The sequence below is a fragment of the Rosa chinensis genome, chromosome 2 (genome assembly GCF_002994745.2).
Source record: "Rosa chinensis cultivar Old Blush chromosome 2, RchiOBHm-V2, whole genome shotgun sequence".
Classification (NCBI taxonomy): Eukaryota; Viridiplantae; Streptophyta; class Magnoliopsida; order Rosales; family Rosaceae; genus Rosa; species Rosa chinensis.
The window spans coordinates 31367620-31428567 of record NC_037089.1 but is presented as its reverse complement, the minus strand read 5'-3'; the positions used below and the strand labels follow the sequence as shown (position 1 = coordinate 31428567).

The 60948-nt window shown below is 40.2% G+C and overlaps 2 protein-coding genes, 1 long non-coding RNA gene and 2 pseudogenes across 4 annotated transcripts; 3 read left to right on the top strand and 2 right to left on the bottom strand.

Moving 5' to 3' along the window:
* Nucleotides 1-4668: 4668 nt before the first annotated feature.
* LOC112190568 (protein BOLA2) lies at nt 4669-7731 on the top strand. Its single transcript, XM_024330007.2, has 3 exons — nt 4669-4814; nt 7156-7178; nt 7271-7731. The coding sequence occupies exons 1-3, from the start codon at nt 4752-4754 to the stop codon at nt 7464-7466; spliced, it is 282 nt and encodes a 93-aa protein (XP_024185775.1). The 5' UTR covers nt 4669-4751; the 3' UTR covers nt 7467-7731.
* LOC121051890 lies at nt 4824-5650 on the top strand. The gene is made up of 2 exons (XR_005807391.1): nt 4824-5416; nt 5457-5650. It is a non-coding gene; the product is annotated as an uncharacterized LOC121051890 (long non-coding RNA).
* Nucleotides 7732-8493: 762 nt separating the features above from the next.
* On the bottom strand, nt 8494-15524 carry LOC121051227 (annotated as a pseudogene).
* Nucleotides 15525-26926: 11402 nt separating this feature from the next.
* Nucleotides 26927-29271, top strand: LOC112190832 (fibrillin-5, chloroplastic). Of its 2 annotated transcripts, XM_024330333.2 has the most exons (7): nt 26950-27448; nt 27560-27675; nt 27768-27890; nt 28056-28154; nt 28262-28306; nt 28643-28716; nt 28796-29271. In XM_024330333.2, the coding sequence occupies exons 1-7, from the start codon at nt 27193-27195 to the stop codon at nt 28878-28880; spliced, it is 798 nt and encodes a 265-aa protein (XP_024186101.1). In that variant the 5' UTR covers nt 26950-27192; the 3' UTR covers nt 28881-29271. The 2 variants fall into 2 exon arrangements, with proteins under 2 accessions (XP_024186103.1, XP_024186101.1); XM_024330335.2 differs by lacking the exon at nt 28643-28716 and having other exon boundaries at nt 26927-27448; nt 28761-29271.
* A 271-nt stretch (nt 29272-29542) lies between these two features.
* LOC121051225 lies at nt 29543-30590 on the bottom strand (annotated as a pseudogene).
* Between the last annotated feature and the right edge of the window lie 30358 nt (nt 30591-60948).

Here is a 60948-nt window from a genome sequence, read left to right as displayed (position 1 = left end):
AAGGAACGAATCTGGACTTGTTTTGAGCTTTTTCTTGTTGCACAATCCCTTGAAACTCTCCCTTGATTTTCTCAACGTAATCTCCTTGATTCTCTCCTTAATTTTCACATTATCTCCATCATTTCCCATGGCAAAAATCAGATTTAATCTCCCAAAATATCTCCAACGTCATCTTCAAGCCATGTGGTCTCCTAATGCTTTCAGGTTTCCTAGCCTCATCAGGATTCCTGTGTTGACTGGGATTCCTAGTTGGACCAGGAAAACTTCATTTCTTCATTTCAGCTCATTTCCTTGTCATTTATTCCAATGTACCTAGAAAATAGAAACTAAATTAAAAATGATTAAGTAAAGAAAATAATTAAGAAAAATATGAGGAAATAATAATTAAAACGTCGCATAAAAATGCTCCTATCAAAGATCTGGAAACTACCAAGAACAAGAAAGAATGAGAAATAATTTTTTTTTTAGCAAAGCTCCTTTGGCCCGATCTCAAGAAATCTAGCTCCGGTAAGCGGTTCTCCACTGGGAAGACCTCTTCAAGGCTGATTTCCAGGAATTCAAGGACGAGTTTGATATGGACGACGACGACCTCTCCGTCGTTCCTAACATGCCACACCACCTCCACCTACAACTTCCTCGGCCTCTGGCCCAACTCTGATTACGTAGACGACGTCATCATCGGAGTTCTCGACATCGTAAAATAAAGTTCTTATAGTTTCTTTCTCCATCCACTTCGTCTCTAGTCTTCTTCCTCCTCAATCTTTATCTAATTCTTACATTTTCTTTTTCTTTTCCGTTTGGGTTCAAGAATCATGGAAGCAAGAAATTAAAATCTTAATTACTTGATTCAAATGAAATATGGCCTCTGAAGAACCTTCCATGGCTGCTATATATCATCATTTCCCAAACACCAGCCCCAATTCAATATCAAAGAAACAAGCTTTTAAAGTCCTCATTCAATCTCCTGATGAATGAGAGAGAAGAAAGAATTATGGGTAATTGATGATGAATGAGAGAGAAGAAGAATTGATGATGAATGAGAGGGAAGAAGATTTTTTTTTTAATTCTTCCTTTATTTCTCTCTCTTAATTATAAATTCATTTTTGGAGAATTAATTGTAAAATTCATTTAAATTAATTATTTTATTCATATTAAATCATGGTTCAGATAAAAAAGCAAGTTGAGGGCACATCAATCATTTAGCTCTCATTTTCGGCCTCGTGTCACACGTGGTTAACTTGACTGTGTCGTGATAGAAAGTTGACATCGGTACTACATAGACAAGAAAATATAAGTTCAGGTGTCACATTGATAAGTTTTAAAGTCTAGATATCACTTTGATAGTCCTCAAAGTGTCCAAACATTGTCTCTACAGTTTTCCCTTTATTGGATGGTAATAAAAGTCTCTGGCGACCTATTTGGGAACCTTCGGTAATTTTCAGACCAGTGATCAAAGTCTGGCATCCGGTTTTATTGCTCCCCAATAATAACCAATAAAATTTTGTTGATCCCCAACAAAAATTTATTGGGGGTACTAAAAGTCTCCGGTGACCTCTCCAGTGACCTATAAGATTTTTGAAGACCTCTTTTAAGATCCCCGGCTACCAGTTACCTATGATCAGAGTCCGGCGTTCGGTTTTACTAGCCCCCCCCCCCCAAAAAAAAATACCCAATAAATTATTTATTGCCTCTCAATAAAAAATTATTGGGTTTTATTGGGGGCTAATAAAAGTCTTCGGGGACCTCTAACCTCCGGACCGGTGACCAGAGTCTGGGTTCTAGTTTTGTTGCTCCCCAATAATGCCCAATAAACTTTTTACTGCCCCCAATAAAAATTTATTGGGTTTTATTGAGGGGTAATAAAAGTCTCTGGCGACCTCTTTCGGAACCGGTGGCCAGTGATTCGATTCAGAAGGCTAACAACGGGAGTCCGACGAAGTCTCCAATGACTTTTTAATTATTCGGAGGGAAAAATGATATTTTTACCTTTAAATTGGGTAAGTGAGCACACAAATCTTTTAGTGGAGTAAATGAGCATTTGTTAGACCTAAATTGGGTAAATGGTCAAGAGCCCTAATTCTATTATTCATTTGGGTTTCAGAAAAGTAATTAACTCTTTGTACTTAATGAAATAGGAAAAAAAAAAAGAGTCCTAAAAGAGTAATGGTTAATCGAACAATTTAAAGGGAAAGACTTGAGCCATTCCAAGAGACCTAAGTCAAGGTACATTTTTTTTTTGAGAAGAAATAAATCCATTAATAACTGATAAGGTTACAACGCATTAGAATGACCAGTTGTGGTCACGACACCACTGCACACATTCATATAAAAAACTATAGTTATGGGTCCACCACAATAAGTGACATCCCTGAGCCAAATGAGCCCAAGTCCTAACCAAATTTCACGTCTTAAACCATGGGATATAATGAAGGAGAACAAGTCCCGAGTGTCACGATACAACTTTGCTACTAACATTAAGACGAACGAATTTACCCTCTCAAGCACCATGTCCAAATACCGCCATACCACATGCGAGGTCAATTCACCATATGTTGACAACCAGAAGGCACCGATCTTAGAACACATAGTTCCCGGGAATAACGCAAAGAAAATGGCACAACTACAAAACCATGACTCCCAAACCCTAGCTCGGTTGAGTAAAGACTTATTGAAACTAACTAAAAAACTAAGCTAAATAAGAAAACCCTAATGAAAACCAAAAAGATACTGCTAAGACCCACAACCATGTCCCAAAGAGCCGCCACAGTACCACTGTTAATACACGTCCTTAGATCGATGCATGTATCAGAGATAACTCCCACATAAGGACTGATCTGCACTAGGCAAACCAAGCCGCCACGAAGGCTCCACCACCATCCCAACCCAATCTTAAGCCTCCACCGCTGCCAAAATTCTCGCCTTGACTCTAGAGCTGCCTAGAGCCTCCAACCACAACAACACTGCCCACCACAGTCATCCCACCAACCAAAACCCGTCTGCACGTACAACCACATGCCACCCCCCAAAACCATCACAAACTAGAACCAACATAGGAGACCCCCAATTCCACTTACCCCGCTGACCTGAAACACTCAGATCAAGGCCTGAAGGCGTACCCCAGGCCAACGATCGCCGCAACGAGATTGCCATTGTCTTCTTAACCAACTCAGAGCAACCAACAGTGATACCGCTGCCACCCCTCAAGGCCACAAGCAATAGGTTACAGCTGCATCGACTCCTCCCCACCAGAACAATCAACCACCCGTCTGACAGCAACCGCCATGCACCGGCGAAGCTAGAGGCTTGCACCGCCGCTAGGGCACCGCCAGACGAGAGCCACCAACAATGAACTAGATAACCCAAACTTTTGAGAAAAAAACCTAACGCTTCAAGAGAAAAGGAGCTAAGTACGTTGTTCAATGAGTCATGCTACATTAACCCTAGAAGGTTTAGTATTGTTGCACCAAGTGTTTCGAGGTTCTACAAGGTCATTTGAGCTTGAAACGACCTCCCAGACTTTATAAATTGTTTATGTTTAAGCATGAACCACTCTTATCTGTAGACCAACAAAATGAAGGGTTTAATTTCAAGGAGCTTAAGAACAATAGCACAACAATCCTAGATGTAAAGAAAATGAAAGAGTTGCTGGACAGATCAACGGTTTCTCCTCTTGACCAACCGAATAACCGTTCGTATGGATACATATATATGACTACAGTTGAGAGTCTCAACACTCCACTCACCTAGGAAACGTATGGACATCGAATATGATGCTCCATGGAGGTTGCTAATTGAAGTACTCCTTCAGTCCTTCTGATTTCTATATAAACATATTATGGATAACATAATGCATGTTATTTGATTTGACCGCGGTCGTTGGATTAGAATCCGAAATTTAGTAATGAAACAAGGCTGCGTTGTTCCACCCACGTATCACCACCACGGTTTCGCGACGTGGAGTAAGGTACTCCACAACCAAACAGATTGCACAACAGTAAAACCAAGATCGATGCCCATACTAAGGCTACCAACACTTAAATGACAACTCCACAAATACTAGCTCAACTAGTAGGGAGAGTCTTGTTCAAGTAGTCAATTATTCCATTTTTAATTGATACTATACCACTAGTGGAGAATAATAGAGTAAAACTCATTCAAAGTGACTGATTCAGCGTTAAATTAAGATTCCTGTACAATGTTGCAAACTTAAGTAAGAAATCAATTGGTTATCTAGACATGACTTTTTTTTTTCTTTGTTGAGAAGTATTTAGACAGGTCTCGTACTAGAAATTTAAAACAAATTAATAATAACTAATGAAAACACTATCATAACACAGGAGACGGAGATTTTAGAGCTTATTCTCGACATTTCTTATTGCAATATATATGATATTGTTTTTCTCTATTTTTGCAACTGTTGCGCTAGAATAATATTTTGATGAGATCACAATTGATAATACATTTCCTCAAATCATCTGTGAAATTGGGATTTATGATCAAATAAGAGATATAAAAAACGAAAAGAAAAAAAGAAAGGAATTATCCGCCAGGTGCGCGCATCGGGGGTTACGGATGCGAGGGTGATCTTGTAAATTCAGTCCGAAAAAGAAGGGTGGTCGGCTAATTACCCTAATTAAGTGGGCCTGTAATACAGTCCATCCAAGAAGATTTGAGTCCAGCTGTTGTTGAGCTCTGCTTTTAAACCAGAGGAGAGAGAGAGAGAGAACAGCACACACTCGAATTCTGGGGAGATGGGAGTGACCAAGGAACAAGTCGAAGCTTCATTGACCTCTAAATTGAACCCTTCACATCTCGTAAGCTCTATTCACTTTGTTTTTCATATGCATATTCATCAACCTAGTGGTTTTTCATTAGGTTAGGTATTAGGGTTTAACATCTCTGTTCTGTGTGTGCAAATTCAAACACATGTTTTAAGGTGGTTGTAGTTTTTACTTGTTTGGTTTAATTTTACAACAGGATACTGAGATTGAGTCTAATCTCCTAATCTCGAAAGAACACTTTAACATTCAGGTTGATTAAAAGGATTGCAGTTTAGTTATTACTAAGATTGTTCATGAAACCTGGAAATAAGACAGTAGTTTGTAACTTCTTAAGCGAAAACATGTGCTAGTGGAGGATGGCTGTACTGATTGGTATGGACTCTGTAACTGAAATAAGTTTCAGGAAATTTTTTTTTCCTAGGAAAAATAAGTTCTTGGAAAACCTTAGCTAATCTTATTTCGTATTTGATATTAGTTATTGGAATAAATTGATAAAGGCAACTGTTAGCTTGCGGGAATGGATACACTAGAAAGTAAAGTGGATTAAGGATAAACTTTGGAATGTGAAGTGGGGAAGTGGCTTCCCCTTGGAGGTAATCTAAGGGGCAACTGCTTTTGATCCGGTGGTGGAGAAGGTAATGTGATTGGAAAGTTGGAAAGTTTTTCTTTCAGGAGGATTATGTTGACTCAAATCAGTTTGCTGGTGATGCAAAATGGTCAGGTGCTTAAATCATTAATAAGGAACTTTACTGTGAGAGGGAGTTCACGAGGGGAAGGAATATCTGATTAGGAAGAGATCATTGCCAGAACTTTGAAAAGTTAATGGTGAGGGTGGCTAATATATTGAAAGTTACCTCCACAAGTAATTGCCTATGGCAAAAGATATTTCAAGATGGAATCAGCAAGAGTGTTTTGTTGTAAATCCTTTGCTAGGAAGTGGGTTGACAACTTATCTCTATTTGAACCCACTCCTGTGATATGGAAGGGTAAATATGGTATCTGTATTTGCTTGGGTAGTTGTTCACAGTAGGCCAGTAGGGCCAACACTTGAGATATCTTTCAAAGGATAATCTCTACTCCTTATTGGTGTAATATGTCTAGGTTTGTACTTGACAGTGGAAGCCTTTTGTTCTTCATCACCATTTTGCATTAGATTTAAGGTAGAGATTGTGTATGTAAGTTTGATTGAGGTGGGTTGTCTCTCCATCTTGTATTGCATCAATGTTGTAGCACACCTTTTTCTGGGGAAGGGAAAACGGATGAAGTATCGTGGAGATGTGGTGTGTTGGGTATGTTGTGACTAGTTTGTGTGGATAGGAATAGAAACCGGTGATCAGAAGGCACCTTGTACTCTGCCATTGTACTAATATCATATTGCTGATTTGCCATTAGAATTTTGTTTCTTACAAAAGGAAAAGAGCATTTGGGATTAGTTCATATTAATGAGTCTGGCTATGTAGCTAACTTTCTTCTTCACGCCACTATTCACCTTGCTACTCAGAAATTTGCATTAACTCCTTGTTGTTTTGGCTTGATACCCAACCAACTAGGATACTGTAGGGACACAGCTACAAAGTTTCTCACATTAAAAAACAATAGGAAAACCTTACATCTCTTTCAAGAAACCCCATGTATCATTAAACGCGCCATGAAATCGTAAGGAGGTTAGTTTCCTTGTGACTGTAAGATTTTTGACCTATTAGATAGGGACAAAGGAATGAGCATCCCTCACTTGCACAAATCATCAGTTTTGAGCAACAACATATACTTGGGAAGATATTTTATTACAAAAGTTGCTTAATCAAAATAGCTTTTCCTCTGTGGACTGGGATAACCTAACAGGAAATAAAGGAGCAAAAATGCTAATGGAAATAAATTCTTATTTGAAAAGCTAAACTAATTTATTCTTTGGCCAAGTGATTTTAATCTTTCAATCTTTGTTTAGTTGTTATCAACATCTTTATTAGACTACCGGTAGTTTTTCTAACACTTCAATGAATGATAATATCATCCTCTTGATTTTGGACATATTTTTCAGTTGTCTTTTTTGTAAAGTCTTTTGTCAAGGAAACAGGTAGTTTCTCTTTGTGGTCTGTATGAGAATCATGGCTCTTAGATTTAGAGTTCACTATTGGATTCTCTCTTTCTACTGCATGGCCAGTGGATTTGTGTTGCAAATGACTGCTCTAGTGTAGCCTTAGGATACAATTCATATAGTCAGCTTGATGCAGATACATTCTTATTTAAAAGACTTTGGTGAAAGACTTCCATTTGCATTGTTATCAGACTTCATTTTCCATCCTTTTCATATTCCAGGCAAATGCTTGTGCCTATGCCATTATTTCTAATTTATTTTTGAACTTTCATATTTCAGGAAGTAGTCGATACATCTGGAGGGTATGTTACTTGCACTTTAGATTGAATTTATGAATTTTCTCAGTTCTATTCCCCTTATCTTTTGTTCATTCAATAAAATTTGTTGCTGTCAGATGTGGTGCTAGCTTTGTTATTGAAATAGTATCAGAACAGTTTGAAGGAAAGAGGTTGCTAGAGAGGCATCGGGTGGTAAATTCTGCTTTGGAAGAGGAGATGAAGGAGATTCATGCTCTCTCAATAAAGAAGGCCCTCACACCAGAGCAGTGGAAACAACAGCAGGAGGCTGAAAAATCTAAACCTGCTGCTTAAACATCAGTATAAGATGTCTTAAACTATATTCTATAATGCTGGAAACTGTTTGGAACAGATTTTGAGCATGAGATGTTTCTTTACTTCAGTCTCCTTATCCTAAGTTAGTAAGTTACAGTGGAATATGTGCTAGAATATGGTGCTTATGTTCCCTGTTTATATATGAGAAATTTCTTTATTTTCGTTAGTTGAAGAAATTGCGAAAGACATTAGTTCTGTGTTGTGATCACTGTTTTTGTGAATGGTTAAAACTTGTTCTGCATCTCTCTCTGACCTTTGATAGTTTCGTTTGTTAAATTCTATTTTTGCTTGGAATTTTCAGTCCTTAGGTTACATAAGTTGACAAATTATAATTTTAAACATAGTTAAAGTGTAATGAACAGGTGCCAGTCCCTACGTTCAGATGTATTGAATTTAAAGGTTTGCAAAAGGTGGCTCATAGTTAATGAATTAAGATGAAACCGTATGCAGAGATTGCCTACGTTTTGTGCCTCTCGATCTTACCTTGTTAAGGTTAAGAGAAACTTCAACTAACATCAAGATAAACAGAAGCATGCAGTTCATTTTCATAATTCTTGGACTCGGTAGTTTTCTTACACAGTTCTATTTAAATGTTTAATATACAAGTTCATGTACAAATCAGGATATATATATATATTTATACACACACACACACACATACACGGAGCCGTTCCAAAGAGGACGTCCGCACTTTCGCTAAAGTGCGGACGGCGACGTTGCAGCTTGGCTCGGGAAGCGACGGAGCAGCGGGGGTTGCCGGAAGGACGCCAGGGGTCGGGCGGAGAGGTCTGCAGTCGGTGGAGTTGCCAGTGACGTCGTTGCAGCGCTGCCTAGAAAACCTGCAGTTGCAGGTCGGGTTGCTGCCCAGAACTTGCAACCCTGACCTCCTCCGACTTCGAACGCTGCCCAGAACCGTCCAAGATGCCTCCGGCCTCCCTCCTGCAACCCGCGCGCCACGCGCCGCCTGGAACGCCTCCGCTGCGTGGTTAAATTGGCCGGTAAGAGACTATGCAGTGGGGTAAGAGGCTGCCATAGGAATGCCGCAAAGGCCTTCCGCTGCATCGACATCCCTTTGCATCCTTATGTACCCTTGTTCACCCCATTGTGTACCCCATGAGTTCTTCACCAACCAGTACTTTGTCCCATCACCACTTACACCGCAGGCAACTGCTGTAACACCCATGGTCTAAACTTGTTCCACAGGTACCAGTAAAGACGCCACTTGAATAGAATTGGAAATCAGATCCACTAGCATCAATGGCAACTGAAATAGGTTGACTTGCAACAGCCTTAAGAAGGGCAATTTCACTGTTTGCAGGAACGTCCTTCATGGCCAGTTATTAAGGCGGCATGACTTGCTTCCTTCTGGGAATTGCATGTTCCATCAACACCGGTGGAGGGATAATAAGCCCGTGATTTTGATTGATAAACCCAAAGGCATCATCCATCAAAACACCTTCACAACCTTGTTCTTCACCACTGGTGTCACAATCAACTAGCTCTTGCTCAGACAACGAGGTTAGTTTTGTTAGAACCAATCAGTATATATGAATAGTAACCGTGTATATATATATATATATATATAATCTAAATCACAAATTGAATATATAATAATAATAATCAATTGAAATCAAATAACTTTAATTCGAAATTGAATCACTAACTTGATCAGATAGAGGCCTGCAATGCAGTGACCTAAGACAGAAATTCGCCCCTACTTGTGCTATAGTTTCAGACGTCTATCTAGAGGATACAACTATCTGGTACAAGTTCTTGCACAAGAACTTGACCCTGACGAATTCTACTTTATGTTTCTCAGAATAACTTTTTGGGGAAAGGAAGAAGAAGATCGATCGATCGATAATGACGACCGAAGGTCGTCCTTATATAAAAGCCAAGATGAACAGTTGCGTCGGTAGTTGTTTGATTCCATCTATTGCAACTGTTAGATTTTATCCGAAAATTGAACAGTTAAGCAAAAAATAAAATCAGATTTAGTCAAACCGAGCCCAAGGCCCATCTTTGACTTATATATATTTGCATAATCCAATGGGAAACCCACTAGAAAAGCCCACAAAGCCCACTTCTATACATGTCATCCATTTACTTCTTTACATGGGAAGCTCCCTATAAAGGCCATTAGCTTTTAACACTTCTTCCATATGGGACTAAAGTCCCACAAGTTCCAACAATACCCCACATTTTCAATTCAAACCCTAACAATACCCCACATTTGAATAGAAAATAAGAGATCGAATTAGGAACGCATCGTTATTTCGGAGAACTTTGATAGGATATGCATCGGAAAAGGTGTCTTTTGGACTTGAACCTTTCATAGTGAATACTTATCGGATTTACTTTGTGAAGTAGTGGACTCAAGTCTTGAACTATTCACGTTTTGTAGTAAACCGAGACAACAAGTATCACACATATCATATCTAGACATAGTCCAAATTCTTACGGTTGTGTTCATTTTGGTCCTGAACAACTCCTTACTTCGTGAGAGTTTTAGAGAACTTAGCCATGTTGGTTCTCATAGATGCGACCCCACATCAATCTCATATAGGTAATGCCAAATAAGAATAGTCCGTACTATCCCACTTAAAAGCTATTAGCATTATTAAGAATATATATTAATATTCATCCCTCAATCGTCAACGGAAAACACACTTTGTTTTATCTTAGGAATGAGCATATATGTGTGTGTTAAATATCTTGAGTCTTCCCCAACTAGTTTGCCTATTGAACCTAGACCATGGGATCTCCAATGTTGCCAGGTTAGGTTTCCGCCAAGTATTGACTCATTGTATTGGCTTTAAGCCCATTCCCCTCGATGTAAATATGACTTGCTCTCTATTAAGGCCTTTAGTCAAAGGATCCACTATATTCTCCTTTGATTTTACATAGTCAATGGAAATAATTCCATTCTTGAGTAAGTCTCTAATTGTTTTGTGACGTCGCCTTATATGCCTCGATTTGCCATTGTAGATTTGGTTCTTTGCTCTTGTAAGAGCAGCCATGCTATCACAATGTATGCAAATGGCCGTAACAGGCTTTGGCCACAATGGAATACCTTCTAGGAAATTTTTGAGCCATTCCGCTTCTTCGGCGGCTTTGTCTAAGGCTACAAATTCTGCTTCCATAGTTGAGCGTGTATTCACAGTTTGTTTTGATGATTTCCAAGATACGGCTGCACCTCCAAGTGTAAATACGTATCCACTTGTGGACTTACTTTCTGAATTATTGGAAATCCAATTTGCATCACAATACCCTTCTATTACGGGAGGATATTTGGTATAATGTAACCCATAGTCTATTGTATGCTTTAGATATCGTAAGACTCTTACTAAGGCAATCCAATGTTCTTTTCCCGGATTGCTTGAGTATCTACTAAGTCGACTTACACTATATGCCAAATCCGGTCTTGTACAATTCATTATGTACATTAAACTTCCAAGAACTTGTGTATACTCCAATTGAGACACACTATCACCTTGATTTTTCTTAAGATGACTAGAGGGATCAAATGGAGTAACCACCGGTCTATCATCATAGTGTCAAAATTTTCTAAGGACTGTTTCTACATAATGAGATTGAGTAAGTATGTAACCATCCGAATTCCGTTGAATTCGAATACCAAGAATCACGTCCGCAATTCCCATATCTTTCATATCAAATGAGGAATGCAACATTTTCTTTGTTTGATTTATTACATCCTTACTCGTTCCCATAATGAGCATGTCGTCCACATATAAACATACAATGACACATGCGTTTCTACATACTTTGACATAGACACATTTGTCACATTCATTTATTTTGAACCCATTTGATAATAGTGTATTATCAAATTTCTCATGCCATTGCTTGGGATCTTGTTTAAGTCCGTATAGAGACTTAACTAATTTACAAACTTTATTTTCTTGACCTTTAACAATAAACCCTTCAGGTTGTTCCATGTAGATTTCTTCATCTAGTTCGCCATTTAGAAATGCGGTTTTCACATCCATTTGGTGTATGTCCATATTGTGTATAGCCGCTATAGCAATTAGAGTTCGTATGGACGTAATTCTTGTCACCGGCGAATAAGTGTCGAAAAAATCTACACCTTCTTTTTGACGATACCCTTTAGCTACTATACGAGCTTTATATTTTTCTATGGTACCATCAGGTCTCATCTTTCTTTTAAAAATCCATTTATGGCCTATTGGTTTATGTCCAGGAGGCAAATCAACCAATGTCCAAGTATTATTTTGTATAATGGATTCCACTTCATTTTGAATAGCCTCTTTCCAATAAGGTGCTTCCGAGGATTCCATGGCAGCCTTATATGTTTGAGGTTCTCCTTCAAGATTAAAGGTCATAAATTCGGGTCCAAACTCTTTAGCAATCTTTCCACGTTTACTTCTCCTTGGTTCTAGAATTTTTTCTTGAACAGTAGAAGTATCATTTTCCCCAATTTCAGTACTTTTGTTTAACTCACTTTGAGGCAGCGTATTATCTTCATACGTTCTTTTCCTTGGATTTGTTCTATCCTTGTAAGGAAAATTGTCTTCAAAAAATTCTGCTTCAGCAGATTCTATGATTGTGTTTATGCTTATATCAGCAATATCGGATTTGTAAACCAAAAATCGATAGGCAGCACTATTATTGGCATGGCCAATATATATGCAATCTATTGTTTTTGGTCCAAGTTTAGTTCTCTTTGGAAAGGGAACTTGAACTTTAGCAAGACAACCCCACACTTTCATAGTTTTATAAGTAGGCAATCTTCCTTTCCATAGTTCATAAGGAGATTGGTCACTTAGTTTATGAGGAATCCTATTTAATATCATATTTGCAGTAAGCAAAGCCTCTCCCCACAGATTATGTGGTGCTCCCGAACTAATTAACATTGAATTTATCATATTCTTCAAGGTTCTATTCTTTCGTTCGGCTACTCCATTTTGTTGTGGAGTATATGGAGCTGTAGTTTGATGCACAATGCCATGAGAGGAACAAAATTTTGCAAAGTCTTTGGATTCATACTCTCCACCTCTATCAGATCTTAGAATTTTTATTCTTTTCCCAAGTTGATTTTCAACTTCAGCTTTATATGTTTTGAACATATTTAAAGCCTCATCTTTGCTATGTATCAAATATACATAACAATATTTACTGCAATCATCTATGAATGATATATAATAATTCTTTCCCCCACGAGTTGGAGTTGATTTAAAATCACACAAATCACTATGGATTAAACCAAGAACTTCATTGGATTTCTCTACAGATTTGTGAGAGTGACCTGCATATTTTGATTCAATGCAGATTCATTGAACACTTTGGCAGCATGCCTAAATTTAACATTCTTTGTAAAGAACGAAAATTAACATGGCCTAATCTAGAATGCCATAAGGAAGAGGACTCAACCATGTACATAGAAGCAGCGCTAGTGCCTGCATTATTATTATTAATAGCTGCAGCCATAGTAGGTACAACATTAAGTATAAAGAGCCCTTCACTAAGGTAACCCTTTCCTACATACACCCCACCCTTGGTGAGTACAAATTTGTCAGATTCGAACACTAGTTTGAATCCCTTGTTACTTAGAACAGGACCAGACACTAGGTTCTTACATATTTCAGGTACATGAAGTACATTAGTAAGTACAAGTTCTTTTCCAGAAGTGAATTTCAGAATCACCTTCCCTTTTCCTTCAACTTTGGCAGTTGTGGCATTCCCCATGAACAAAGGTTCTTCTTACTTGATTGGCTGGTATGAAGTGAATATCTCCCTTGCAGAGCATACGTGCATTGAAGCACCAGTATCAATCCACCAATCAGTTGTATTAGTTACCAGATTTGCTGCAGAAACCACTCCAATGAATTGATTTTCATTTCCAGCAAGGTTTGCTTGGTTGTTGGAATTTCCAGAACCACCACCTCCTTGATCTTTCTTGAAGTGACATTCTTTTGCTCTATGCCCTGGTTTGCCACAAACCCAACATCCACCAGTTTGTGGTTTTTTGAAAACTTTGGTCTTTTGTGGGGCGAGTGACTTCTTGGCAGCAGCAAGACTTGGTTTGGCAGCAACATTCTTGCCTTTGTTTTTCTGAAACTTGGCCTTTGATGGACTTCCTCCAATCATGTTTGCGTTTGGCTCCATAGAAGTAGCATCAGCCCTTTCATTCTTCTGGTGATCCTCTTCAACACGAAGTTTCAGAACCAATTGCTCAAAATTCATGTCCTCAGTTAGATGTTTCAGATATACTTTGAAATCTTTCCATGAAGGAGGTAACTTTTCAATAACAGAACCAACAAGAAAATTCGAGTTCAGTCCCATACCTTCTTCATCTAACTCATGAACAATGACTTGAAGTTCCTCCACTTGCTTGACAACAGACTTGGCATCGACCATCTTGTAATTCAGAAACTTGCCAATGACAAACTTCTTTGAACAAGCAACTTCAGTCTTGTATTTGTTGTCCAACGACTCCCATAATTCCTTTGCTATTTTGAATGATGAGTAAATATCATACAAGGAATCGTCTAAGGCATTGAGGATATAATTCCTGCACAGAAACTCATTGCTCGCCCAGGCAACAATGGCCTTCTGATTTTCGGCCTTTTGAGCATCAGTTGGAACATTCTCTCCATCTCCTTCGGGAAGATCCTTTGGAGCCTCGGTTGTGAGAACATCTGCCACATGAAGAGTTGTCAAATAGAACAACATCTTCTGTTGCCAACGTTTGAAATCCGAACCCTTGAATTTCTCAGGTTTTTCCACATGATTCTTCGTAGTAGATACCGATTGATCCATTGAAATTTCTGTCTTAGATTGTTAGAACCAATCAGTATATACGAACAGTAACCGTGTATATATATATATATAATCTAAATCACAAATTGAATATATAATAATAATAATCAATTGAAATCAAATAACTTTAATTCGAAATTGAATCACTAACTTGATCAGATAGAGGCCTGCAATGCAGTGACCTAAGACAGAAATTCGCCCCTACTTGTGCTGTAGTTTCAGACGTCTATCTAGAGGATACAACTATCTGGTACAAGTTCTTGCACAAGAACTTGACCCTGACGAATTCTACTTTATGTTTCTCAGAATAACTTTTTGGGGAAAGGAAGAAGAAGATCGATCGATCGATAATGACGACCGAAGGTCGTCCTTATATAAAAGCCAAGATGAACAGTTGCGTCGGTAGTTGTTTGATTCCATCTATTGCAACTGTTAGATTTTATCCGAAAATTGAACAGTTAAGCAAAAAATAAAATCAGATTTAGTCAAACCGAGCCCAAGGCCCATTTTTGATTTATATATATTTGCATAATCCAATGGGAAACCCACTAGAAAAGCCCACTTCTATACATGTCATCCATTTACTTCTTTACATGGGAAGCTCCCTATAAAGGCCATTAGCTTTTAACACTTCTTCCATATGGGACTAAAGTCCCACAAGTTCCAACAAGTTTACCAGTTGTAAAAATGCCCAACATCCTATATATACATATTTGGATTCCAGTCACATTAATAAGAAAGCAATACAACGAAAAACAATCATTAGTACAATATGAAATCATATAACATGTATGAATTAGATATACATGCTTACCGCATTGGCCTTGATCCTTGATGGGAGTTACAGCTCCTTTGCTTCTCCAGTCCATTGTAGCTGGCACTGTGACATTTCCATACCTGAAGGAAGTGGTCTTTGTGTGGAACATTCATGCCCCTTGAATCCATTGCTCAAGGCTGTGAATTCTTCGTTTGTTAGATCTGCAAACTGATTGACACTTTTTTGCTTGCATCGTTATTGGAAGATTCTATAAACGCCACATTTTCTTTGAATATCTTGAAACGACTCTCCTTCTCATCAATGCTGCTATAAGCACGTCCATGATGAACCATCCATTGCTCATATCTCCCATACATTGACACATCTTGGAGAGTACGAGAAGTGGCTTCAGAAGACCAAACCCCCAACATGAGGATCAGGGCCAAACTTATACATTTGATCTGGTTGATGAACTCCATAGTAGGCTTGGCTTTCAAGGTCAATGGATTAGGAGGAGGTGCAATGAAATGGAAGACGACTCCGCAGTTTATCTAGAGAAGAGAGATTGGAAGGAGATAATATAATATCTCCGTGAGCAAATAATCTGCTATAAGTATATTGACTGTTGATGTATCTTGCTATTACGGTAAGTTATAGCTAAAGTTAATTTACAACTCTGGCTATGTCCATATACATCATTTGTTTTGGTTCCCATTAAGTAGCATGAGGGACAATATGTCAATTTTTGTTCGGTATTTTAACATATTCCTCCTGCCTTTTATACTCAATTAAGAAGAAAGCAATTCAGAAATGGAATGGAATGCTACACAGAACCTGCACAGCCATTACACGTATTTGTTCAATATTATATTGCATGACTGTTTCTCTTTTCAAATTGTTTTTGGTTTTTTATTTTGGGAAGATTTGAACTTCTTTCTTTCTTCTTCTTCTTCTTGTATTTTTTTTTTGGCTTAGAATTTCATTCAATATAATGTAAAATCGTAAAGAGAAGTACTGCAATTGTAAGTTGATTAGTTCTCTTTTTGAGTTTTTGGCATCAAATAGTACTAATGGTTAGTAAGTTATGACCACTCTTCTAGGTTCACTGCACAATATAATTCCATGATTCAACGTGTTCGCATTTACGATTTTAGGTCTGTCTTCAAGGACCATTAATCAAACTAAATCCGAAATGCTTTAACCATTTGGTTATATCTACAACCATTTCTATAAAGAGTGGGAAAATTCTATAATACATATAGTATGTTATACACACATTTACAAATGTTGTCACAGTGGTAAAATGAGTCTTATTTTGTGTAATTTTAGTTATATTAATATTTCATGGTAATTACACCATAAATGACCTATTTATAAGTTTTTGATCAATTTCGTTATCATTGTTATAATTTTGGTTTAATTATATGTAAATAGTGTAAATGAATATGGTAATTTGATTTATTCAAATAGATATAAAATAAGCATATGATAAACAACAGAGTACCATAGCTTGTCCCGAAAAAGTGTTCCTAGCTTCATCTTTTGTTCATTCATAAAAAATTAGTTTGGTCGTCAGATATGATGCTAGCTTTGTTATTGAAGGAAAGATATTACGTACTAGAGAGGCATCAGGTAGTAAATTCTGATTTGGAGGAGGAGATGAAGAAGATTCATTCTCTCTCATTAAAGAAGGCTCTAAGACTATAGCGCGCAGTTAACAACAGCAAGAGGTGGAACCTGTTGCTAAAAATATCAAAATAAGAAGTTAAACTATAGGTGATAAGTATAATATGTACTTTGCCATGGTGCTACTCTTCTTTTCCCTAACCAAGTTAGAAGAGAGAGAAAAGAAGAGTTTGATTCATTGTTGAAGAGAAATGACGCCTAAGTTAGAGAAAGTAGCTATACTAGAAGCACCATGGCAAAGTGAGTTTGAATTAGCAGCCACAATACACCAAAATTCGACTACAACTTCTCGGTTAACACTGATGCAACAACGTTGGAAGCCCCTAATATAAATAAGTAATGTTAAATTTAACTTTGCTGGAACTAACTTCATGAAGGATTTTGTTGGTGTCGGTGGAGTGATACATAATGAGCAAGGTCAGGTCGCTCAGGTGTTGGGCGGACTAGAGATCCCATATGCAGGAGAAGTGAAGCTCGAACACTAAAGACACAAGGTACAAGGCTTATAAAGCTTTGAGATTTTTTGCGAGTTGAAGTGGAAGGAGATGCTCTAGGAATTATAAAAACCTTGCAAACTAATGCTGCAGATCCAAGTGCAGAAGACTGAGAAGAGATCATTATGGATGAGATGAAATCTATAAGTGCATATTTTGAGCATTGTAGTTGGACTATTATTCTTCATTTTTGTGGTAGTGTTCATGGTGCAGCAACGCCCGGTTTGACCCTAAATGCTCTATTGCAATGGACTAGTGGAGCATCTCCTTGGCTGGATAACGTAGTTCTTCAAGATAGTTTAGTCACTTGGGTCTTTAGTTTTGCTCATTTAGTACACTGCTGGATTATAGCAACTATTTTCAGTAGTTGAAATCCAATAAGCTAAGGCCATCTCCAATAATGGGGTTCAAAGGGCTAATTCCTATAATTTGGCCATTTTTTGATCTTCAACAACGAAATAGAAGAGGACCAAAGGGCCACAAAATGGCCATAGGGTTGTTAAGAGGGCCAAATTTAGCCCTTTGGTTAGTCCAATCTCAACCTGTGGTCCCCACATAACGGATGAACAATCAAAACGTGGAGCATTTGGGCTGATAGAAAAAGACCAAATAATGGGTAAGTGGCAGCTTGGCATTGGTTGAATTGAGAATCAATTTCTTCCCAAGCGGTCAAGTGCATATCAATGGATATCAATTATACATTGCTCAACATAATTACAATCAACGGTTAGGATTACATGACCGTTAGAAACGGCTATTTGTTTTTTTTTTCCTAATAAAACGGTAAACTTTTCAAAATATCATTTTTCTCTATAAATACAACCATAATTTCTCTATAAAATTTTCAAAATATTTTTTTTTATAAGGTTTATAATGATTAGTTTTGTCACGTCGACACTGATAGTGTTGTAGATAATATAGAAATTATGAAAAATTAGAAATATATTGCAGAGAGGCAAAATATGATAGTCTTTGTTACAACCCTAGAGCTGAGAGCCTGAGACTAGTTATCTATTTATACAAGGGAAGCAACACTAGATTAGTGCAACGTGTAGATGAGTTGTAGGCCATAACGCAACCTAACATGCATTAGTCTAATTAGTTAATTAACAAACGTAATTAACTAACTGTACCAAAAAGCATAAACTAAGCCAGATGGCAAAAAGTAAACTATAATGTTCTCATGTAATCCTAATACCCCATCTCAGCTTGAAGGTGAGAGACAAGCTTCAAGCTGTCACAGAGATAGCGATGTTGGGGTGATCACAGAGGCCTTTGGTGAACAAGTCTGCAAGTTGCTCCTTTGATGTTACAAACTGAAGCTTAATGGTTCTTGCTTTAACTTGATCCCTTGTGAAATGAACATCTACCTCTATGTGTTTCAGTTTTGAGTGATAAACTGGATTGGTGGCAAGAGCAAGAGCTGAAATGTTATCACATTGAAGTGTGGGAGCTTCTTTCAGTTTAATGTGTAAGTCTTGCAGGAGAAGAGTGAGCCATTTGATTTCAGAAGTAGTGTCAGTCATGGATCAATATTCAGCTTCAGTGGATGATCTTGACACAGAGGGCTGCTTTTTGGTACACCAAGACACAGGAGTCCCATCAATGAGAATGACAAAGCCTATTGTGGACTTTGTGTCATTGGGATCATCTGCCCAATCAGCATCACAAAAGGCATCCATATGAATAGAGTGTGAAATGGAATTGTACAGTGTGTCACTCCTGAGACAAATACCATGATCAATGGTGTCCTTGACATACTTAGAATTCGTTTTGCAGCAATAAGATGATCATGAGTTGGTGAATGCATAAATTGGTATACTGAGTTGACTCCATATGCAATATCAGGCATGCTTCTGAAATGAGAACTTTCATGTGAATCCAGCTCCTTTCCCATGTCTGTGATAAGTTTCAAACCAGATTAACAAGGTGTAATATGAGAGTGACAACTATCAAGGCCAGCTTTGTGAATTAAATCAGTTGCATATTTATGTTGTGATACAAAAATGCCACCATTCTTCAAGTAATGTATTTCAAGTCCTAAGAAGAAATGCAACTGACCTAGGTCCTTCATGTCAAACTCCATCTACAATGCAACTTTGATTTATGCAATTAGGTCTTCACTATTACCAGTGATGATAATATCATCAACATACAATAATAGATATGCCATTGAGCTGCCAGTGACTTTAACAAATAAACTTGGATCAACATGTGATGAGTGGAAGCCAAGAGTGGGCAAAAATGTAGTAAATCTCTCATTCTAGGCTCTTGGAGTTTGCTTGAGATCATAGAGAGACTTATGTAGTTTGCAAACATAGGATGAAGGAGCATTCTCAAAACCACCAGGTTGGGACATATAAACCTCTTCAGTGAGCAGGCCATGCAAGAAAGCATTTTTCACATCCAACTGATGCAATTTCCATCCTGAGAAGGCTGCAAAAGCTAAAATTAGCCTAACTGTGGTGTGTCTTACCACTGCTGAAAAGGTTTCATCATAATCAATGCCATATTCTTGACTGAAACCCCTAGCATAAGCCTGGCCTTGTGCCTAGCCATAGTACCATCAACATTTCTTTTGATTTTGAATAGCCACTTACAAGTGACCAGATTTTTGTTAAGAGGCAGAGGGACAAGAGACCATGTTTTTTGCTTCACTAAGGCATCATACTCTTCTTGCATAGCCTGTTTCCAAACTGGTATCATGAGAGCAACCTTGTAGGAGGAAGGTTCAAAATTTGCAAGATCACAAGTTGAGGTCGACTTAATAGACAAAAGGCGTTTCTTTTTTATTATGCCTCTTTTACTTCTAGTGAGCATGGAGTGAGCATTATCAGGAGCAGGAGATAAGCCAACAACTAGATGCAATATATTTTCATCAAAGATTTGAATAGAGGTTCTAGATGGAGCATAGTGCAGAATTATTGAAATGGAACCAGAATCTGGTTAAGTTTGAACTAATAGAGTGCCATTAGACTCCTCAAAGTGAATCTAAGTATTAACATATGAATCAAAGGCATGGCCGGAACCTGGAATGGTGTTACTAGGTGATATTGATATTGTAGGTTCATTATCAACAAATTGTTTGAACTGATTCTCTTCAGAATGACTAATTGCAATTTCAGTATCATCATTGCTCTCAGAAGGAAAAACATTAGTGGAGACATTAGGTAAAACATCAGTGTGATTAGCTAAGTTATTTTCAACATTAGAAGTAACTGTGTTTTCCTGATGTTTAACACTAATATATATTTGGGGTAAGAGACTGACCTGAAGTAGTTGCAGGAGTAGAAGTGTGTGATCGACAAGGATGTTGGCATAAGGGACTGAGTGGAAAGCTGAGTGAAGCAAGGCATAACAGATTGTGATCCTAATTGACTTGTGTTGAGCTACTAAGTGATAGGCTTAACCTTAGTAGATGCATATGGGAAGCTGGCTTCCTCAAAGAACACATGCCTAGAAATGATGTATTTTCTTGTTGCAGGACAATAGCAAATGTATCCTTTGTAACCTGTAGCAAAACCTAAAAAGACACATCTCACTGTTTTATGTTGAAGCTTATTGCTTTTGTTCAACAGGAGAGGATAAGATGTGCAGCCAAACACCCTAGGTAAGTTCACTGCTGGTACAGAATGATAGAGTCTTTCATAAGGTGATTGCATATCCAATATGGGGGTTGGCATCTTGTTGATCAGAAAAGTGGCAATTGCATAAGCATATTGATACCAAAATTAGAGGGAAGAGAAGCATACTATAAGAGTGTGACAGTAGATTTTCTAATGTGTCTGTTTTTCCTCTTAGAAACTCCATTTTGCTCTGGAGTATAAGGACATGAAATTGATGAGTGATACCATTTCTTTGCATAAACTCCTTGAATTTCAAACTCATATACTCACCTCCATCATCACTTCTAAGGCATTTAACTTTAACAGAGAATTGAGTTGAAACAAGAGCACACAAGGATTTAAAGTAGCTGAGAACTTCATTTTTATTTCTCATAGGAAATATCTAGGTAAACTTGGTACAGTCATCAACAAACATAACAAAGTACCTAAATCCATTTGTGGAAATATAAGGAGTAGGTCCCCACACATACAAAGTGAACTAGCTCAAAAGGAACTTGACTTCTGTTCTATGATTTAGGAAAAGACAATTTCTTAAACTTTCCCAAAAGACAAGGTTCACAAATGGCTTGTTCTGTGTCACCTACATTATGGATATTACAACTTATTCAGCATTGCTCTAACTACTTCATTTGAGAGGTGCCCAAACCTTTGATGCCAAAGTGAGTGCTTGACAAGTTTTCTAACAAAATCAGTAGCCTGTGTTGAAGAAGATGCCAAAGCTGCTGTAGATTTCTTTGCAGAATGATTGATGAGAGGCAAATCAAAAGGAATGGGATACAACCCTTACTTACTTAGTCCCTTGTAGAGAATTATACCCAACACCTTGTCTTGTATAACACACATAAATTCATCAAACCATACTAAACAATTATTTTGTTTACACAGTTGATAAATAGATAGAAGATGCATGGGTAGCTAGTTGAGTTATGAGTAACACATTGTTTAGTTTGAGCAAACCTAGAATTGTGTTACCAGTGTGAGTGATAGGTAGCTAGGATCAATTACTAATTTGCACTGTATTTGTAGCATTGTAAGGAGTGAGGTTGTTGAGAAGTTGAGGTGCACTTGTCATGTGTTGGTGGCTCCAGTATCAGCAAGCCAAAACTATGGTGCATTGTTGGTAGCAGCAAGCATAGCAGTAGCCTCATTGTTGTTATTTTATTATTGGTTAGGGAATCCAATGATGTAGTAACACCTTTCAATAGTATGATTCTTCTTGCCACAGTAGATGCATCCTCCATTGTTTCCAAAGTTCATGTTGTAGGTCCTTGCACCATGTCCAACTCTATTGCATATTTGACAAGTGAGAGAATTGTTGCCACCATTGTTGAAACCAACATCGTTAGTTCCTTTATTGAAACCACTAGTAAATGCATTAGTAGGATTAATGTTTTGCATTCCACCAAAATTCCTATTTCCCCCATTAAAGCCCCTTCCTGCACCTGATAGGAGCATTTTAATGCGACGTTGTAAATGTTATTTCCTCATATTTACTTAGTTATTTCCTTAAATAAATCCTTCTTCTTTAGGAAAGTTTCTATTTTTTAGAAAGTTTCTATTTTTAGTAATTTTAATAAAAGTTTCTATTTTTAGGTCCCATGGAGCAAATGAATCTAAAATGAGCTGAAAAAAAGAAATGAAGTTTTCCTGGTCCAGCCAGGAAATCCTAATTCAACCAGGAAATCTTGTTCAGAAGAGGAAACTTTGTCAAGCTAGACTCCTGATCGAGCCAACCAGGAAGCATGATTGAAAAAAATGAAGAAAAATGGCGTTGGGAGAAGATTCCTGGAGGCACTAGGAGACCTTATGGTTTGAAGATGACATAAGGAGGCCCAAGAATCTTCTAGATTAATGTGGATTTCGGCAAAATGGTGAAAGCCTAATCAATTTGGGTTGTTGGACGTAAAAAGAGGGATTTTTGGAGAATAAAATCCCTTATTGCCGTTAAAATAAAGAGAGGATCAAAGAAGATGACGTTGGAGATATTTTGGGAGAATAAGTCTAATTTTTTCCATGGGAAATGATGGAGATAATGTGAAAATCAAGGAGATTACATTGAGAAAATCTTGGGAGAGTTTTAAAGGATGGTGGAAAGAGAAAAGGCTCAAAACAAGTCCAGATTCATTCCTCAATTCAAGATATTTTGGCCGAAATTTATGAATAAAATCAGAAATAATCCTTGAAAATTCGGCAACAAATATTAGGGATTTATTTTGGAGGTTTTTGGTTGGTTGGATGACACAACACAGCTAACGTGGCGCTACGTGATTGGTCGAAGCTGCGTGGCATTATCGGATAATTATTTGAGAAATTAAATAAAAGATTCATGAAGGTTGGAGTATGCTTGGCCTTCCCCTATATAAACCCCCTATGCTAGACGTTTTCAACACACATTCTCATTCAGAAAATCCTCCATAACGTCTTAAGCTCTCTCTCTCTCTCTCTATTCTCTAGTCTTCAAAAATTTTGCGACTCAACCAAGGAGGAGAAGAAGTCATGCAATACATCAAGATCCTAGCCACCATCCACCCTTGTGTCATCCCTAGAAGATTGCTTGCTTTCAAGGATCTTCAAGTTCTTCATCTCAAGGCTTTGTCATCTATCTTTCACGGTGTAGTTCATACTTTCTTTTGTTTTACTTTGTTTGATTTGTAGAGTTATGAATTCTAGTTAACATGACGTTAAGGACAAAGTTTAAAGCCCGTTTATATGTTTGAAATAAAGTTGCAATTTCTTTATGTTGATTTCTATGTTGCTTATGTGAGATTGCTTAATTGATTTTGAATTACAGAAAACTTTTATATGTTTATGTTCTTTGGTGGCCAACTTAGGATATATGCATGTAATTGGTGCTAGATTTAGGTAAACAATTCACCTAATAGTTTTGTGAACCTAAATCATAAGTAGTAAAGGCTTTGGACAAAAGTTGAAATCAATTAAGGAGAATTGCAAATAGATGAACTTTTTCATACTAGGTTGTGCACTTTGGTTGACATCCTTTCTTTGTTCTTCATGCATTGAATGTATTCTTGAGTAGCTAGCTTTCTAGACTATGATTGCATGTTCAATAGGTTTAATTTAGGTGCTTTCACTTAGATTAAATATTGAAGGAAAGTAAAAAATGGGAAATCGTTTGTTTTTTAACGTTTCACATGGTCAACTTCTTTCTCATGACATAGAAAATCAACTATAGGAATTGTAAATGGATTTCTTGCATATGGATGTGGTTTTGATCTTTGTTCCTTGCGTTCCACCCTTGTATATACGTTTTTACATTTTTATTTATATTTATTTATTTTAATTTTTTATTTAATAATCCTAAAACCCCCTAATTTGTGTTTATCTGTATATATTTCTATTCTTTGTTTTATTTTTGTAAATCATATTTTATACTTGTATTAATTCTTTATTTGTTTTTACAATTACAGGTGTACCCTCAATCCCCGGCTATAATGATCCCTACTTATTTTATACTAACAACTACATTTTTGCAGGGTTAAATTGCGCGCTTGTCTTCAGCTTATCAGCACCATTGAAGTTAGGTCTAGGATTTACTCTCCCACCAATGAATTGAGTGGATGCATCATTGTTGGCAAAAGTGTGCATGGGATTGAAACCATATGGAATTGCAGGAATGGGGACATATGGCTAATAAGTAGGTAATGGAATGGTTTGAAGTCTAGTTTGCATTGGTGAAGATGGAAGCATAGCCTAAACTTGAGGTTGAACAGTTTGTATCTGAGGCTGAATAGTTGGAATAAAGCTCTGCACAGGTGTGCTGATAGAGGAGAAACCAGGAGGAACATGAGGAGTATGAATAGTTGGATTCATTGATGTCCCAGCAATGTGAGTTTGTGATGGAGTGGCTATTGCAACATGAGCATTAGCACATGTAGAATTTGATACCACAGATTGAGAGTAAGTACCAGTTGGTACCTGAGACAGATTGCTGTGTGCCACCTTTACTGTGAGAGGTGTGGAGGATTGACTCTCATTATCAATGTCAAATTCAGCTGCTTTCAAGAGTGTCTTGAGTTCCCCCAAGGTATAGCTAACAAACTAAGCCCTAATCACAGTTTTGATGGCTGCAAATTTAGCAGGAAGACCCCTTAAGACAGTAACAACTATGTCTTCATCATCAATGTGCACTCCCACAGTCTCAAGAGTATCTCTAGCCACTTTGATCTTATCCAGGTACGTTTCAATATCATCTGCACCTTTTCTTAAGCTTTGTAAGTTAGACTTCAGTTGTATGATGTTTTGCCTATTTGGAGCTGTAAATTTAAGCCTTAGATTCTCCCATAGTTGTTTTGCTGACTTGCTACCAACATCACAGGTCATAGCAACAGAGCTAAGGGTTTGTCCAATCATATTCATGACACTCTGATCCTGTGTTTTCTAGCTTATGTAGTTTACCGATATGGTGTTAGCAGTCTTATCAGCAGTATTAGCAAACTGTGGAGGGCAAGGAAAGGACCCATCCACAAATCCATACAGATTTTGACCCCTTAAGAATGATTCCATTATGAACAACCAAGTTGGGTAGTTGTTTTCATCAAGTAAAACATTAGGGAGAAAAACTGTGGTATGAGTTGTGGTAGATGAGCCACCAGGTTGAGTAGGACTAGGAGTGGTCATTTCTTCAGTGATAATTAAACTAGACTTAAACGCAAGTGAGCTGAGCACAGTTCTTCTTGAACAAAGACAGTATACTAGGCACCAAAGGAATAACAGTGAAAGAGCAGATCTTCAACACTTCTTCAGCAGTAAATTAACAAATGTAACAAAAATACTTGATTAACAGCATGACATCAACCTTCTTTGAAAAATCACTTCAAACAGTAGATGACAAGAATAGCATAGTAACATATCTTCAATATAAAGAGTGATAGCAACTCACTATAATAGATTTCAACAAAAGTATGAATACAACTTTTAGATCTAGATGAACAGATGTAGAATAAAAGATTTAGCTTAGAAAATTAAGACCTTGATTTCTATAACATAGATATTACGCTGCTGGAAGCATGGATTGATCTAAAACGAAACTGGCTCCTGATGCCATGATAGTGTTGTAGATAATATGAAAATTATGAAAAATTAGAAATATATTGCAGATTGACAAAATATGATAGTATTCGTTACAACCCTAGAGCTGAGACTAGTTATCTATTTATACAAGGGAAGCAACATTAAATGAGTGCCACATGTAGATGAGTTGCAGGCCATAACGCAGCCTAACATGCATTAGTCTAATTAGCTAGTTAACAAACGTAATTAACTAACTGTACCAGAAAATATAAACTAAGCCAGATGGCAAAAAGGAAACCATAATTCTCTCATGTAATCCTAATAGACACTATATCTAAGTGGAAATTTAGAGATTTACTTGTGAAAAGGCACGTAACACCTAAATATCGTATTCGAAAATGTTATCAAAAATACCACATAGATACCTCATCTAAACGTACACCTTAAAAAAAAAAAAAACTTTTAGTCTCAAAAATTAATTTGGTCTAAATTAAAATATTATTGTAATTAAATAAAATGATAAATTTAAAAAGCATAATTTAAAATCATAAAATATTTGAAATGCCTAAATTTTAGTTATACCTTACTGGAGATGGTTAACTATTTCATGAATAAAAAATAATATTTTTAAAGCTAAATTATAGCCCTGACCCCAATATACTCATTTCTTCCTGGAGATGGCCTAAGCATTGTTATATCGGCATGGTATCCTTCGAGTGCTAGAATTTAGCTCAAGTGAATTATTTGAAAAAAGTTTAATGAGACCACTCTACTGGCACCTGAAAATTTGTGAAAGACATCTATCTACAAGAGCTTTCTCTTGACATATCCAAAAAAAAAAAAAGTATGCCACACCTCAAATTCTTCAATTATAGAAGTTTCTCTCTCTCTCAACCACAATTCTCCAAAAAAAAAAAAAAAACCACAACCACATGTATGCCAATATCTTCATATAAATTGAAGCCTGAAAATAATAGAGAAATGGAAGAATACAATATTATTCATCCCACTTTCAGAGTCCCAGCTGCAAATCAATCTCAAAATATGAAGTCACATGCTCTACAGTAATTGCTGCCAAAGAAAACTAAAATGGATTAAAGTATATAAGAGGACAAACAAAAACAGACCTGTCATCAAATTACATCAAATGATCAAATTGTTCTTTTTCTTTGGTCTGGTAGATACTAGATAGTTGATGCACCAAATTAACTATTCTGCTTCCTCCAATTCGAATTGAGCTGCTCTGGCATCATTAGTCCAGGAGCTAATAAGAGAAGAACATCCTGTGCTAGTAATTTGCAGTATTCATCATGGCCACTATGCTTGTCCAACCACCAATCCCGGCTTTCCATGCTAACATTCCTCCAATGCTCAGAACCACAAACATGGTGATAACTCCCACTTCACCCTCAACCACTCATCAAAAGACTCAAAGCTTAAGATTTGGTGAGTGCCCACCTGGGTTTAGGCCCATTTACAGAGTCAAAGTTGCAGAACAAACCTCTGGCCTAGTTGGGGATGAGACACCCACCCAGATAAAAACTGAGCTTCACCAGGCACTCCAAGGTATGTGTTCATATTCATTTCCATTCCAGCTTAGTCCAACATCTATACATTTTCTTTGATGAACAATTTGAAATTGAGACTGACATGGTTTGCTACTGATTGTACTTAAAGGTATTAATAGAGGGATATTTGGAGTCCCATCTGCAAAGAAATCTGAGATTGAAGGTCTGGTTAAGCAGCTGGAGTCTAAGAATCCAACTCCAGATCCTACTGTGAATTTAGAAAAGGTATATTCCATCTTTGATCCTTCAAGTTGTCTTGTGACTGTTGGTTATAAGTTTTATTTGGGAAAGTTTGATACATTTTCTATAATTGGAAGGTGGGTGGCTGCTGGAAACTTGTGTATAGCACAATAACAATTTTAGGCTCAAGAAGAACAAAGCTAGGATTGAGGGACTTCATCTCATTGGGAGATTTCTACCAGAATATTGATATTGCTAAGGTAGAAAGATCTCTGATCAAATGTTGAAAACTTTTTTAAATAATTAAGCCTTTGGATATCAAATTTGCCAGTATACAAATTATATTCTATATTCCCGTGAACTGTATGGTGATTTGGTTTGTGTTTTACAACTGGGCATTTGGTGCATGATATGGCAAAACGGAGGGCAAAGCAGTCAATGTGATCAAGTTCGATGTGAGAGGATTGAATCTCTTTAATGGACGGCTAACAATTGTGGCCTCCTTCAAAAAAGCATCCAAATCAGTTAAAGCACTGGATCTACCTTTTTGCTCACCTATGTAACATTTCTTTACTTTTTAGTTGGATTACAGCTACAAGTTCTTAAAGGTTTCTATTTTCAATTTTTACAGAGAGTTGACATCAGCTATGAAAACTCTACAATCACTCCAGTTCAGGTATTTGACATTATATTACGGCATGCATATCAGATAATTGGTATATCCTTTCTGAAACTTGAATCCTCTGCTCTCTTCTGGTTTTTATTATAAATGAGCTTTCTAAGCAAAAGAGTGGTGAGATCATAATACTTTTGAGTGTATGTGTGGGATCAATATTTTGAACTTTGGATTTGTAATACACGGCTACGAGTGAAAAAGCAAAACGAAGCACAGAGAATGCATTTTTGAGTTGAGGAAGAAAGAACTATCATGGAAGTGTGTACACACACGACCAGTTCCATAATGGGGTGTAGTTTGGCTCTAAATATATGTTTGTCTTTGGAAATGCAACAGTTGATGAACGTGTTTCGGAAAAATTATGATATTCTGCTTGGAATCTTCAATCCAGATGGTTGGCTCGAGATCACGTATCCTAAATTATTTAATGATCTGTTATTTTTATTCTCTGCAGATTGTGTTTTGTTTTCCTTAATTGAATCACTACAGATACGTTGATGATACCTTGAGGATAGGAAGGGATGACAAAGGCAATATCTTCATATTAGAGAGAGCAGAAGAAAATTTGATTTAAGCCACAAGGTTCAGTTCATTGTTATACACTTCAAGGCGGATTTTCATCATTATTGGAGATTTGTAGGCTACATTCATTGCTGCAGTAGACAATGTTTCTATTTATAAATGAGATATAGTTATTTCAACAGGCATCTTTTGTTGAGAAATAAGGAAGGTGATCAAAGTAAGCAAGCAATATGTGCTTTTATGAGGAATCACTTGGTTTCATATCTATGAAAAATCATGCTCTTAAGTGTAAATATACTAGCAGCCCTTCTAGAAGAAAGTAGAAGATGGAAAACAAAGCATATCAACTGCATGCTAGCCTCTATTGTTATTATACAGTCTTCAAAGCCACACGCAAATTGCTGGTGTTTGCACCAGATATGTTGCAGGCTATATCTGCACTATATGTTTTAGTCAATACTTAATGTGCATAGCAAACAACATCTCTAAGGGTTTGTGCCTGGAGCAGAACAAGGAAGATTAGTGTGGAAGTAGACAACTTCCCTCATTGTAGGTCTTGCAGAGCTGTGATTCTCGATACACATCATTGCTATCTTGAACACATGCTCGACACTTGCAAATGGGAACCTACTGAGCCTGGAGTCCACAACTTTAACTACAGATGATGTAGTGGATTGCTGAGGAATTTGTGATGCGGTTTTTCTCACCCAACTTACTATGTTCACAGCTTCTTCCTCTAGTTCTACCACTGGTTTCCTCCCTGTTACTAGTTCCAGCAGAACCACACCAAAGCTGTACACATCGATTTTCTCATCCACTTTCATTGTGCGACCGTACTCTGTTCGATCATACCATCACAGCAAACACAGGCAAAGTGCTTCAGCATTATGATTGAATTTTACATGGTTGGTTTGTTATAATCTCAAAAAGAGCAAGAGAACTGATGACTTTATGGTAGTGCTGGTGACATTAGCCTAGATGAATGAGATTACGCACCTGGGGCAATGTAACCAAAGGTACCAGCAAGCGAAGACATGCAAAGTACTTGGCAAGTCCGAAATCAGCAATATGAGCTTCAAAATTAGAGTCCAGCAAGATGTTATTAGACTTTACATCCCCTGTGTATAATCAGAGGCGAGTAATCATGGTGGAGATAACACAATCCCATTGCTGCATCCACGACAATCTTGTATCTCATTTCCCACTCCAAATTCCCTCCATTAGACCCATGCAACAGTTCTCCCAAGCTACCATTAGGCATGTACTCATACATCAACAAATTAGTGTCCTTTTTCGACATGTACCCCAACAATGACACTATATTCCGGTGCTTGATTTGTCCCAAAGTTTTTATTTCAGCCGAAAATCCATGATCCCTCTGCAACCTTTTGATGGCCACATAATCACCGTTTGGCATTGTCCCCCAGTAGACAACTCCAGTACCGCCCCTGCCTATAATGTCCTCTATATTGAGATCAATCTGTACTTGGAAAACTGTGAGCTTCCAAGAGCCACTTTTCTCAATCTCTCTGATCTTTCTCTTCCTATAAACCCTGATCCTTACACGTACGATAAGCAACATGAGTAGCATAGCTAGCAGAGCTCCAGAGCCTACAGTGAGTCCAGCGATGATGGCTGAAACATTTCTCGGTGAACGCAAATGTGGATTTCCATCAAATTCGAACTCAACAAACTGACCTCTGGTTGGGATCCTACCAATGAAATTGTTATAGGAGAGATCCAAAGTTGTGAGGCTCGCCATGTATCTGAATTCCACAGGTATTGGACCTGTCAGCTTGTTCCTAGAGAAATTAAGATACTGATTTTCTTTCAGTTTGCCTATCCCTCTTGGGATTTCCCCAACAAAATTGTTTTGACTAAAATCTATGGAATCTAGAGAGGAACAACAAAGATTGAAGCTAGAATTTCACCACCAATGTTTCAGATGTCTCGATAGGCGTCTGATCTAGCTAAATCACGAGATGTTTTGGTCTGCTACTACCGTTATCTGTCTCGCTTATCTGTAAAACAAACGAAGGTCAGAGGGAAGACCGGGTGTGCTGACTTTCAACGCTCCGATGCCTAAGTCAGTATTGTTATAAGATAAGGATAATGGAAAGTGATAGTAAACAGTTACCTCTTTAGGTTGTTGGAGATGCCCTTAATGTAGCAGATTTGTGGGAACCTGGTTCCGTTTCTTTCGGTGTGAGACGTTTGGGGTTCCCAATATCGCCCCGAGGGGTATCGGGACCCTTGGTTGGGAGCTTCATTTACTTCTACATTGGCGATACTAGTCTTGTGCTTCCGATACTTGTGCCTGGGAGGTATATGCATACCAACAAGTCCCTCAAGTCCCCGGTCAAGAGTTCTCTTGGGTGGGGAGTTTGTTTTTGGTAGAAGTATCGGAAGTGCAAGGCGAGTGTTAGGTCCATAATTACCTACTAATTATTCCCCTAATCTTTCACTTTTGCTTAATTTTTGGGTTTATTTATATATATTTATTATGTTTTCCTTATCATGCTAGGAAATGATGGAGAAGCTTGGAAATGCACTAAAAAGTCAACTTTAGCACATTTTCCTACTCCGGCTAGGAGAAACCGAGCTAGGCTAGGAAGGAGTAGCGGCAGGCCAACCAAGTGAACTTCAAATGAGCTGAAACTTTCCAGATCCATTCTAGATATCCTAACGATAATTTATTATGAAGAGTGAAAGAGCTAGTTCGGAGTGGAAGGCTTCAAAAGATAGGCACAAATTTCTAATTAAAAGACGAAAACTGCAAAACTGGACCTGTACGTATTCCGGTAGCATTTCTGGCCAAACCACGGCGAACAAAGCTCTGAAATTTACCTGGATGATCTACACTCATGGAGGAACATTTGGTATGAAGAAGTCAAAGGTCAATTCGGAACCTTCGGTGGAGATTCAATTGAAGGAAGAAAGGAGAAGAAAATGCACAATAGGACAAAGAAATAGGTCAACGGTGGTCAACGCCGGATTCCGGACTTTTCCAGCTGAGTTGGCCGGCCAAGAACATGGGTGGAGGACAGGAAAAAGCTGATTAAGGTAAGAGACTTTAGGTGGGAAGACTTTAGGTCTAGGTTATTTTGAAATTCAAAAGTTGAAAAATGACAAGTGATCTAATTCTTACACCTTACACCTTTCTCTCCTATTTATTACCTTGTTCCTCTACACTATGACCCTTCTACCCTTACTTTTTCTCCTCCACCAAAATATCTATGGGCTTTCTAGGTCATTTCTATGTAGAGTTAAAAACTTGATCCACATTTTGTGCTTACACATTTGTAAATCACATCTAACCCTTCATTCCTTTTAATCTCTACCCTTGATTTGAATTGCCTTGGCCTTTAAATAGCTCATTCTCTCTCCCCAAAACTGTTCATCATTCTAGTCTCTCATTTTGCAACACCAGAATCTTTCCTTTATCTAGTTCTAGCATAGTTTCTCTCTAGTTTTGAGTTTTAGTTCATAGTTTCCTAGCTTTGCGTACAGATAGGTGTATAGCTTCTTGGGTTCTTGGTTTTTCCTTACCAAAACTGAAGTATCTATACACTTTTGATCAATCACAATTCTAGTTTCATATATTCAAGCCTTGTTCATCCTAGTTTTAAGAGATTTTGTGGAATTGTATGGTGTTTTTGGTTCCTTTCTCTTATTAGAAACCAAAGATACCATACTAGGAGGCATTTCTCACTTTGTTTTGCATCTTGGAGGATAGAAAGTGTTCTTAGAGGTACGGTTTGGTTCTTTTTGGAATCCAACCAGTGGGTATTCCTTCCTTTCTCTATTCTTCTCTCTCTTTACTTCATGCTTTACAAGTTTATGGCTTTAGTTTATGTAGTTATGGGTTGTGAGTAGAATAAATTTGGGGCTAGGGCTTGGTATTCCTTCCTTTCTCTATTCTTCTCTCTCTTTACTTCATGCTTTACAAGTTTATGGCTTTAGTTTATGTAGTTATGGGTTGTGAGTAGAATAAATTTGGGGCTAGGGCAAACTTATGTATAAAACAATGTGATGCCATGTTTTTGATGAATATACATGTTTTGAATCCTTTAGCTACTTTACTTTAATGCTTTCTTACATATGTTTTTGGATTTGTCACCTAGAAGCATATTGTAGGAATTAATGAAATCGGAAACTTAAGCTTGACAATCTTTTGTAATCGAGAAGCATGTGTAGCTAATAGGGTGGTGGTCTAGCTTATTCTTACAGGAAGAACTAGATTGCTTGGGTTTCTTACCTACCTTAAAATTAATGCTTGGTGTCGTGAGTTTAAGAGTCGAGAGGCCTTAGGCTTTACGACATCAAAGCCCTTTTATGTTTTAGCGAATGTAAATGGGACTAAGGTTGTGTGATCTAGCTTTGCTCTAGCGACATGGTTAGGTTGCATGATTAGTTGGTATCTCGGTTTCTCTAGCAAAAACCGAGGGGGAATTTATCAAAGCATGTTGTTATTAGAAAATGGATTTACATTATATGCATGAGGGAGGCTAGGTGCAAAAACCTATGCTCCTATTTATCTCATTGGTCAAAGTCTCTATTTTATTTTGTTTTTATTAGCTTAATTTATTTTTGTGCAACTTATTTTACTTTATAGAAATTAAAATCAACAAAGCCGATACACCACTTTACCATTATAAATATCATTATTGATAGTTTTGGCTTCCAAAGGGCTGAGACTATTAATTTGTAAAAAGATAGACTCACATGTGTTTTCTAGGTTTTATTTTCGCGGTAATGTAGTTAGGGTAGAGTTACTCAATCCCTTGGGTACGATACTCTTATTTTTCCCCGTTACTAAAACTTGACCTCCTATACTTGGGAGTAGGAGATATCATTTTTGCACATATTTTTCTAGTCAATGATGTCCACAACAGCGAGTTCATGCCACGTGGCTTCCGTACAACCATTACCCCCAGTCCCCCAAGTCCTCACTTAAGAGGAGTCTTGGCTGGGGTGAGGAGATCGTTCTCGCAATCATCATTGTGTTGCTATCGCGAATCAGTGGTAGGGTTTGATGCGTCTTTTGGCTCATACGCTATGCCCTGCTGACACGTGTGCTATCGTCATTCGTTTTTCGTGTGCGGGAAGTCCAGTGTACTAGAGTCCGTAACATGTAATAATGGCATAGTGGTAAGGAGTCGAGGCGATGGCGCATGACCTTTGTAAAACTCAGAGATGTCGGACACGTGGTGAGATCTGGTGTCGTCATCCTTGCACGTCCAACGGTCCCTGTACTCTCAAGGTCCCTATATATGGACAGAGGAGGGAGATGGGGGCGGTTACTGTTCCTATGTTTTCGTGGGAGATTGAGATAAGAGGTGAGTAAAGTTAGAGCCTTTAGTGTTCTGAAAGCTTGAATCTTTCGTTTGGTGGTCGGAATTCCGGGTTGTCGGCTTTGTTGTCTTTGTTTTCCGGTTGAAGGAGTGAACAGGTACACTGTTTCTTAACTTTTTTGGGTTTCTTTCTGAGAACATTTGTGTGGTAGTGTGAGTTTCGTTGAGGAGTCGTTTGCTGGAGGTGTGATTTGCAGGTAGGTTTTGGGTCGTTATGGGTCTCGTTAGGCTTTAGGGAAGGTGAATTTTGGGTTTAGTTGGATTTTCTGTTGTTGCTCCGGGCTAGGTCATTAAATTTTGAAATTTTGTGGGGCGGGTCGGGGTAGGCGATAGATAGGAGGCGATTGACTAATTGTGGGTATCGCTCGCAGTATGGCGCGGGAGCATCATGGTCGAGGTAGGCGAGAGGGTTCCTCTCGTGGAGGTGAAGGAGATTCTCGTGGTGGTGTCTGCATTTCTCGTGGAGGTGGCGTGGGTGCTTCTCCAGGAGGAGGCGAGGGTGCTTCTTGCTGACGTGGCGAGGGTACTCCCTACGGGGGTGCCGTTGGCACTTCCCGAGGAGGTGGCGATGGTTCGTCTTGTGGAGTCTTGAGTAGGGTCGAGCATGTTATGGGCCCCGAGGTTGCCGAGATGGAGAATGTCGAGGTGTTGGAGATCCCTCACTCACCTCGTGGGCGGCTGCTCCTTGGCGAGATGTCCATAGACCAACCTGGTCCGAGTATGACTGAGGAGTAGATTGGTGATATGAGAGCAACTTGGGGTATTTCGGGCAATGTATTTTTACGTCCCTTGAGAGGGGGTGAGTGCTTTAGTCACCCTCAAGTGTGGGTTGACTTTCCCGATACCAGAGGAGTTACAGTACCTGCTGTCGTGCCTCAACATCTCCGTGGGACAGCTATCGCCTAATGCGCTGAGGCAAATAATGGGAGTTTTGGTATTGTGGAAACTCAGCAGGCAACAATGTCCTAGTATCGGCGAGTTTAACTCGATGTTCAAGATGCAATTTTCGACGACTGCTGGAGATAGCGGGGGGTAAATTTTAGAGCATGCGGCCGTGTGATTGTCGAGGACATCCCGTCAAACATTTATGCTCACTGGAGGGGCAGGCCTTGCCTGGTTGGGGGTCACTAGTAGAACCTGGACATGGTGCATCGGGTTCCCACTCGTTTCTAGCCTATCTGTGAGTATCGTGATTGCATATTTGGTGAATTTTCTTTTGCCATTGGTGTGCTAACAACGTGTCTTTGTATCGTAGTGAGGTAGGAGGCTATCCTGACCACGCTAGAGCAGAAGGGTGTGGCGAGGGTTTTCGGCACCTTCCCCAAGGGGAAAAGGGGGTTCTATCGCCTGTGTAGGCTTCCAATATGCGAGAGGTTTGAACTTGGGAGGCGTTCGGGTGAGGGGTTGTTTCATTCTTCATGTCTGTTCGTTCATTCATTTGTGATCTCGCTAACACTGTGTTTGTTTTGTAGCTGATATGCCGAGCGAGGCTGCGAGCAAGAGCGATGCTCCATACGCTGAGGTGGATACCGACGTCATTATTAGGGTGTTGTTGCGAGACTCGGAGAAGGCAAAGCAGTGTGACATCGAGCTTCTCGATAAGAAGGTACATGTGACTGATCGTCGGGTGAATATGCTGCTGCCCGATGAGATGTACCTTAGGTTTCCAGATACTGTACTGGAGTACCTCAACCAGCGAGCCGAGGAGGAGGTGGGTGCTGAAGGCCATATAGCTTAGGGCCATCAAGAGAGGGGTGCTGGGATGGGGACGTATTCTTAGGAGTGGGGGAGAGGCTAGTCAACGTTCCCAGGCACTTGTTGAGGAGAGCCAGTCCCCTGAGATTCAGGATGGTGCAAGGCAGTCCCCCCGAGTCTCGATTGGAGGGGTAGGGCGTGGCGCCGTGAATCAACCATCGGAGCTAGTGGCTGAAGTGGAGATCTCCGTCAAGGAGTTGTTTGAGGAAGCTAAACAGAGTCAGAGCGATACCAGTACAAGGGCTCGCTTGGTACAAGATGCTGTTTTGGAGCAGCTGGATGCTGTTTTTGGTGGCAACATTGGGGGTCCGGTGTCACGAGACATTATTACTGTTGACAACGGTGAAGCGGAGGTGACTAGCCAAGCCGTTGGTGATACGATACCGGTTGCTGAGGCTCCTGAAGTGCAACGGGAGGTTGGAGAGGGCGATGTTGGGGGTGCCCTGGTTGTTGAGCCAGAGATCCCTGCCCAGGCTAGCGAGGTGGATAAGTGTTAGATACTTGTGCTCGCACTGATAGAGCTGGGTCAAGGAAGAGGGTTGCTTCGTAGCTTCGTCTCGGGAGTCCCCCAGTGGGTGTTAGTGTTGATACTTGTGGAGGTAAGAAGGCTCGGGTTGGCGGTGTAGCGCGCTCGAGATCTACAAGCGGGGGCTCTCGGGGTTCTCATGATGAGGTTGCTGAGGGTCTTGCACGCACTCTTGGCGACGTTGGGATCACAGATGGTGCCATTTTGCATATGGTTGCTGATTTGAGCAATTGCCATCGTGATCACAGTAGTGTGAACGCTAGGTGTAAGCCTCGGAAAAATGTCTCGAGCTAGTAGAGATTGTACTAGAAATTATTTTACGATCTCGATAAACGTCAAGGTGCTCGACGATATTTTCAGAAATTTTTGTGAGATTAAATCCTCAATCTAAGAGTTGAATAATAAAGTACACGACACGAAGAGTTTGTGGGAATTTTCGGGAGATTTTTCGGATACCCGAGCTATTTACAGTGATTTTCTGAAGTTTTGAGATTTTAGAAAATAAAAGAAAATCAATGGCACAATCAAGGTCATCCATTAGCCATTGCTTGATCTCAGCCGTCCAAAAACAATTAAAGGAGCTTATAAATGAGCCTTGGATTAGAGAAGTGATCCAGAAAACTCGAGTGAGAGAACCAGAGTTCTCTGACCTGACACGACCCGAAACCCGCAAGGAGAACCCGGCTGTCGCACCACCGTCCAGCCACCCCATGACGGAGCGCGGGCACCAATGTCTTCATCTCCCTGTCGCCTACCTCCCTGTAGCCTCTGATCATCCATGCATTGACTGTGAACAGAGAATCGACGGCTGGAAGCTTCGAGACTTCTCCGGCGAGTTCTGCAATTTTCGGTGACTATGGCCACCATCTGGGCTGCTTGTGGTATGAAACCTCACCTTCTCGTCATTCTCTACACATTTATGTAATTAGTTTTCAAATTGGATTGAGTTTTGATGGTTTGCATTCTGGGTTCGTCGCAGGTCTGTCACAGTTCCTCGACGCCGGCGACTTTCTCGGCTCTCCTTGGCTTGTCTCGGCCTCGACTGCAACTATAGACAAGGTATATAGCACCTAGCTAGGTAGATCACGTTTACATCCTCAGTGGGTCATCTGCGTATCTTTAGCAAGGAGTTTGGTTTGGTTGCAGTTGGGTTTTGAAGGTATAATTCGAACTCTTAAGAATTGAAGTTTGGTTCTTGCTGTGCAAATCAGAATCTGTTGTTGGTACTGAAACTTTGGATTGGAATCGATGGTTTGTTTGTGCAATGAACTGTGGAGTTGTGGTGGAGCTCAGATTGCCATGGTTATGTGTTTAGTTTATTAAGTTGTTGTAGTTCGCGGAGCTGCTATCTATTTCTCAAACTTTGTATCTCGGAACTCGAGTGAAACTATTCTTGTGTCAAACCTAGTTAATGTCTTATTCCCTGAAGTTTGTACCTCCTGAGCCAGCATTCATTTCAAGTCTAGACGCACAAATTGAATTTAGCGATTCAAGGATTTTCACGTCAAAAATATTGGTAGCTTCCGCTGTGTTTTGGAAAAAGTTTTTCAAATGAAATGCCTAGCGGTCCTTTAGAATGTAAACTGAGCATTCGGTTTATGTTTTAGAGACTCACGACACTGTAACGAGATTAGACTGGTGAGGTGCAGCTTAGGGCGTTACATTGGGGATCCTCGCCTCGGGTATCGGGAGGCTCAGGAGAGGTTGATGAGGGTATGTATCGCGACTATTTTGCATGCTTTCATTTCCTTGCATTTTCATTTCATCATTTCGCTCCCTTTTTTTTTTTTAATGTTCTGATTGTGTGGCGTGCGATGTAGGCTATGAATATGAATTATCAATCCTCCACCGAGTTGCTTTCTTATTTTGATCAGGAGATCGTCCGACTGCAGGGGGAGTTGAATGCCGAGAGGGAGCGGGCAAGCGAGTTTCAGGATGCTTTGGACCGAGGCCAGGTGGAATGCAAGGATATGAGGCGAGCGATTGACGAGGGGATCGCGAGAAGGATGGAGTTGGAGCGATCACTCGCAGTGGAAGAGTCCCGTCGATAGGAGGATGAGAGTGTTGTTGCCCTGCTGAGGGAGTCCAACCTGGACCTGAATGGTAAGCTGCAGCGGGCGGAGGTTGGCTTGAAGGCTTTAGAGTAGATAAGGGCCCGGGTTAGCGAGTCTGAGGAGCGTCTGCAGGAATTGGAGAGGCAGGTCCGGGAGCGCAATGTCGAGTTGGAGCTTTGTGGTGCCGCCTTGGAGAGTTTGGCTCCTTATCTTGATCAAGTTTTAGAGTTGGAGGGACATGTCGATACTTTGCAAGGAGAAGTTGACCGCCTGAGGGTCGTTGAACGCTACGCTGGCGAGAGGGAGATAGAATTGGAGCAACTGAGGAAAGAGTTGGCTGAGCAGTGGATTCGGGCTAGCGACTTTGCTGATGAGTGACTTCGATTGCATGCCGCTGCCGAGACATATGTTGACAAGCTCAAGAAGGCCAAGCGAGAAGGCGCAGATAAAGCGGTGGATAACGATCTCCGGTCGGGGCCCTTTAAAGAAAAGATGAATAAGGTCTTCTCGAATGGGGCCCTGCACTAGATCCGCGATGGTATCGCTGCTGGCTGGATTGACTAGGAGAAAATGGTCAGTGATATGCAGGTGAAGAAGGCAGCGAGATTGTAAACCAGTGTCGCGAGTGGTGGTCGTGGCGTGGGGATTGTGATTCTCGAACCGGCTATTGCAATGGAGCATGTCTCGGTCCAGGTTGGCGATCGCGAGGCGGAGGGTGGCTATGTTGGTGAACAAGGGGAAGCTCATGCGGATGCCGAGGGCGAGTTGCTTGGCGAGAATGTTGGGGGGTAAGACGGAGTGGGAGAGCAAGACCGAGTAGGGGAGCAGGCACATAGTGTCGAGGACGAGACATAATTTCTCTTTCTATTTTTGCTCTGCTAGTGATAGGCTTGCTTAACATGTAAATGCTTTGAATTTTGTCGGGACATTGACAGATTGGTTTGCTTTTTGGAATGTCCGTTTTACATAGGACTATGAAAGGTTTATTGGGAATGACTATTTTTGGGGCGATAGTCCCCCATGCGTTGAATATATTTACTGCTTTGTTGGTTGGTTGCTTTACCATTATTGTAGGTCATTAAAGCAGCGTGACTATTGGTCGTCTGGGAGAGGTTTATGGTTGTGGCCTTCCCCTATAAATAGGCAGAGTGAGGGAGGTGAGTTGATCATATTTTCAACATGGCATTCTCCCTGTTTTTTTATTGTGCTCCTGCTCCTAAAATCCTCTCTTCCATTTGGCAGTGTGCTTTTCCAGAATTTTGGGCTTTATAGCTTAATCTCATGCTTGGGTTATAGGCTTTATAGCCTAATCTCACACGGGCTCGGCTTCATCACCCTTTGGGGGATTGAGTTATCTGTGCTCTTGGGGAACTTAGGCTCCATACAAGTGAGAAACCCAAGGACACCGACTGCTGGTGGTGCGGCGGGGCTACAACTGTGAAGATCGGGTGGCAATAAGGAAGAGAGTGGCGGAGATTAGTACCGCCCCCAGTCTTTCCCACCAGAGCTTGACTAGCCTGTCAATCCTCCAATTCAATGATCTTCTTCCAGAGCTTCTCATATTCCAAAGAATCAGACTTGGTTGGAGGGGTGATGAAGATAGTTATTGTGTTTCGCACTCATGTGCTAGGGTGTATCACTTTTGTATTAAGATGTAGCATTTTCATGGAGTATGTGTATCGCATTTGTATAAAGGATATATTGGTGTATGGCTATTAACCGCAAAGCTTTTGTAATAAAGTTCCTTTGTATGCCATTCTGGAGTAAATATGTATCGCCTTTCACTAAGCTATCGCCTTTCATTTCTGTACTCGCCTTTCATGGAGTTGGAGCATTTGTAAGCGTTGAGCATTATTTTAAGAGTATCGCATCTGGTGATGGTTTACCATCGTTAGCGCATTTTGTACTTGCTTATCACGGCGTGTCGTGTATTGACATTCATTCGTTCATTTCGATACCGTGATGTGCGGCGTAGCACTGGCGTCCATTCATTCATTATAGCAATGTGTCGCGTATCGTTGACATTCATTCATGTCAAAAACATTCATTCATTTGTGGTGATGTGTTGCGTGGCATTGACATTCATTCAGGCGTTGAGCATATTCATTTATCACGACGTATCGCGTATTGTTGACATTCATTCATGTTGAAAACATTCTTTTATTTGTGGATATGTATCGCATATCGTTGACATTCATTCATATTGATAAAAACATTCATTATATCGCAATTGGCAGCGCAAGGGTTTGCGAGGGACAACATCGTGCTGTATCAGCAGAACCGACCAGAAGCGATATCGCATTTACATAAGTGATAACTATTGTGTAATCCCCCTTAGGATCCTTTGTGTTTTACTACTTGAGCAAAGTTGGAAAATAGATGAACTGAAAACAGAAACAAAACACAATAGTTTTATAGTGGTTCAGCCGCACTATGAAGAATTTAGGTGTTTACAAGTACTTATTGTAGATCCTTCAAACCCCACAGACTAGTTCTTATCTCTCTATCACCTTGATTCTTAGCTTTCTGCACTCTCTGTTTTAGTTTTTAGAAAACCCCCTGCAGCTCCTATTTATAGGACATAGAAGCTGTTGATACAACATGGGATTAGGATTCCTAACCCTAATAGACTAAGCTTTTCAAAGCCTATATTACAAATCCTAATAAAACTTGAAAGACTAACTTTCCTAGAACTTACAGAAAAGCTGCGCGCAAACCTCTTTCCTTTCTAGACTTGGATTTGAATTATGCATCCTAATTTTCCAGATTGTATCAACGAGCCAAACACACAACAATCTCCACCTTGGTGAGTTGATACCAAAAATGATTGCTGCAACCTTCAGGCTGTCTTGAACTTCTTGAAGTAATCCCGAACAAAACCTTCAAGAACCTTCACCTTGGCAAGACTCTTCTTGCCTCAACGCGCCTCAAGTGAGGAGGTGCTCCACCACAACTCAGCATGTTGTGACACTGAGCAAGTTTGAGCAATGCTTGAACTTCTCTACTGCAACGGGCTTGGTAAGATAATCAGCAGCATTGTCATCTGTGTGAATGATATTTCCAGATTCTATCCAATCTCTGATCTTGTGATAGTGAACATCAATGTGTTTCGTCCTGCATGAAACACTTGATTCTTTGCAAAATGAATGGCACTTTGACTGTCACTCTTCACTACCACGCCTTCTTGGTGAATTCCAAATTCACTTGCCAGCCTATTCAACCAAATAGCTTCCTTTGAAGCTTCTGTTAATGCCATATATTCTGCCTTAGTAGTAGATAGAGCTGTGACTACTTGAAGATTTGATTTCCAGCTTACAGGTCCTCATCCACAAGTAAAAACATAACCTGTTGTGGACCTCCTTCTATCTAAGTCTCTTGAAGAATCTGCGTCCACAAAACCAGCCACACATGCTACTTCTTGTTTTCTCTCAAACATGATTCCAAGCTGCCTAGTCCCTTTTAAATACCTCAAAATCCACTTCACTGCTTCCCAGTAGGGCTTACCCGGATTTGACATGTACTTAGAGACAACACTCAATGCTGGGCTAAATCTGGTCTTGTGTAGATCATTGCATACATGAGACACCCTACTGTGCTTGCATATGGGACATCCTTCATCGCATCAATCTCTTTTTGACTTGATGGCCTTTGCTTTGCACTTAACTGATAATGTGCAGCTAATGGGATAGAAACAACCTTATTTCCATCCATATTGAAGCGTTCAAGTACCCTCAAAATGTACTTTTCTTTTGACAGCCAAATTTTACCAGCTTTTCTATCCCGCCTTATTTCAATTCCAAGGATCTTTTGTGCAGCTCCTAGATCCTTCATGTCGAATTCAGCTCCCAATTTCTTCTTAAGCTCTTGAATTTTCGACATATCCTTGCATGCAATTAGCATGTCATCTACATACAAAAGTAGTAGAATAATCTCCCCATCTTCAAATACATGGTAGTAAACGCAGCAGTCATATAGACACCTTGTGTAGCCTATTTTCAGCATGTATGTGTCGAAACTTTTATACCACTGCCTTGGTGATTGCTTAAGTCCATGTAGGTACTTCTTTAACCTACAAACCAGATGCTCCTTTCTTGTTTCAACAAAACCCTCCGATTGTGACATATAAATGTCTTCTTTGAGGTCCCCATGAAGAAACGAAGTTTTCACATCCATCTGCTCAATCTCCATATCACACTGAGATGCTATAGACAACAATAACCGAATAGAAGTCTGTTTGACGACCGGAGATAAAATTTTGTCATAGTCCACTCCCTCTTTCTGTGAATACCCTTTTGCCACCAAACGTGCTTTATGCTTTATGGCATCAGGATCATGTATTCCTTCTTTCTTCCTAAACACCCACTTGCAGCCAACAAGTTTTCTTTCTTTGGGTTTAGGAACCAACTCCCACACAGAATTCTTATGCAAAGATTCCATCTCTTCTGTCATAGCACCAATCCAACCTACCCGTTCTTCACTTTCTATGGCATCTTGTTAAGTAGTTGGATCTCCTTAACATATACTCAGAGCATGAATCACATCTTCTTCCTGTTCAAACCCGAACCTTTGTATCTTTCTTGGATTCCTCTTAGGTTTGTCAAGTGCTATGCTTCTTTTAAATGACTCAGGTGCTTGTGGGATAGGGGACTTTCTACCCCTCTGTGGGGATTGCTCCACCTGAGCCCTAACTGGGGACTGCTGTTGCTTCTCTGTTTCTTCAATATAGCTCCTTGATCATTCCCTACTTGTTCAATTTGCTCCACCTGAACTTGGGAATCTTCATCCGATGGTTTAGCTAATGAAATCTTGATTGCTTCTTCTTCAATAATAGCCATATTCTCCTTCTTGCTAGTAATCTCCTCATTTAACGGCATAGCCTTCTCTTCAAAGATTACATCCCTGCTGATCACTCTTTTGTCGTTGACTATATCCTACCTTTCTCAAAGTCGATGAACAAGCACCCATGGGACTTTGGTTTTAGTCTGGTTCTTTCATCATTGGGAATATGCGCATAAGCACTGCAACCAAACACTCTCAAGTTGGAATAATCAACTGGCTTTCCAGACCATACCTCCTCTGCACGCTTGAAGTTAATAGCCCTAGAAGGTGATCGATTAATCAAATAACATGCATGATTGACTGCTTCTGCCCAAAAAGTTTTAGGCAACCCTGCATGAAGTCTTATGCTTCTTTCTTTCTCCATGAAAGTTCTGTTCATCCTTTCAGCAACACCGTTTTGTTGAGGAGTCGTCTTAACAGTAAAGTGTCTTGTGATGCCTGCATCCATGCACAGCTGTAAGAACTGATTATCTCTATATTCACCTCCATTGTCGCTTCTCAAACACTTAATTTTTCTGCCTGTTTGGTTTTCAACTTCAGCTTTCCACTCCTTGAACTTAGTGAAAACCTGGTCTTTAGTTTTCATAAAATATACCCAAACCTTCCTTGAAAAATCATCTATGAAAGAAACAAAATATCTGGCTCCACCCTTTGATTTTGTTGGTGTAGGCCCCCAAACATCTGTGTGAATATAGTCCAATACTCCTTTGGATTTGTTCTCACTGCTGCCCATATTGAACGTCACCTTGGTCTGCTTTCCTTGTGTGCAATATTTGCAAAATTCAAGTTTGTAGCTCATTACACCTTCCAGCTGATGCCTTTTGTGTAATTCTTGCAACCCTCTCTGACTCATGTGCCCTAGCCGTTTATGCCAAAGCTCAGTCTTGTCTTTCTCCGTACAAACTGCAGCTCCACCTACCACTGTAGAACCCGTAAGTTTATACATGTTATCTGGTTGCATCACACTCCTCTTGTAGACCATTTGTCCCTTTCCTACCTTGAGCTGTCCTTTTTCAGATTTATACCAAAATCCAGCCCTATCCAAAGTGCTCAATGAAATCAGATTTCTGCTCAATTTTGGGACATGTCGGACGTTTCCCAGAGTTCAAACAATTCCATCATGCATCTTGATCTTTACTGTTCCGATTCCCATAATCCTACAAGGTGTATCATCTCCCATCAACACTTCCCCGATGTTCCTCTCTTCATATGTGTCGTACCAATCTCTGTGTGCACACATATGAGATGTGCAAGCTGTATCCAAGCTCCAATATTTAAGCGTGCTGGAGTTGGTTGTTACTGTGAGAAGTTCTCCATCGTCACTATAATTTCCAGCAACGACATTGGCTGACTTGGAGCTTTCTCTTAACATCTGCGCCTTTTTCTCCTTCCATTGTTTGCAATTCCTTTTCCAGTGGTCAAGTGAACCACATTCGAAGAAACCATTCTTCTTTTCTTTGCCTTTTCCCTTGGATTTTGACCTGCCACTTTCTTCAAATCCACCACTTCTATTCCTGGACCTTCCTCTCTCCTTGCCTCTGACATGAAGTCCTTGTGCTTGAGAACTTTCTTCTTCTTTGTCCATTTTGACATATGATTCCAAGTTCTCACACACATTAGAAAGTGTGATAGTATCTTTGAATATCATGGTGGTTTTGAAGTGCTTGAATGAAGGTGGAAGGAATGTAGTAACATGATAGCTGTGTCTTCGTCATCCATCTTTGCTCCAACCTTCTCCAAGTTTGATATGCAATTTTAAAAATTGCATATGTGATCATTAAGATCATCCCCTTCCTCCATCTTGAGACCAAAGAGCTGTTCCTTCAAGAGTAGCTTGCTCTTGATAGTTTTACCCTTGTAGATGCTTTCAACCTTCTTCGATGCTTCCTTTGTAGTCATATTCTCACCAATATGAAGCAGGACATTATCAGCAAGATGCAACTCGATGGAGCTCTTTGCTTTGTTATTATTCTTCGTATAATCTGCTTCAGTCATTGTTGCAGGCTTATCTCCAATTGGCTCATCAACCTCTTGTTGAACCAGAACGTTCTTCATCTTCCTCTGCCAAAACAAGAAGTTGTCCTTGCCATTAAAGGGCTTAATGGATGGTTTCACATCTCTTGGTTCGACAATGACTTTGTTGTTCACCATCGCAAAACACCTTGAGCCTAAGCTCTGGTACCACTTATTGTGTAAGCCCCCTTAGGATCCTTTGTATTTTACTACTTGAGTAAAGTTAGAAAATAGATGAACTGAAATCAGAAACAAAACACAACAGTTTTATAATGGTTCAGCCAAAACTTTAGCCTACGTCCACTTCGTGATCTCTCTTGAGAGATTCACTAGCACTATGAAGAATTTAGGTGTTTACAAGTACTTATTGCAGATCCCTCTAACCCCTTAGACTAGTTCTTATCTCTCTATCACCTTGATTCTCAGTTTTCTGCACTCTCTGTCTTAGTTTTCAGAAAACCCCTTGCAGCTTCTATTTATAGGACATAGAGGCTGCTGATACAACATGGGATTAGGATTCCTAACCCTAATAGACTAAGATTTTCAAAGCCTATATTACAAATCCTAATAGAACTTGAAATACTAACTTTCCTAGAACTTATAGAAAAGCTGCGTACAAACCTCTTTCCTTTTTAGACTTGGATTTGAATTCTGCATCCTAATTTTCCAGATTGCATCAACGAGCCAAAAACATAACAATAACGCGTGGGCAATTAGTTGGGATTCCTATATAGCATGCCCATGCTTGTTGCGTGTAATCGTTGTGGTGGCCAGCGTAGGGCCTATGGCGATAGTGGTATAAGGATACGATATGGCCATTTAGGGTCGGATGACGATAATCTTTGGCGTTCGCCAAGTGGTGGGAAGTATGGCTGCCTCCTAACTCCTCCTTCACAAACCCGATCTGAACCATCTGAGCCTAACCCTCATCCGGCCGCTTTAGCCATGTCCGCCGACGCCAAGACCTCTCTCTCTCTCTCTCTCTCTCTCTTCACTTCACTTCACGGTCTTCACCTGCAACCTAATCAGTCTCAATTCCCAAACTCGATTTGAACCTTCAAGGCTTCACTCCTTCAGTTCCTAAACTCGATCTCAAACTTTCAGTTCCCACTTCCCAAACTCGATCTCAACCTTCAGTTGGCATACTCGATCTGAACCTTCACGGCTTCACTCCTTCAGTTCCCAAACTTGATCTCAACCTTCAGTCATAGCCTTCAGTTAGCATATTGTTTCAGAAATTTGTGGGTTTCGGTTTCAGAGCTTAGTATTTGTGGGTTTCTTCTTCAGGAATTCTTCCAGATTGGGCAGGTTAGTTTCTCTTTGATGCAGAAATTCTCTTTATTCAGTTTCTTTCTCTTTCTCTTTGTTCATTTGTTGACTTGTTGTGATATTGTGCTAGAGTTAAGGTTCTGGTTTGATTTTGGGAAGCTTCAAATTAGTGGCTCTGGAGTTGTGAACAATCAGCAAAAAAGGCTGCTTGTAGGGCCAAAAAATCGAAGATGGCTGCTGGTATTTGATCTATTGCTTGCTGCATTAATTTTTGCTTATTTTGTGCATTATTCTTTGCTTGCCGCATTTTGTTATTTTGTGCAGCTTGAATGGTTCTTTGATATCTAAATCTATATCTATTTATGATGGCTGTTGTAGTGAAAACGGTGGAAGCCAATTCATGGATGGCTGCATTGCTGGTGATTTGGTGGATAGAAGACCGGAAAAATGTCTACTAAGTTGCTGCATTTGAATTAGGACTTTCTATTTCATTGCATATTTGTACTTGAATCTGGACTTCGAATTTAAATTTGGACACTTTGTATTTCAATTGTTGCTTTAATTGTTCTTGATGAGTACTTGAATTTGGATATTATGTATTCTGGATATTTGAATTTGCAACTTGAACTTTAGACCTTGATATTGTATTTTGATTCAAATCTTTAGCAGGTTTGATATGAATGAAAGTTGGATATATAGCAAAGTAAATATAGAAATGGTAAAATATAGGTATTTGGGCCCGAAAGGCCGGCCCCGAGCCTAGTAAAATTTAAGTGAAACCCGGCCCGTGCCCAGCCCTAGGCAATAAGGCTTAGTTTGGGATTGCTGTGCTGTGAGGGGAAGCACTTCTGACTTTGCTGTGAGGGAAAGCAGGTGAGTGTTTGGTAAACTATTTTTAGAAGTGCTGTGAGAATGAAATATAAATTTTGAATGTTCGATAAGTTGTAAATAAAAATTATTTTAACTATTGTAATTACCAAAAGAGTCATCAATGTTAAACAGTAGAAAATGGTGAAAACAAAATCTTTCAAAATTAAATTTATGAGTTATGTAGTAGAAGTAGCAGCCATCATTTGACAAACTAGCCTCTTTAACAAATCAATCAATTCCATTTCGATACATTTGCTTTGAAGGTATGATGCATACATTTTTGGTATATGAAGTATCGCAGTTTCCATAAGCCCTATGCTTGTGGTTATCAATTTTTGGCTCTGTTCATTGGATTCCAATACTCAAATGCAGAAGAGCAAACACACCTTTGATCAAGTTACAATTTCTTTTCTTCTTTTGACAAATGAAATTTCATTGAAAGAGGAAACAAACTTACTAGCCGAAGAGCAAAACAACCAAAGAAATAAAACCTGCCTAGCAAACTGAAGAACAAGAAACCAACAAAAGAACATACCAGAAAGCCCAGATTTCAAAACAAAGAATTCAGAGTACAAAATAAACTAACAAATTAAGGAGCAGGTCATGAAATAATGAATGCCCATCAAATACAAGTATAATATTAATCATGAAGAGTTTATATTAATCAGATACATCACCATTGAAATCAATTTCTTCAGCATCGAAGAACTTATTTCAAAACCCAGTAACTCATCACGAACACCCAACACAAAATAGTGAATACCCATCAAATACAAATACTATATTAATCATGAAGCACACAAATAATCAGAACCCAACCCAAATGATAAGAATTACCACTTAGAGAGTAGAGCCTCTTCTTTGAAATCTTTGAAGAAGATGAAACTGAAGGAAAATATAAAAACCATGAAACTGGATAAAGAAAAAGGGGATTAACCATATGTCAAAGAGATAAATAAACTACCATAGATCTAAGACTTCAAACATTGGTTAGGAGAAGAGATATGATCTGACCCTATAAGAGAAGAGGGAAGCGCTTTGAGTTGGACTCGGTGAGAGAATTGTTCTTCTGGAACTGAAGCAAAGAAAGTTAGGATATTTGATGTAAATTTGACAGTACGAGGGTGGACGATGGCTCTCCGTAAGAAATATTTCAGAGAATGGCTTGTCGATACTCGGCTTTTCTAGAATTTTCATCTTAAGGTTCCTAATATCTGTGTTTGGCGGCGATGTTGCCAACAGGACGACAGCGTCTGCCTTGGTGTTCTGTGCTCGGGGGATCAGAGTGATGGTGTGGCTGGTGAGGCATCGTTGGAGTAGGCCTTGGTGAGTGATTGGTAATGAGATAGATATGGTTCTTTGGCCTGGAAGTCTCCACCGACTTGGTTTACGACTAGTTGGGAATCGCTGAAGATTGTCCGGCTCGTGACTCCCAATTCTTTTGCCAATTGGATGCCAGCTATGAGTGCCTCATACTCAGCTGCATTGTTCAATGCTTTGAACTTGAATTGTAGTGCATACTCGTATGTATGTCCCTCTGGGTCTGTCAAGACCACTCTGGCTCCACTGAGCTTACTATTGGAGGATCCGTCGACATGAAGAGTCCATGTCGAGGTGGTGTTGGGTTCCGATGCAGTCTCATTAGAGGGCTCGTCGTCCTCTCGAGGTATGAATTCGGCAATAAAATCAGCGGTAGCCTGTTCTTTGATAGCTGTGTGAGGCGTGTAATGGATGTCAAAATCACGGAGCTCGATAGACTATTTTACTAACCTGCCCGAGGATTCTAGTTTCTGGAGGACCTGCTTCAAGGGCTGGTTGGTCAAGACATGTATGGTGTATGCTTGGAAGTATTGTCGTAGTCGTCGGGTAGTTGTGAGGAGTGCCAGGGTAAACTTTTCTATATCAAAATACCTGGACTCGGCATCGTTGAACCCCTTGCTGGTGTAATAGACTGGCAGTTCATCACTGTTCTAGCATCTGACCAAGGCGGCACTGATCGCTGTGATTGCAAGGTAGATATACAAGATTTCTCCTGGGATGGGCTTGGAAAGAGTAGGCAATGATGCCAGGTAGTCTCGGAGGCCTTGAAAAGCTTTGTCATGCTCGAGTCCCCAAATGATTTTCTCGGTGTGGTGAGTTTTAAGGAGCTTGAAGAAGGGAGCGCATTTTTTGGTTAAGCGTGATATGAACCAGGCGAGGGCGACAACCTTCCCGGTGAGGGATTGTACCTCATTTCTTGTCTTTGGCGGTGCCATATTGAGGATGGCCTGTACCTTCTCTGGATTTTCTTAAATACCACTCTCGCTGACTACAAAGCCCAGGAATTTTCCACCAAGTACACCAAACACGCACTTGTCTGGGTTGAGTTGCATGCCATACTTGAGCAGGATGTCAAAGATGATGCCCAGGTTCTTGATGTGGTCTTCAATGTGACGCTCTTGATTAGCATGTTGTCTACAGAGACCTCCATTATTTTCCCGATATGATCTGCGAACATGGCGTTGACTAGTCTTTGGTAGGTGGCCCTGGCGTTCTTTAGACCAAATGGCATTACCTTGTAACAATATAAACCCTTGTCGGTGGCGAAAGATGTGTGCTCTTGATCGGAAGGTTCCATGGTGATCTGGTTGTAGCCCCAGAAGGCGTCCATGAAGCTAAGGAGGTTGTGGCTTGTAGTGGAGTCAACTAGCTGATCGATTCTTGGCGGGGGAAAACTGCCCTTTGGGCAAGCCTTGTTCAGGTTGGTGAAATCGACACATATGCGTCATTTTCCATTGGGCTTCCTTACCATCACAACGTTGGATATCCATGTCGAGTAGGATACTTCCCTGACAAACCCGATATCCTAGAGTTTCATGACCTTGACCTGGATGGCTTTGTATTTTTCTTCTGTGAAGGCTTTTTTTTCTGCCTGACAGGGGGGACGTCTGGTAAGATGGTGAGCTTGTGGGTCAGCAGTTCTGGCGATATCCCTGACATATCAGTGTATGACCATGCAAACACCTCCTGTCTGGTCTTGAGGGAGGCGATTAAGTCTGCTTGGAACTGTGGGTCTATATTAGAACTGATCTTGACTTTTCTTTCTGGTTGGGTATAGGATTTGAAAACCGATATCAGATCTTCCAAGGCATCTGGTCTCGTGTGCTTGGGTGTGCGGTTATCTTCCTTTTTTTTGATGCATGTATCGCAGGCGTCTAGAGTCTCAGGATCTTCCCTTGGGTCGTTCTACTTGTCAGATGGAGAGGGCAAGTCTGATGTGAGGAGTACCTCTCGCCTGTCATGTCCCCTCGCGACAGTCATGGAGTTACGCTGTCTCGCCAGTTCCTGATCACCTCGAATGGTGAGGATGCCACCAGGGGTAGGGATCTTCATCATTAACATGTGCTCTGCGACAAAACATTGGAGTCCTCAGATAGAGTCTCGTCCTAAGATGACGTTGTAGGAAGAAGGGAAATTAACGATGATAAAGTGTGTTGTCATGGTGGCGATAGTACTGCCTCCACCGAGGGTGATCCGCAAATTGTCTGATCCCAAAGGCTGTGTGATTTCTCCTGCAAAGCTGATCAGGGGCTCGTGGTCCTGGGTGAGTTTCTTCTTGTCTCGGTTCAGGCCTTCGTAGTAACAACCAAACATGACGTTGACCGCTGCGCCGCTATCGACCAAGACCCTATGGCATCGATAGTGTTCGATGACCATGGTGATCAAGAATGGGTCGTTATGGTGCTTCTTTATGGTGTCCTCGTTGCGACTAAAAGCAATCGAGTCCCACTCCACCTGTGGGGTGTGGCAGCCATGGCTGAGTCCCAATACTTCCTGGCCCTAAGGGAATTGGTGCTTCTGTGGATGATGAGTCTCGGGTGCTCTTGGGGCGCCTCCATGTATTGTTAGGATCTGTCTGTAGACTTCAATGGCGTTGGTTCCCGTTGCGGGAGTAAGATACTGTGAGAGCTGGCTGCTCTGAATAAGGTGCTCAATGACTTTTTTCAGTGCCCAACATATATTGGTGGGGTGGCCGGCTTCCTCATGGTATATACAGTATTTGCCGTTGTCTTGCGGTTTGGTCTGGCCAAGCTTGCACCGCGGTGGGCGCGGGATGATGTCCTTATGGTTATTCCACATTTCTTCATAAGAAGCGGAGAGTGTGGTGTAAATCTCATGTTGTCCCTGTGTCGGGTGCCACCATATAGCGCATCACGATATCGACTGCCTGATGAGTTGTACTTTGGCTTCTCGGGGCTATTCCCTTACTGTTTGTCCCTTTTATTGTTGTAACCTTGTCGCTTTCGTGGGGTTCTATCATTGTGTTGGATAGGCTTGTCCCAATTGGTGTCTTTGCTCCTACTATCTGTGGTCCCGATGGAGTTGTTGACTTGAGGTACATTGACTGGGTGTGTATTGGTGGTGGTATCGCGACCAAAGGTGTCGTACTCGGCCTGCGCGAAAGCGGTAGTGGCATCGATGAGGTCATCATATGTCGCAGGGGGATTGGTGTTGATTTGCAATAGGAAGTATCCCGGTTGAAGTGCTTGCTTGAATGCTGATGCCGCTAGGGGATGTGCAAGGGAAAGGCACTGTGTAGCTTTCTTTTGCCATCGGCGAACGAAGTCTTGTAATAGCTCATTTGGCCGCTGCTTGAGCCTGAATAGGTCAGGCGTCGTGCGATAGCCATTACCGCACAAGATGAACCTGCGGAGAAATTTGTCCCCGAGCTTCTGGAAGCTATCTATAGAATTAGGGGGGGAGGTTAAGAAACCATTGCAAGGCTTCGTCTGTTAGGTTTTCCTCGAACGCGTGGCATGTTATTGCGTTTGTGTATCAGGTTCCATATAGGAGGGACTGAAAGACTTCCATGTGGTGGTATGGGTCTTTGGTACCATTGTATTTCTTAATCTTGAAGGGCTTGGCCTCCGGCGGACGCTTCTCAGCCTGTATCCGGGGAATGAATGGTCCCATCTTTCCCTGGAAGCCAGCCGTGATCAGTTGCCAGCCTGCCGGTCCTGCTCTCGGCACTCTCAATCCGTGCTTGCAAGGAGGCGATGGTTTCGCTCATTTGGAGCAACAAATGAGTATTGGGGTCAGGTGGAGGTATGTTGGCAATTGCGACTGTATTGGAGCCCGAGATTCCCTCTATATCGGGGCCAAGCTGAGGTGGTGGCGCTGTGTCGAGTTGATTGGGGAGAAGAAGGGAGTTCAAGTAGATTACTTGGGGTCCAGTGCTAGCTAGTGCTTCCTAGAGTGGGGCCCGTGGGGCTTCCAGAGGTTACGCTCGGTGGCACAAAAGTGCCAGCAAGACCAGTGTTTGGGTCTGTGGTGAGCACTGCTCCGGGTGTCGGGACACTACCAATTGTCAGAATCAGGGTTTCTTGTTGATGGGCCCTGTCCAATGCTTCCTTGTTCGCAACTCGCCACGCGTTCAGTCTCGACATGTGCACGTGTTTCCATTAGGTCACGCATCGCTATTTCTAGTGCGGTGGTCGCATCAATGGTCATGGCCGAGCTTGTCTCGGTGTTCGGGCTTTGGAACTCGAGCTTGCGCTGGACCTCAAGGGTAGCCGCCTCGTGGGGCGGATTGTCGCTATTGGTATCTGGAGTGCTGGTAGCCATCGGCGGTGTGTTGTTCTGCCAGAAAGGAGCAAGGGGAGTCCTTCTAGTGCCAAATGTTTCAGCTGTCTCGAGAGGAGTCTGATCTAGCTAAATCACGAGATGTCATGGTCTGCTACTACCATTATCTGTCTCGCTTATCTGTAAAACAAACGAAGGTCAGAGGGAAGATCGGGTGTTCCGGCCTTCAACGCTCTGATGCCTAAGTCAGTATCGTTATAAGATAAGGATAATGGAAAGCAATAGTAAAACAGTTACCTCTTTGGGTTGTTGGAGATGCCCTTAATGTAGCAAATTTGTGGGAGCCTGGTTCCATTTCTTTCAGTGTGGGATGTTTGTCTCGATATCACCCCGAGGGGTATTGGGACCCTTGGCTGGGAGCTTCATTTACTTCTACATTGGCGATACGAGTCTTATGCTTCCGATACTTGCGCCTGGGAGGTATATGCATACCAACAACCAAAATTGTTGGTCCCGATGTAGAGTGCCTCTAGCCGCTGTAAATTGAAGATTTCCTCTGGTACTTGCCCAGAGAATCTATTCATTTCCAGATCAAGAATTTGTAAACGGTGAAGATTTCCAATGGTTGATGGAATTCTTCCAGAAATTTGATTATTAGAAAGAATGAGGGTTTCAAGCCAGGCACTAGGCATCTGCATCGGGAGTTCTCCGGACAAGTAATTATCATTGAGCTCAATTCTGTTCACATAAGGAAAGCTGAAGATTCCAGCAGGAATAGTCCCGTTGAGATTGTTTTCACACATGTTGAGAAGGGCAAGGTTCTTGAGCTCCGAGAGACTTTCTGGTATTTCTCCGGTGAGTTTGTTAAGAGAGAGATCCAAAGCCGTCAGACTCACCATACCTGAAAGTTGTGGAAGTATATAACCACTGAAATGGTTAATCTGTAAAAACAACACACGTAAGTTCTTCAAAAAGCTTAGAATGATAGGAATCGTGCCTTTTAGGTTACAGCTAACCATGTCAAGCACTTGCAACGACTCCATCATTCCCAACTCAGGAAGTCCACCATCGAATTTGTTATAGACCATATGCAATTCCTTGACATTCTTCAACCGAGCCAAGATGGAAGGGAACTTTCCGGTGAGCCCGATACTATTGAGGCCTAGATACTCCAAGATTTGAATCATTGAATAATTTTTGAGAATTTCTCTAGTGAATTGGTTACCGCTGAGATTTAGATGTTTGAGCTTTTTGAGATTTACGAGCTGATCTATCGAAAGTGGACCAGAGAAGATGTTATACGAGCTGATCTATCGAAAGTGGACCAGAGAAGATGTTATTATAGGCATCGAGAACCTCAAGCTCTGTCATTCTGAGAGTGATTTCTCCGGAAAATCTTCCAACGAACAAGTTGTTGGAGATGTCCAAGAGCTTTAAATAAGTCAGGTTTGCCATCTCATGGGGAAGACTCCCTATTAAGGAGTTCTCGGCAAGGGTGAGGTTGACGAGCTTGTTCAGAAACCCAATCTCTGCACCAATCGAGCCAAGCAGATGCAAATTGGACACGTTAAGAGCAACAACTCTTGATTGGTGGTCACATGAAACTCCAGAGAAGGAGCAGTGGTTGTGGGAAGAGTGCTCCCAGTAGTCTAGCCCTTAACCTCGGGGTCCAATTAGGCCTGGCATTTAAACCTCGGGGTTCAATTTCTCGAAACTGTAGGACTCTGTTGGAGAAATCTGTCAATGTTGGTATAGTTCAATGAAAATATTCGCAAATAGGTTTGGATGTCTTCATTTGTTTGACAAATAATAAAGGACTTGTCATGCATCGGCGTTGCTGAACCTCTAAGCTAATGGTTCATTGAGGATCTGGATTGTAGGAATAAATTGTGTATAAGTGACATGAGAATGTGAGATAGACAAATTTGAGATGAACCACGTATACTAGCTGCATAAACACAACTAGAGAAATCAGATTCTTGAAGCTTTCATGACTGGCAATCAAACTTGATTGCTTTAATTTATGTTTCCAGTTTATATAGTTCAATACAAAGCTTCTTATACTGATGGTATAATTAATATACCTGCATCTCATTCTTTCACTCTCCTTGGATCCTTGCTTATCTTGTGAGCTTGGGGGCTAGTGTTTGATTATAAGTGGATAATCAATTATATAATTTTTTTTGATATAAGTATGTGCCTTGCTTTTGTTTGTTCAATCTAATATCAAATTATATACATAAATTTTAACCGGTTACAATTGCTTTGAAAAAAAGTTTGAAAAAAAAAAAAATCTGCTTACGGGTTTGCGGGTTCTAATAGTTTTGAAAAGAAAAAAAAAATTTGTTCACGGGTCTTAACTGGTTCCAACAGGTAACCAGCAAACTCGCCGAATTTAGCCCGTAAAACCTGTTAAGCTAATGGGTTCTTACCGTGTCGGCCCGTTAAGAATCTAGCCTATTAAAAACCCGCATGGTACCCGCAAGTTGCCAGGCCCAATCATGGCTTTCTTAAGTATCAATAGTGTATCAAGGTCACTACCACAGAAACAACATTGTGGAAGCAAAAGGAAAGTGAAAGAAATGTGGAGGAGAGCATGGCAGAACCCGAAGCCTACCACTATCTTTTTGTTCAGTAGCACTGGTTCGTCTACTTGTAGAGGTTATGAAGTCTATGTAACGGATATAGTAGACCAACTAGTTTTTGGATTAGTGGTATATTCTCTTAAAAATCTGAAGTTTGAGAATCGGATGTTTGAATACAAATGGAGAGAAAAAGTGGAATGATGAAAAACAAATTTTAATTTAGAAAATTACATATAAGTGGTACTTTGAGACTTATATTAGTCATAAGGCCACCTAAATTATTTTGTACACATAAAGCCACTTTAGGCCCCAAACCATCAGCTCTTTTTTAGGCTATACCTATTTTACCCTTAGGTGTCTCTTTCTTTCTCTACCTTTGTTTCAGTTTCAGTTAATTTCCATCTCTCTCTCTATACCACAATGAAGCTCTCTCTCCCTCTAGCAAACCGATATGAGCTCTCTCTCTCTCTCTAGCTCGCAGACGAAGCTCTCTCTCTATCTCTCTCTCTCTCTCTCTCATGCAGACGAAGATGAAGCGTTCTCTCTCTAGATCGCAGCAGAATCTTTGTGATTTTGTCTCAAATTTTTAATCAATCTCATGGTCTTCATTGTCGAACTTGAGGATCATGGATCGGAGCTCGTCCTCCTTCGCCGGGTAGCCGAGGTGTCTCGCTGAGCTCTGACAACGATACAATAACTTTCAGACTCTGGCTGCTGCGACGGATGCCGAGGCAAACGCTGCACCTTATGGAGTCGTCCGTCGGCGCAGTAGGACCTCATGCAAATGGTTGATTTGAATTCCGCTGGCTGTGCAAGTTTCTGTTCGATCTGATGCTCATTGATCTTTGTTAAGTTCAAATCTATGAGATTTTGTGCAAATTGTTGATTTGAATTTCCTTGATGATCGACGCCATTACCTCCTCCACAGAAAGACTCGTAAGTATCACTCTTCTCAATCTCTCTGCAATTTTTCTTAAATGAGAATGAGAGAGTGAGATAGTTAGGATTGTGAATTCTAGGTCTAAAGGCTTGTAGATTCTGGAAATTCTAGGGTTTATGAATTTGGATGTGAATACTATTTCAGGTTAAGATCTATGAGGATAATGATAATGTAAGGAAGGACAAGGGCTGTTAGGAAAAGAGGAAAGAATCGATCTCTTGAAGAGGGTCGTTAGGCCCGTCATTCTTCTCCTTGTCTTTTTAATGTGGATGGCTTATGAAGAACAATAGTTGCTCTTGTTATCAGAATGAAAGCTGCCTGAACTGATTGTTTCTATGCACAAATGTTGATCTGATTTGCTTTAATTTTGAGTTCTTTTGGTACCATTTCAACCACGTTTTGCAGTTCCACGTTTAGAAACTTTGGAATCTAAAAGTAGGAGGTAGTTTGTTGTAACTTATGATTTGTGTATGAAGGCTTTGAATGGGAGTAGTTTTGCTAGTGAAAATTATATATCTCTCTCTCTTTTTTGTTTTTTGTTTTTTAAAAGACGAGATACATTTTATGATAGATTGAAGAAGGTCGGGTATGAAGACATGTATCTAGTAGTGCTTGGAAAGGGTTGGGTGGTTGAGAGAAAGAGTGATTGCTTTTAGTGTTAGTGGAGTAGTTTTTTGCGTTTATGAGAGTAATTTTTTAATAGTGATGAGAGTAGCTTTTGTTGGTGGTGAGAGTAACTTGTTGGTGTTTGTGACATTAGCTTTTGTTAATGGTGATAGTAGCTTTCTGGTATTAGTACCAGTAGCATTTGTTGCTGGTGAGAGTAGCTTTTGGTGTTGGTGACAGTAGCTACTGTTGCTAGTGAAAGTAGCTTTTTATGATTTTGCCGGAGGTCATCGGAAATTTCATCAGAGTAGCTTTTGTTGTTAGTGAGAGTAATAGTTTTTGGTGCTGGTGAGAGTAATAGTTTTTGGTGCTGGTTAGAGTAGTTTTTTGGTGTTGGTGACAATAACGTTTGGTGCTGGTGACAGTAGCTTTTGTGACCTCGCCAGAGGTTGCCGGAAATCTCACCAGAGTAGCTTTTGTTACTAGTAACAGTAGCTTTTGTTGCTTGTGACAGTAGCTTTTATGACCTCGCCAGAGATTGTCGGAAATCTCACCAGAGTAACTTTTGTTGCTAGCGACAGTAGCTTTTGATGTTAGTGACAGTAGCTTTTGATGTTAGTGATAGTAGTTTTTGTAGTCGCCTGAGTTGGCCGGAGACCTGTCGGAGTTGGCCGGAAACCTCACCGGAGAGGAGAGAGAGGATGATTGTTGACCTTTTACTCTAGTGGCATTTATGTAAATATGTTAGTTTTTATATCCAAAATTTAACACATTTTTTAATCTAATGGTCTTATGAGGGAAAAAAATTAGTTGGTAGCCTTATGGCTAAAAAAACATTAAAAAATACACTTATATGTAATTAACCCATTTTAATTTTAATTTTAAATATAATGAAACAGCAAATTCACAACACATACTAGTGAAGATAGAACAGAAGACTTTTGAATAAATTGTTAAACCTTAATTCCAATATAAAAATCTGACGTTGTCATGTTTCTCATGGTTTTGTATGTGTTTGCTTTATGAAACGTTCTAGTACTTGAGGATTTATTTATATGTATTCTACATTGGTTGCATTAGCTTCTCTTCTGCAATGTTATAGTTCAGAGTTGAAAATTCTGTATACATTTACTTTCATAACTATGATGGTTTTGGTTGATTATTTGGGGAGACTCTGGAGTGTTTCATTTACTTGAGTCCAAGTTTGTGTATGTTATCTTTGAAGTCAAAATTGGAAAGTTAGCGTCTTGAATGTGTTTGCATATGGAATAAAATTCATAGAAGTTGGTCTTTATTGGTGTTCAATGGGAGTTTCCTTCATATGAGGAGAGGCTAAGATAAAGTCCTAATCAACGTACTGTTCACTATTCCATGAGACGAAGACGAATTGGACCTGTTTTCACTTGGCTTCATTTCAAGCGTTTTAATGGGTTCATATCACATGTCCGACTTTTCTCAATCGATCCTTTATTTCTTCGTGAAAAGTCCGTATAAGTTTTGCTTTCATGACTTCTATAATGGTTTTGATTGATATGGGGAGACTCTGGAGTGTAAGTCCTTCCCTAATCAATTCCTTGATAACAGACAAAGAGCGTTTATTTTGAGTCCAAGTCTTTGTCTCTTATCTTTAGAGTTTAGACAAGTCAGGTTGGCGATAGGCAAAAAATCAAAATGGGCCTACATTTTTATAAAAAAAGAAAGAAAAAAAATGTACAAAAAAAAAATTAAATAAATAAATACACAACTAAAAGGGGATTCGAAACCTAGGCTAGAGATAACATAAAAGAAAAGAATGCAACTTGCCAACTAAACTAATTTATTGTTTATTAAAAAACATACATTTTATTTACTTAATAATTTTTTTAAATACCCCAAAAAAATTTAGGTCTGACGAGACACTAGGCCTGAGACGGCAAACTCACGAGCCTCATGTCAAGTCCGGCTCTGGTTGGCGATCTCCCGGGAAAGACTCCCTGTTAAGGAGTTGTCGGCAAGGGTGAGGTTGACGAGCTTCTTAATGTCTTAATCTTGTTCTTCTTTAGTTTTGTATCTGGGTCATTGGGTGATGAGTTCTTCTTTAATTAATTTGTGTTTGGGTAGGTTGGCAGAAGTGCAGGACTGTAGGAGAGGAAACTAGGTCTATGGTTCTCCTATATTCTTTAATCTCAGATTGTTTGTTTGTGCTACTGTGCTACTGAGACTACAAAACAATGAATTAATCAAACAATCAACTTGACTATTTAACTGACAATTGAAAATTGTTTTGCTTTGCTGACTATCAATAATCAATTGAAAACAAAAAAATGACCTAGTGCTCTGCTAGGGTTTGTGGAGCGGCCTATCTTTGCGTCCGTCACGTCCTACACCTTCTCCATTTATGGAACTTTCTTCAGGCTGCAGCCTCGTCGTGTTTGCCTTCGTTGTGGTCGTGGGCACAGTGTGTGTTGAGGGGATTCTTGGTCCTGGTGTTGATTTATCGGAGAGCCAAGAGAGTGCTGGATCGTTGCAGCAGTTGGTGTCAGGCTTGGTGGCTACGGGAGCGGGAGCGGGAGCTGGGATCAATGGTTGGGTACCTGTTATTTGCGGCGGTGATAGTGTTCTCTGGCAAATTTGGGGTGGTTCTCTGTTCACTACTTCGATAGTTGAGGATGATGTGATCAGAGGCGAATCCAATCCTTCTTCGGTGGCCGAGGTCATTGAAGGTGGGCTGAGATTAGGTTTTGACAATGGTGGTAGAGTCCGTCTTGTTGGTAGTGGAGGGTGGGATCTCTTGCCTTTCCTCCATGGTCGTCTTAAAGGGCCAACTTATCTCGGCGAGGATGGTGGCATTTCGAGTATGCTATTGTTAATCAGTGTGGGTTTTCTCCGGCCGGACTAGATTGTGGGTTCACGGCTTGTGACATCGATTTCTTCTTGGCAGTTGATGACCTTCGTCGACAGAGTGACGTCGGCGGTGGAAGGTTTGAACGCCTTTGGATTCTAGGCAATACTTGGTGCTGGTTTTGGATCCGGATATGGGATTTGGATGGGTCTTGGATCCAACCCAGAAGCGTGATACAACTTTTTTATTGGGCTCCCTTCTGAGTATTGCATTGGTTTTGGGATCTGATATTTATTTGTATTGGGTCGGGGACCCGGGATTATGGTATTTGTTTGAAAGGGATCGTATGCCAACATGGCCATGTTTTGACACCCTTGGCCGGCTTCGATCTTTTGATGGAAGATTGCCTTCTGTTCTTCTTCAAATTGACTTTTGTCATTTTGTGAGTTGGATATGCATGGGTAGTCATACCATCGATTATAAAATTCACTACACGACAACAATCTGTAGTGGTAAAACAGTGCATGCGTTATTGCTATATTCCTATTTTCTTGTATTTTTGATGCATTTGTTGCATCTTTTTTCTTATTTAGAAAGCTTGTACTCTGAGATTTTTATCGATTATTAATAAACTCTGACCTCCTTTAACTCAAAAAAAAAAAATTCAATTGAAATTGAAATTGGGGTTAATATTTGGATAGTGGTATTGTATCCATTGAAAATTGTTTTGCTTTGTTGACTATCAATTGAACAGTAATGTTCACCTGGTCAGCTGACCAAATAATTTATGCTCAATAACCCTTAGATTTACATCCAAGGGTGGAAAACAAAACACCTCAACTTTATAATAATTCTCTCTGCCATTGGATTTACATCCAAAGGTGGTTGAGTATTATTTTCTTGGTCAATAACTGACCAGGTGAACA

Coding starts and splice junctions, on each gene's coding strand:
- LOC112190568 (XM_024330007.2), top strand. CDS start 4,752: ATGGGAGTGACCAAGGAACAAGTCGAAGCTTCATTGACCTCTAAATTG. Junction 4,815..7,155: donor AATTGAACCCTTCACATCTC/GTAAGCTCTATT, acceptor TTCATATTTCAG/GAAGTAGTCGATACATCTGG. Junction 7,179..7,270: donor GTAGTCGATACATCTGGAGG/GTATGTTACTTG, acceptor TGTTGCTGTCAG/ATGTGGTGCTAGCTTTGTTA.
- LOC112190832 (XM_024330333.2), top strand. CDS start 27,193: ATGGCCACTATGCTTGTCCAACCACCAATCCCGGCTTTCCATGCTAAC. Junction 27,676..27,767: donor CTACTGTGAATTTAGAAAAG/GTATATTCCATC, acceptor TATAATTGGAAG/GTGGGTGGCTGCTGGAAACT. Junction 28,155..28,261: donor TCAAAAAAGCATCCAAATCA/GTTAAAGCACTG, acceptor CAATTTTTACAG/AGAGTTGACATCAGCTATGA.